The 52404-nt window shown below is 37.5% G+C and overlaps 2 protein-coding genes across 3 annotated transcripts in view; both read left to right on the top strand.

The window, feature by feature from the left end:
- Positions 1–390: 390 nt before the first annotated feature.
- On the top strand, positions 391–34378 carry LOC575268 (death-associated protein kinase 1). Of its 2 annotated transcripts, XM_030976763.1 has the most exons (14): positions 393–627; positions 7612–7749; positions 16323–16421; positions 22323–22421; positions 23225–23422; positions 24163–24360; positions 25716–25814; positions 27440–27538; positions 27891–27968; positions 29088–29475; positions 29890–30084; positions 30572–30831; positions 31371–31559; positions 32601–34378. In XM_030976763.1, the coding sequence occupies exons 2-14, from the start codon at positions 7654–7656 to the stop codon at positions 33816–33818; spliced, it is 3216 nt and encodes a 1071-aa protein (XP_030832623.1). In that variant the 5' UTR covers positions 393–627; positions 7612–7653; the 3' UTR covers positions 33819–34378. The 2 variants fall into 2 exon arrangements, with proteins under 2 accessions (XP_030832624.1, XP_030832623.1); XM_030976764.1 differs by lacking the exon at positions 25716–25814 and having other exon boundaries at positions 391–627.
- A 17959-nt stretch (positions 34379–52337) lies between these two features.
- LOC575196 (photoreceptor-specific nuclear receptor) overlaps positions 52338–52404 on the top strand; it is a 40548-nt gene continuing 40481 nt past the window's right edge. The window contains exon 1 of the mRNA XM_775613.5: positions 52338–52404. This exon is cut by the window's right edge and continues 196 nt beyond it. The gene's annotated coding sequence lies outside the window, so the exon portion shown is untranslated.

Below are 52404 nucleotides of genomic sequence, written 5' to 3'. Positions count from 1 at the left end.
CCATTACCCCCACCCTCTCCCCACCCTCTCCCCATTAACCCACCCCCTCGGCCCCCTCCCTAACCCACGCTCATTCCCCCTTCCTGTGTGACCAAGCAATGGGGAGACTGGAGGTGAGTTGCGGAGAGCGTTGACTGCCCATGCCCCGATTGTAATAACAAGAACCATCGCTGATCACGTTACTGCTCCGAGCGATTGCGAACACTTCACACTTGGCTTACGCCTTGGCTGGCGTGATGGAATCTAATAGGACGTGGTCTGGCTTCATGACTCGCCGTGCTCACCACACACTTTGACTTTGCTTGTTAGAGGTTCCTTTGTAATTACGGTGGATTAGAACCTAAGGAGAGGCAGGTCTTGTATGACTATATGGATACATGTACCTGCACTTATACACCCTTACATGATTGCTCTATTCAAACATGGAAAATACTGGTAGATCAAATTGGCAATGACTTGTGCTTAACTTTCTTCCTCGATACTGGTAGTTGACTCTTGGCTTTAAAAAACCTCTCTGGATTGGGCTTGAGGATTTAATATTTTAAGGAGACCTCACTTCAAGAACTACATGTAGTGTTTCACATTTTACTTTGGTGAATTCTTAGGATTAACACATGCAGTAAACATGTAAGTATGATATCATACATTTATGGTTCCGTTGCATGTTTTCCACTTGCCGGTATTTATCCAATTTTGATTATAATCTTGCTCTTCTCTTGATCTCATTTATGTAGTATATATTCTTTTGAAATATATCTGTTGGCCTACAGACTTTGTCATGGCAATGATAAGGGCATAAATGTTGATCATCAATGGCCTTTTCCCACCTTTTAGTGGCTGTTGACTAAGAATCTGTTGAAAATATTATTCGTGATTGATTTATGATCATAACATGCACTGTTCAATATACTTTGCATACTTTTATGGATCAGTTTGACAGATGACAATATACAACATATACAACTTCAAAAGGTTCATCATTTATGGCTGAAAGTTACTGTATGAAACTATGAAATACATTTACAATTTGAGGAAAGGAACAAAGCTGTTTGGTGTACACGTTCATGTACACTATATGAATATTTAAATGGATGGACATCCATGTTATGCAAATAAATGATCACTGATCACATGATATTTTGTTATATTTGTTTAAATCTTTTAAAATGATCACATGATATTAATCACATGATATTAATGACAGGAATTACACCATTTCCTTCTGCCCCCCCCCCTTCCCCTTCCTCTCTCCCAAACACCTCACCTCTTCCCTATCCCCCTCCCTTATCTAGAGAAAACTGGAGAGGAAAACTGGAGAGGAAAAGGGGAGGGGCACAAAAGGCCAAGTTTCCTTACCATCTGGAGCCATGCTTGTGCATCTAGTTCATTCAGTTCAGATTTAATATCACAAACAAATCCTACCAAAATCATATTTCATGCACGCCCTTTACAACCTTTTTGTTTTATGCAAAACGAATGAATATATCTGCCCTGTACAATTGAGTCTTCAAATTTCTTAATCATTTGAAATTAGATTCAAAATACTATATGCCATGTCGTATATTCTATTTTGTTGTTGATCTTTGCTTAAGAGTCGTGAAACATTTTTCGATAAGCCAATTAGCCATGAAAGGTTAACATCATGAAGGCTCAAGACAGTTCAAACACTATAAATTAAAGGAAATGGTGGCCGCTATAAATGTCAAACAAATTTTTCATTCTCAGTATGCATTGAGGCAGTGCATGTACTTTGTAGGACGGTGGAAATCGATTTGCAAAACGAAAACAAAATGAACATCGACTGCAGCGAACAAAACCCCATTGATTTTCTTTCTATCCGTCTTCATCAGTTTTTCGCCAGGGAAATGGACGAGAGTAATGCACGCTCAATTTACTGTTCTCATTATTCGCAAATGATCGGTGATCAAATTTGTGATTGATATCATTGTGCCTGGCTCTCTCTCTGGGGGTGGATGGCGTTTGTGCCGTGTTCACGCCAGGAAATTGAAAGCGTTCATGCTCGGCTGATCGAGTCCCGGTTAATTTGGGCCCGGTGGATGGCAAGCTGAAAATGTCAGACGGACGGAGCTGGCGTAGGTCGGCGAGAAGACAGGGAATGGGGGTAGTGAGGGTGAAGGCGAGGAAAGAGCGTTGGAGACATTTAGATCAGAGATGTTTATGAGGGAAGTCCAAAAGGATCGAGTGCATCCCATCAATATAGAGCACCCGATGACCTGACATTGGCTCTAGGCTTTATTTTGTCAGGGGGTAGAGAGTTAGGGTAGTAATTTGGTTTTATGTTAAGTTTAGGATAAGGATAGGCTGCTGTTGGTGGGTCTGCTCGCTATTTATAAGGACCCCTATTTATAAAAGACTGCTATTCATTTTGTCACACGTCATGGATAGCGGTCCTTATGAATAGTGGTCCTTATGAATGGCGGTCCTTATGAAAAGCAACGTAAATTGGCTATGGTTTGCTCGCTATTTATAAGAGCCGCTATTCATTTTGTTTATGCATTATGGATAGTGGTCCTTATGAAAATAATCCTTATGAATAGCGGTCCTTATGGATAGCGAGCTTGACCCGCTGTTGGCTCTCAAGTTAGGCTTATGGGTAAGGATAAGTATGTTAATTGATCAAGAATTCAGGAGATTGGCTTGTGTACAACAATCACCTGGGAGCAGTCGTATCATTTAATGTCTGATAATATATTCCTGAAAACTAGAGGGATGAAATGACGAAGCGGAAAATAAAGAACAGGCCTTTGTATTCATCGGATGAAAGCTAACTGTATTAGATTCAAAAAATTTTTATCCAAATGCTTGGCCCATTTAAAATTCAATTACGGTAGATAGAAGCTGTTTATTGTTTAAATAGTAATTAGTCTGTGACAATCAGTGCAGGCATCCAAATAATTATGTATGTTTAGTTCATATATTGAACTGCTGAGCTTCATATACCCTGAAATCTATTCTCCACTTTCCATTTGTTACCCACTAATGTAATGTGTAACACCCTGCATGTTAACTTGTTAAGATATGTACATTTGTGATCACCTTAGGAAAACAAGTGCTAATTACTTTAATGTTCTCAGCCCTCTGTTTGCAAATGTCAAGTGTTTACATTGTATGATGTATATGCGTCTTTGCCGGTTACAATACATCGTCGTCAATACATATTCCATGTCTTCAGATCCTGACATTTTGTAACCACACCTAAAAAGGGTTTTTCACTTGGAAAGAAAAGGTGCTTGACTGTGTTCTGTCAAAGATCTTTGTGAGATATTAAGTTACCAACGAGGAGTCGAGTTACCTTCATTCAGTCGTGGGTACGTGTCTTCTTTCATTTCAAATGTGGTGCAAGAGCAGCCTGCCTTTGCCTTAACTTGGGACTGTTGAATTAGGTTGAGTGTGACTTTATAGGTAGCTTAGCGAAATGTAGAGGCACGTAAAGACGTGTCAGAAATGCAAAATGCATAATAAGGACACGATATGTTCGTTCATTGAAATATCTTCTTAAAAAAAAAATGTATATCTAAATGAAAGTTTAGCTAACATTACGCCTCATTAAGATGGCATATTTGCATTTACCCGCTCCATATCTTAAAAACTTGGTTTTAACGCTGTGTAATAAAATTATAATTTTCAACAATTATGCAGCTTGAATTCCAGACGCATATTCTTTGTGCCACCATTATACATGTAAAGCAGTTGGGAATGAGGGTGAGGAAAACAAATATATAAATCTAAGAACCAATCTAAAGACCCAATAGCATGTTATTCATTAATGATGTGTGCTGAAATATAAAGAAAGAAGTGTAGTACACTTATGTCATTTGATTTTGCGAATAATTGTTTTCTTTCTTTTGAGATAGTTACAACATTAGGTGTGAATGAGGCTGCATGTGATGTTGAAACTAAAATTCAATATGGTTTAAACATGGCTTGTATGTTGAGGCATCGACACAGGTGACAGAATTATTCCAAGATAGGAAAATAATTCAAGTGTAAGGAATGTACACATGCTCTTTCCCTCCCTCCCACAATTAATGATATTACAATTATGTATCCATGCATGCATTAAATGCATTTATGCGATGTAAGGGCTGTCGGAATTCAAAGGAACTTCATTTTCTTTTCTCTCTTTACAATTTCATCCACTTATAAATAATACTGTTTTTCTGTCAAGAGCATCTCTATCTATGTACATGTGTGCATATAATACTTATATATTGATAACATGATAGCAGCGAAATAAAATAATAAATACAGGAGAGTGCGGGGTGCGATTTTGCTCTTGTAAACAGTTAATTAACTGAAATAAGAACTCTGGTATTAACCTAACACTAAAATACCTTGAGAAAATCACACTTTATATCCACACACCAACTAAAGTGGGGTAATGATATTATAATTGCAGGGCCCTCGGGGAGACCAGTATTAATTCTAATAAGGCTCTATACCCTGGGCAAACTAGACATATTTGTATTATTTTATTATCAACAAATCCTGAAAGAGCTCCTGTCAACAGAAAAGTATTGTGTGTACTGCGTTGAAGTCCCTTGCACAATGATACACAGGTATGCTGTAATTATATTACAGTAAGTTGAATATACCACTGAGACTTTTAGTGAATTTTATATCTCTGTCTATGAAAGAACCTCCTCTAATGCTGTAATATTTGATTAAATAAAAAGATGATGGATTCTTGCGCATTAAGTGCTCATGCATCATATGCCATTATAGAACACTTAGAGATGCGTTTCGCAGTTGTGCTGGAAAGTAATTCATGTCTTGATGATACAGGAGCTGTCAGTCACTTTGAAGGTATATTCTGTCTCTTTACTTACTGCATCTCTTTGTCTGTGTCTTTTCTTATTTCTAAGGTTATCATGCTCTCTCTCATGCTCTCTCTCTCTCTCTCTCTCTCTCTCTCTCTCTCTATCTCTCTCTCTCTCTCTCATGCTCTCTCTCTCTCTCTCTCTCTCTTGTGCTCTCTCTCTCTCTTTCTCTTTCTGTTTTTATATCTGTCTTTGCCACAGAAACTCTCTTTCTCTCTCTCTCTCTCTCTCTCTCTCTCTCTCTCTCATGCTCTCTCTCTCTCTCTCTTGTGCTCTCTCTCTCTCTCTTTCTCTTTCTGTTTTTATATCTCTCTTTGCCTCAGAAACTCTCTTTCTCTCTCTATCTCGCTCCATCCACCCTCCATTTTGTTCTCATGCTCTCTTTTGTTAAGTGTCTTTGTCTCCTTTGCTCTGCCTTCACTTTCTTTATATCCCCATCTCACTAGTCACTACCTGTAAAATTTGCTCTCCTTTCTCTCACTTTTTCCTCTCTTTTTTCCTCTCCCATTATTTCCTCTCTGTACCTTTCTGGCACTATAGTTATTTTCTCTCACCCATTTCTCCCTCCTTCTATGGACACGTATTGTACACTGCACATCCCATTTCAATTTCTTTTTCTTTTTGATGTGCACCAGCCAAGTCTGTCTGTCTGTCTTGCACCTAGTTCTATACCAAAATAGTATTTAAAGATGAGTAGATTGCGGATTTTAATAATTTGTCTTCTATCTCTGGAGAAGGCTTTGTAATTGATTTTGCCTGTGGTACGTGTATTCACGCTCTTCTTTTAATCATTTCCTGAAGACCTTTTTTTTTCTTCCATGTACCCTTGTATTTTCTTCGCCTTCAATCCTGTCATTTGTGAGCGTTAATAGGAGATGAGATAATTTGCCCATGCTGGGTGCTTGTGCATGAGTAAGGATAGGGTAAGATGTGTTACTACCCCATTACCATGACAACCAGGAGACAATGACATTCATAGAAGGGAGCTTTGCATTTTGAGGAGATGTACATGCATGTAGTGCTCTTCCGCAACAAACATTTATCAGATCGTTGTGTGTTGATTGATATCAGAATATACTTGGTGTGATCCGATAGTAGCAAGATCTTAAAGGGGCATGTTCCCCGTATTCCAGAGGGCATTCAAAATACGTACCCACTGGCGGACGGTGCTAGCTGCCTATTGACACCAACAGAATACGGCCCTTACGCAGATGGCATGTTCCGAATGCCCGCACAATGCCGATAATCGCATACATGTGCCGAAGTCATACCAATCACAGTTCGGCTCTAAGATTCGGCTGCTGTTTCCACCCACTTTCGTGACGTCACTATCGGCAGCGATCAGCTGGCTTGGCGAAGGCAGGCCAGGCCGCACGTACTTTGATTGACAGCTGTATGCAAATAAGAAGTCGATCTTCGGAACCAAGATGGCGATGGCTAGAGCAGCGATAACTACACTGGCGGGAACGTGCCCCTTTAATAATGATTTGAATGATACATGTTATGATGTAGGATTGTTTGTCTGGAGGGAATATAAGTTATCTCTATCAGTTTATCTTTTCGAAGCCAGAAGGGCATTGACTCTGTGTAAAATGATATGAGTTAACACCCGTCTGTCTTCAATTGGACAAAGTTTTGGACTCCTAAAGAGTAGTGAAATATCTAACATGGTCACAAAGACTTTCAAGAAATCAATTTGGTTGCAACTCCAATACCTTATTTTATTGCATACAGATATCTAATTTTGATTGAAAACTTTTAATATATCAATAATATATTTTCACATTTCAAAATGCTATACAAATTGCCTTTGGTTATTTCTTTTAAGTCTTTGTAAATATGTTGTATAGACCTGTAATTAAGCTTTAATGGTGAAGAGGGGAAAGAGGAAAAAAGAGAAAGAGGAAAAAAAGGTACCTGGGAGGAGGGAGGGAGGAGGGGAAAGAGGAGTATATCGTCACCAGATCTAGAGCTAGAAAGGCGTTTACTCATACTCTTTCTACACCACTTAACGTCCCTCTGGCTCTGAACAGACTTAAATCATTCTTCAAGGATTTTGAGTCAATTATGACATCACCTGCCCAATTTCCGGTCTCCCGTGAGAGCACATGGCCAACTGTCAACTCCAAATCCATGTCTCAGAGAATATTTAGCCTTAACAATGGGGCTTTTTTCTTTAAAGGGGAAAATGTATTTTAAAAATCACATCCAAACAGGTGTTCTGTTGCTTTAAGCCATTATACATTGCAGACGTATATTGCAAAATAGATATTGAGCTGAGATATATGAAAAATGTGTGTCATATGAAAAATAGATTTTATTCAAGAGGTTAATATTTATAGAGAGAAAGAGAGCAGGTGAGTAAATGAGTACACCAACATGCTAAAGGTAGATAGAAAGAGAGAGAGAGAAAGAGAGGTAAAAGGAAGAAAAAGATATACCGGTATATATATATATAGAGATAGTGGAAGAGAGAAGAGAGGGAAACGGAGAGAGGTGGATAGAAAGAGAGAGAGAGGGGGGGGGGGGGGGGGATCAAAACATGCTTTTTACCATTTAACTTTGTTACACTATAAGTTCATTTTTCTACATTGATAAAGCCATTGAAAAAAACAGTAGTTGTATAAATGTTAAAGAAATTACAGATATTATTATTATCATCATTATCATTATCCATATAATTACTGTTTTATTGTTGTCAGAAGAAGTAGTATTGCTAATGTGAATAATTAATTATATTTCTTTTTTTCTTTTTCTTCTCCCGTTACAGAGTTGTGATGTGATAGAGGACGAGCATGAATCGTTTGTATTAATGGCAGTCTTCCATGCCGTCGAGGAGGGTAACCTCCACGGGATCAAAGAACTGGTTGAAAACCTCACCTCCTACGACCCGGACCAAAAGAACAAAGTAAGTCAATTAATTACCCCCTCCCCCTCCCCCCCCCCCCCCCCCCCCCCCCTCCCCTCACTCTCAAAAGGGAAGTCCACTCTGATATTGAGTAAAGTATTAATAGAAGCGGAAACAAAAGTTCAAGAAAAAACAGATTGGGGGAAGTTTGAGCAAAATCTGATTAAAATTAAGAAGTTATGAATTGTTTGAATTTCAATTGATCAAACACAAATAACCAATACTTCTAATCAGATTCTATCAAGCTTTCATGAATATTTGTCTATATCTTTTTCTGCTTTTCTTAAAATCAAATGATTTCAGGGTTGACTTCAACTTCAAACCTCCCGATGATTTCTGCGATATCCTCTTTATTCCTGTAACGTTGGGTTTTATCCATAGATATTCATGGCCCTTGGTATAGATAAAACAGATCACTTTAAAATCTTGAATGTTAAATCACCATTGGAAGCATTGGGGAGTGACTACTTCTTCAAAATGGCAGATTTACCCTTCCAAGTAGCATTTGAAAAGTTATAGTATACCATTTTCAAGTACCAAGCACTTTAAATATATTAATGTTAGTACAACAAAATGCAAACATTTCTAGAACAACTTCTGCTTGGACACAAAATTATTCCATTACATGTAGTGTGATGTTACAGGCATTCGGATTTGAAGGAAAATTCTGTGATGAATTTCCAAATTACTTGAAAACAGTCCTTAGCGGATGTGGATGATGCATGAATTTTTCATGAGATGGGAAAGGAGAGAGGGGGGGGGGGGGGGTCTAAATCTTGTAAATATCACTGAGTCACCTCCTTGAAAACTTCGACTTCTTCTTTTCATGATTACATTCGTAGACCCTCAAGACACTACATGTGGTCAGCCTTTACTCGACTCTCCTCGTTTAATATTCATTATGCGCATTATTAAACATGACTGTTTTTTTTAAAGAATGTTCCAAAATTCAAGAGGCACTTTAGGACACTGCATCATGGTTTAGCCTTTCCTTCATCTCTCTCTGTGTGTTTGATATTCATTATGCGCATAATAACATTGACTAGATTTTTGTGTTTCTCAAGTGCGCTTTCTTTGCAGTGATGTTATACATTTTGTTTTTGTTGTAGTTGTTTTCTCATGGGAGATCCTATTTTTGTTAATGTTTTTTTTTTTTTACTGTACATGTCCAGAGCTCATTCCTTCATCACATGAGCAATCCTATATATTTTCATGGCTTTTTTTTCCAAGTATGAATTGAATTGAGAAATTATAGAACATCATGTAAAACACCCAATCCTCATTATCCCTTTATCTCCATCTACCCTTAGAGAATAATCATTATGCACATAATTATTTTGTTTTGATGGGAGCGTGTCTAGAATAACATGAATTATGCTTGTTCAAGTTGCACTAAGAAATATGGACAATCTAATTCCTAAGAAAGGGCAACAAACTTTCTTGCTGCTCGTGTAATGTACCTTTTTTTTCTTCAACTTCCTGAAATGAGAAATGAGAAATTTACATCAACTAGATGAATGCCAATGGAATGTACTTTGATTGACAGTCATTTACAACATTTGAAAGGGCTAGCTTGAAATCTACATCATGCCTGAGATTCATTGTGTGTAAATTTATCATAATTGAAGTACATTTCAAGAAAGTTATGTTGAAATTTACCATGAGTGACATGTAGCTATATATTTAGGGACATGTATTGCATGCTGCACTTTTCACTTTCATCATTTCCTTCTGATTAAAATTACTTCATATCCAGCTTTAAAATGAATCATCTGTTTCATTGCACGAATGTAAGAAAATAACATTTGTTGAGTGACATCACAAGTTTTGCTCTTGAAAATATATTCCTCTTGAATTTTAAATATTTAAAACCTGAAACTGTAACCAGCCAACACATTTTACGCTTATGTAAAGTGCTAGAATTGATTATTATAATCAAATATAGGTCGGTGTAAAGCCTATTATTGCTGTGTGCCCCAGGGGAAAAGTTGTTTTTTGGATGGAGGGACCCATTTCCTTTGGAAGCTGTATCTCAAAGCATTAGACTGATGTCTGTCAATTAAATGTGGTAATGCGTTTGAAAGAACTCATTACCAGAAGTTGTTTGAATCACTTTATTGTTGAAACTTGCACAACAAAGGAAAAGATACAATAGCCCAGGACATTTCCATTTTACTGGAAAATGCAGGGCATTAAAAGTACATATATTGTTATATAACAAAACAAAGAAATTAACTGATTGTACAACATAGTGAGGACTGAGGAGTTATGGATATTCCTAGCTATAGATGGAATAAGAGGAGCTAAACATTAACAATTCATTCAATATATTGACTTAATAAATAGGAAGCATATAATGAGTATTATAAGAGTGTCATTTGAGTTAATATTTTATACAAAGACAATTCTTTCAGTGCCATCAATTACAGTTACATCTCAAAGCATGTTAAATGTTGTGAGCTAGCACGTTTGCCTGATTCTTATATTTCAGAAATAAAAAGCCATGCAACATTAAAATGCATAAGGATTAGTGCAAGTGAGTTCCTACATTCCCAAAGCATTTTATGTTCTTGTTTACTGCATATCACATTACTATGCAGCTGATATATCATGCACTTTCAAAGAGTATTGAAAATCAATATCCAGTCCTTCGCTCAGGCAACCATTATCAGCACACAGCGCATTTCAAGAATTAAAAAAAAATGAAGATGATGTGCTGAATACAGCATTTTGAAAGCAGTCCAATTTTAGAAGTATGGGGTAGCCTACGTTTTTCTTGGCTATAGAATCACAATTGAGTAAGACCCTGGCTATTGAATTGTGCCCCCTAGTCCTTGTGTACATGTATGCCTGGCATTGCTATGGATAATGAAATTAGACACTTGTTAACACAAGTTGCATGGTAATGTCGGGAGTGAATCAGCGATGGGGCACAGGCGAGAACAGCTAGCACTCAGGAAGATGAGTAAGGCTCTGCACTGTGACTGGGAAGTGAACCTGGAAAAACAGACCCTCAGCTGACATAGAGCTGGGAAGGAGGGGGGGGGGGGGCGGGGGAGGGTGAGGGGTAGGGGTAGGGGTAGAGGGATGGAGTGAATGGTATGTAGAGGGGGTGGGGTGGGTAGAAAGTGAAGGGGAAGTGAAGAGAAGGAGAGGGTGTTTTAGAAATGGGGAATGGAAGGGAGAAAAGGGGGTGATTGTATGGTTTATTGAAATACTGAACCTTGTAGCCCATAGGCTGAATGACATTCAGTGAAGGAACAAGGGAGGGAGAGGCAGGAAGAGGGTGGAAGGAGGGGGTGAAAGGACGGGAAGAGATAAGGGATTAAGGAGGGGTAACCTCGCTATTCATAAGGACCGCTATTCGTAATGACTGCTATTCATAGGGACTGCTCTTCATAATCGAAGAAGAGGGTCGCTATTCATAATACAAGAAGAGGGTCGCTATTCATGTTACAAGAAGAGGGTTGCTATTCATAATACAAGAAGAGGGTCGCTATTCATAATAGAAGAAGAGGGTCACTCTTCATAATACAAGAAGAGGATCGCTATTCATAATACAAGAAGAGGGTCGCTATTCTTAATACGAGAAGAGGGTCGCCATTCATAATATGAGAAAAGGGTCGCTATTCATAATAGGAGAAGAGGGTTGCTATTCATAATAGGATAAGAGGGTCGCTATTCATAATACAAGAAGAGGGTCGCTATTCTTAATACGAGAAGAGGGTCGCCATTCATAATATGAGAAAAGGGTCGCTATTCATAATAGGAGAAGAGGGTTGCTATTCATAATAGGATAAGAGGGTCGCTATCTATAATACAGGAGAGGGTCGCTATTCATAAAACAAAATGAGGTTCGCTATTCATAATACAAGAAGAGGGTCGCTATTCATAATACAAGAAGAGGGTCGCTATTCATAATACGAGAAGAGGGTCGCCATTCATAATATGAGAAGAGGGTCACTATTCATAAAACAAAACGGAGGTCGCTATTCATCAAACAGAATGAAGGTCGCTATTCATAATATGGAATGAGGATAATGCTATTCATGAAAATTAAATAATAAACAAATGCTAATAACAAAGGGAAATATTGGATGGGGGGCACCCCCATGGCTGTCGCAACTCACTCTCATTTTCTTTCTCTCTCTCTCCCTCTCTCTGTCTGTCTCTCTCTCTCTCTTTTTCACCCTCTCTCTTTTTCTCCCTCCCCTTTGTCCTTTTTACTCTCCATGATCTCTCTCCTTGCTTTTTTTTTTTGGGGGGGGGGGGGGAGGTTTAATACATTTATTCCCCATATGCTCTTAAAGTTGACATTTTGATCAAGTGTGCTTGGCTTCGAGTGAAAATTTATCATCTTCCTCAAACCTGAAAGTGAGGAGAGTTCACGACTTTTGGGGTCCAACTGGAATTCAATTTATGGGTATCCCATTCCCACAGCCGCATTCAACTTCAAAGAGTTCATTTTGTCACAGAAGATTTGTATCGTAAGCGCCGGATATCTTTTTCTTTCAGGAGTCTTGAAAGTGAGATATGGTGAAAGGTGAAAGCTTTGTCCCAAGAGAGTCACAGGTTTTCCTTTAATGTCATGTCCACTCAGTCATGAAGAAGATGCTGCTATGAAGTACATGTTTCTACTTTCTACAACACTGATGGAGAGAAATTGAAACGCTTCAGTATATACTGTGAACATTTCTTTGAACACGGTGTTCTCACACTGTTTTCATGTTTTGGGACTCTTTGAAAACTGTAGCCAAAGAAAACATTACTGTTATAGATGGTACAACTTAATCATAGCGAGGATTTAGTCGAATAATATTGGGTTCTTGTATAGCACTCATGAGCTTGACACTCCTGGTGCTCCCGAGTATGTTTCACAATGTGAGACGTACAGAGACTTACACATACAATGTACAATGTCTTCACTTAACAAAGTATATGCACTGCTTAACATAGTTTTAATTGGAATTGAAGGAAAAGAAGAAGAATAAAAAAAGACTAAAACAAAACATTAAACCCCCCCCCCCAAAAAAGAGGTGATTTTGATGCACTATTTTCCATGTAATAAGCAGGTGCTATTTATGAGCATTTTTTCCAATATTGTTAAATGAAAGAGAGAGGACATGATATAATCATGATAGAGCTAGGGTAAAAATGATGGAGCACCAGGGATGCCAAGTCTGACAGACGTGAGTGCTATACAAGGACCCTCTATCATTATTATTGTATGAACATTATGAGCAACAAGCTGGCTGAGATGGAATAATCAAACATCGATGACAGGGAAACCTGTCTGAATTGTGTCCTCTCTGCTTTTACCATGATGAGGTTTTACTTTAAAGGCCCACTGCACTACTTGTAGCTACTAATTGCGCCCTCTATATAACAAACAATGCCTAATCGGTGACCATTGGTCCACCATGATGCTCTTTTACTTATGTTAACTGAGAGCTGAGTTGATGAGATAACCACCTGTCCAGTGACCTTGCAGGGCGGTCTAATCCTCCTGTAAACTATGGCAGATAAGCTTCAAAGAGAAGTTGAGCACTGTGAGAGAAAGTGTCTAAAAGGTTATTTAGAAAGTTGCTTATGTAGAATAATTGTGTAATGTAAGGTTTTGGAATCACTTGCTAAATTTGCATTTCACACAAAAAATGATATATTGGACATCACATTTGTAGCATGAACTTCTAAACAAACTTCTCTAATATTTCTTGACATATTTTAAGTATGAGGGTGTTTGTAGAGTGTTTTTTCTAGGGACATTTCTGTTATGACGTTAACCGCAAAACAGGAAAAAAGAAAACAAATGAGAAAACTCAATTATTTCCAACTTTGCCAGAATTCAGTCTCCTCTTTAAGCCCCGCTGCACTACTTATAGCTACTTGCGCCGGCCTCTATATAGCAAAAAATAATCGGTGACCTTGCATTGGTCCCCCATGATCCCCTGTTTCTTATGTTAATTGAGAGCTGATTTAATGAGATAACCATCTGTCAGTGACCTTGCAGGGAGGTGTAATCCCTCCTGACCAAACTAGTGCAGTGGGGCTTTAAGCTTCTAGAGACCTTGCTTTAGCTATGATCTATCCATTCTGATTAGGTGAACATTGATTACCTGAGTGGATTACATGTATCAAGTTAAGTGGCTGGAAGAGAAAATTGAAATTGATATTGAATCTCCTTTGTGTATGATGGCTTATATCACCATACTGCAGTTATTGCAACTATTGAAGGAAGGGGCCCCAGGTATTACTAGGGTGTGTTTGGTGTGTGGTGTAAGGGGGTGGGGGGAGGCATATCTCAATTCTCAATCAATATGGCAATTAAAAAGGCCACTGATTGGGATACAGGTGTTTTTCCCCTTTTTCCCCATCCTTTTCCGTCCCCCATTCTTTTCTTTTTTTCTGTTGTGTGTATCTCTTTTCCCCTTTTTGGGGTATTTTAACAAAGTGCACTTTAAATGTATCTCAATTGTCATGGGAAAAAAAAAGCTTTTTAAGGCTGTTCACAGAAACACACATTTTGTGCAGAGTTCATGGTACATATATATATATACACATATTGTATAAGCTAGGACACGTAAGGACATCTGGTGTGTTTTGCATGTTTCTTTTTAAGGTGGACTTATTTTCTTCTTTTAATAAGATATCAAATTATTCAGTGGCAAAATGTTTGATAAAGATCTGGTTTATAATTATGTGGAAAAGTAGATCAAGCATTACGTTGAGGATACATAGTATGTGGGTTCTCATGAATTGCAAATGCATGCCAGAAGCAATTCATTAATCTGATCAAATCCCAGGGGATGAAATAAAAGTAAACAGTAAATTGAATATATTTTTTGTGGGCCTAGAATATGAATAATTAGGGTAAAACCTCTACGTTTTTTTTTTGTTGTTGACAATTTCTTCTCTTGTATTTTATCTGATTTTGGGAGGAATATTCTGTGGCTGTTATCTCAGGCAGTTGATCTTATCAACAATGTATCTTTCCCCCGCTTTGTTAAGATTTTGTTATGGTATTGTCTGGGAATGGATCACATATTTTCTAAGGAGAGACAGAAATAGTATTATTCGAATATCAATTATATACTGCAAAACAATTGATTAATGTAAACAAAAATAGTTTTTGTAATGCTTAAACTCACTGATATGCCAGGGAGTAACTGAAAGTGAAGATCAAAGTCCTTGTTTTTGTCGGTCTGATATGATTAAATTATTGATCTAAATAATTATTGTATAGAGTGTTGTGTGGGAAATTTATTCACCTTTTATCAGGATAATGTCTCCAATATAATTAATGACGCTCTATTCTCAAATGTTGCTTACATTTGAATTTCACAGCTATGTCTTTAATCAGACAGAATAGAATTGATCGTACATGGAGATATTTAATTAGGGCTTTCATTTTTTCAATTTTGCTCTATACGATAATAATGGCTATTCCCCTTTTTTTTTTATATGCTTTCCCAGTCTGTCTTCCTATCCTTGTTTTGTTCATCTCTTTCTTCCTCTCTCTCTCTCTCTCTCTCTCTCTCTCTCCCTCTCTCTCCCTCTCTCTCCCTCTCTCTCCCTCCCTCTCTCTCTCCATATAGCTATCTCACTTTCTTACTATATCTCTGTCTTTTATCTTGCCTACTTTGTCTGTTATGTTTACCTCTGTCCTTTGCCAGCCTATATCAATCTCTCCCTTGATGTCTGTTTTGTACATCTCTGTCAACATCTAGGTCTCTGTGGCGTTGCAATTTCAACCTTTTTTGTCTGTCAGTTGTGTCTTATTAACCTGTTGACTACTGAATTCTCCCATTCACATAGGCTTAATACAGGAGCCACCCGGTTCGAGTAGGCAGTGGGTTAACTTAAAGATGAAGTTGAGTTCTGGTCATGCGATTGCATTGTGAAAGAAACGGTGTGGAATCGACCAGAAAAGGTTGATCATCTAGCATATAAGTATTCGTGTGTATTGCAAGGCTCTGGAATCATCACAATGATAAGAAATTTGACCAAGTCTTGGTAAAGTTACGAGCACTGTACACAGAAGGATGGGACTACACGAACACGTGGCGTAAAAATCTGTCCCGATATCTACGATGTTACATGCCATATTTTTGCCATGCTTTAGGGAACATGTTTTATCTGATTTTCTTCTACCTTTGCATAATAAAAATGATAACGCTCACAAGTTATTTTTCACATCTTCCCAGAACTTAACCTTCTCTTAAAGGATGGAGAAATCGGATCTTCATTATGCAGCAGGCTACAAACACTTTAACATCATCAAATATCTCTGTCTTCATTGATAAAACTTTTCAAAATTCTTTTTTGTCCATCATTTCATTTATGTCTGCAACATGGAGAAATAGCTAACACTCCATCCCGCAGCTGTAGGCTAAAGTCCTGTAGAGATCACTTATTACAATCAAACCTGCTTTAGTGACCACCTGTCTACAACAAGCACATTTTTTGTTTCCCTTGGGCGGTCGTAGACATGTTTGACTGCATATCATTATGTCCCTATCTTCATTAAACAATCTAATGATCTTCTTGTCTATCCGTTTGTTTATTGTCTGCAGCATGGAGAAACCGCACTCCACCTTGCAGCAGGCTACGGTCATGTTGACATCCTCGAGTACCTCCAAGCCAAAGGAGCAAGCATTGATGTGGCCGATAAGGTAAGATACAATACCACTACTTTTATATAATAGTGGGTTCTTGTGTAGCGCTCATGTCTGTCAGACTTGACACTCCTGGCGCTCCCAATTATTACCCTGGCTTTAGCTCGGCTGCCATTACGGCACTCTAGCATTTTCAAGGAATTATTTCCTGCCAGGTACCCATCTACATCACCTGGGTTGAGTGTGGCAAATGTAGATCAATGTCTTGCCAAAGGAGATTAGTGCCGCGGGGGGACTCGAACCGCGGACCTTGTGATCTTCTGTAGGTCTCATTCACACGTGGCAGGTTAAACTATACTTCAACAACAAAAAGGCTGCAGCAAAATAGACTTTATTTGTAAATTAATGTAGAAACTAAAGATGAAAAGTAATTGAATGCAACAAAGGACCCCTAAAGGTCATCTATCTCGTGTTGTCAGATACAGAATATGAAGAGCATATAGGCCACAGCCATTTACTTTACTGATCTGGTATTTTGGGGTAGTTTACTGTTTGCTGTGTGAATAGGGCTAATTTGCCCTGGCTGGCTGTTATAGGCACATTCACACCTGACCCGACTAATCATTTCAAATTACCAGGGGAAAATTACCTGATTTAAAAAAGGCCAGGTATAGCTTGAAGGTGTGAAGAGAAGCTATCAGATGCTGTAGATTAAATCCAAAGAATATTAAAAGTAATTTCTTTCTATAATGTTCTATATTTTCTTCAAATCGTCCCTATTTTCATGAAGTGACGATAGTGAATAAAAATCGCATTCACTTTGCGTTACGATTTTCCTCACTACCGTCACTTCGTGAAAATAGGGACGAAATGTTCTGTCAAGAATTATAATTTTTGTAATCCTTTATGTGTTGTAGACTAAAACGCTAGTCCAACAAATTGTTTCGAGTACAAATATATTTCCATAAACATCGTGACAAATGTTGGCTTTGACAGTCTGTTGCTTGTTCCATAAGTGGACTATAGTGAACAAGGAGTTGAGTCTATTTTCTAGCCTCCCCCCCCCCCCAAAAAAAAACCCTCTTTAACTCTAGCAAGCTATAAAGGAGGAGTTCAATGTTTATTTGATATGTAAATGTACCTACATGTGGAATGGAATAGAAAGGGGGAGCTTCAGAAGAAGCCAGGGAGTATTATAGCATGGATTGAGATGGATCGAGCAGGAAACCAACAGTGACACTTAGAAACAAATAACAATTTGGAATGACAGCCGATGTAACAGGACTATATTTCCATCTCAGAAGGCCCTTTACAGAGTCAGAGGGGCCTGTTAAGTTAATAGAGAAAATAAAAGCATATACCAAAGAGAGAGAGGCCTATAGAATTGTCATTTTTTTTCCATCTCAGTAGGCCCTTTACTGAGTCAGAGGAGCCTGTTAAGTTAAGAGAGAAAATAAAAGCATACCTAAACAGACCTAAAGAGACATATAGTATTGCCATTTTAAGATTCATGAAGGTACTTGTCTTTTAGTCAGTAAGTACATAGAAAATCACTGCAAAATCCCAGTCCTGACACCATTTGTCTTAGCTTGGGCTTATAGAGGGACTGCCAGGATGAACCAACACCAGACTTAATTAGACAAGCCACTTGTAGCAAATTGCTTTCTGCTCTTTGTGATGTTGAATGACAATAACATGAATAGAAGAAGATGTACATATAACCTTTACACAACTTTTACAGTTGACTGTATTCTAAGTGAAAAATCACAAGAATTGTGGTTTGAAAATTAATATTCAAAGAATCTTGATTGAATTGATAGTTCTAAGTGAGAATTACTGATTGTGGTTTTGCATAAAACCAACCAGGCAATAAATTGCAATCACTGTCGCCACCGCAACCTCAGACTCAGACTCGCTCGACAATCCATATGTGACGTAAGACATTAGCTAGGAAACTCTAGTCAAAGAGTGTTCCCATGCAGGGCAAGCTCAGGCAGGCATTTTTATACAATGGAAGGCCTACTTTAACCAACTGTGCGGAGGCTAGCTCAAAGCTGTATATCTCCTTCAAGTCGTTTCCATTTAGATGCTAATTAGATTGTGACTTAAAGCTAAAAAGATGCATCATGTAGGAAGGAGTGGAGACATGCCTAGATGACTGAAGATGGAGGTTGCTCTAAAGGTAGCGTCATTTACATTGTCTATCTATCGACCCTGAAGAAATAGTTTAATCGGACAAGGTAAATTGGCCGGAACTGGAAGAAGTAGTCAAAGATTCATGTCTATTAACCTCAAAAGAAATCTTGTAAGTGGTTGTCGATCATGAAAGGCTTAAAGGTTTCATTGAACGGCAATGTAGTACATTGTCTTTTCAAGCTGTTAGTATCTCACAAGAGTACATCTTCATCTGTAACTGCAGGGGGGTGTTTCACAAAGATGCTAAGTTGGACAATCATGGAAAGCCGTTAGCATCTTTGAAAATATTTTGTAAAAGTTATTTTAATTATAAAACTCACAAAATGTTGATTCAAATCATTCATATTTTCTATTATCAAGGAGATTTCATGTTCTTGACGTGGAATTTATGAAAAGTCTAAAGTACTTGAATTTTTGCTTTTGAAAATATTTTATTTGAAGGCTACAAATGGCTCTCCATAATGTTTGAATCCAACTTAAGTTCCTGCCGTAGACTGGTTTGGGTCAATTAAGACATAGTCTGCATGCTTTCTCTGCATGGTTCCACACTACGACTCATGCAAATCCTGAAGGCAATGGGTTGTAGCACTTTGCTCCATGCGAGCGCAGCATGTGTTTTCCAGAAAGCTCTGCTCCTTCTAAATCTAAAGCTGTTCAGCTGTATAGCATTACCTCCAGCAAATGTATAAAATTGACACTTTCTCTTCGAATATTGTCGGCCAGGAATTTTCCTCATTACATGTGGTTAAAAAAAGCCCATCTCATAATGCTTTGCTGCATATATGCATTCAAGCTCTAGATGGAAAGATACATATATACTTGCTAGTGCTAGTATGTGATCTATATGATCTATAATTCTACTCTGCAATTTTCTTTGCTAGCACAACAATGAGAAAAACACAAGTGTTTGTGGCATTTAAACCAGTAAAAAAATAGTAATTTTGAAACTGTGCTGTTTGTGGATTTAACAGACTGTCTGAACAAGGTTTGACAGTACTGTCAAAGAAATTAATAATGTCGGATCATTTTTTTTATTTAATGTATTTTCTTATAAATTGAAATTGAGATATCAGGTATATTTTAATTTCAGTCAATTGAATACTTGACTGTAGATTTGAGTTTGGTTTGAAATGGGGTAAACCAACTTGAAAACAAATAGATTCAAAACTGTCAAGTCTAGCTTGAGATTGTATCCTCTGAAGGAATTTGCAGTAAATGATGGAGAGGAATTGTGCATGCTCCGGTAAACCTCAAAGTAGAGAGAGGTGTACATTTTAGGACTCGGGGGGAGGGGGGGGGGGGAAGAAAGATTCTTCACTGACAGTTCGTTTTGAGGACTCATTAACTGTGATGGGGAAAAGACAAAATTGATTATCAACTCTCAGTGGAGGGATTTTCACACTATATTAGGAGATGATTTAGATGAAATATATATCATACTTTCTTAAATGCTATTAGATTCAGGAAATGGATGAGAAAAAAGAAGTAAAAGCGGTTTAAGGCTCTGATTCTTCATTTTTATTTTAAATTGAAAAGTATTACCAGTACACAGTTTTAGTCCACATGTAGTTTATGTATTTCAAGAAAATGTTTTCTGTACATCTAAAAAATATTAAGACCAAATAATAACATGTATTTGATGTTAAGACCATAGCCTTAAAATTCCTGAAAGTTTGAGAGGGAAGTGAAACCCTGGGCTATGCTTGTATGAAGGACCTTTAAAGTGTTTCATAAGCAATCTTCACAAGAGCTTTGATTTAATTAGAGTCATGGTAAAGGGTATCACACTTCACAAACACCCAACACTTGATATTTCCTCTCCAAGGGTCCTTACTATGTGTCATAGGTTTGTATAAGTTTCCTTGGGTATATTGGGAAAGTTTTATTATTTGACTTGAGTTGAAAAGGGTGAATATCACTTACTTGGGTGTGTCCTATATTCCTTGATTTGAGAAGCATATTAACCCATTTTCTGCAGGAACCTGTTGGTCTCTGTGTTAAGTCTATGGGAATGAGAACATTCAGTTGGCAATGGGTTAAATGAAATCACATATAAAAACTTGTGGTACATGCATGTCTTCATATAGTATTGCCAGAGTTAAACCGTGGATACTGTCAGTAGTATCCATGATTGCACATTGTCTCTGTCACATACCGTGTGAAGAACTGAAAAATGAATTTTACAAGATGTGTTAGATTTAGGGAAACTATATCTCATATTGAACCTTAGGTACATGAGCTTATAGTGAAATGTAGTGGCTCAAAAAGATGCGTCCAGAAATGAGAATGCCAAAGGCTTTATCATTTGTGATACTGGCAAATAAAACTTGTACTTTGATATGTATGATTCTGAATAACGGGCCTATTTGATATTGTAGACATATTTTAAAACCTCAATTTCCATTAGGTTTTTAAATTTTTTTCATACTAGTACATTTCTATATTTAACTCTTTTTTTTGGGGGGGGGGGAGGGGTGCTAATTGAGACTGTAAGATGTAGGGAATCTATGGGTGAACATTAACTATCCTTTTCAGTGTACTACAAGCATTGATAAAAGGAATAGCAGACATATTTGAGAAAGGAGCAACCTTTAATGAGGCCTGTAGATCGATCCATCCATATTATACAGCAACAGATGTTTTTAAATGCCATTGACTCGTGAAATGAATTCTATGCACAGTGGGGTATGGACTTAATGAAGAGGAGACATGCATTAAAATGTCATCTCCTATCCAACATCCGATGCGGATTCTCAGAAGATGGTATTGAGAATCCCTGGATGAAGGATGGTGGAGAAAGAGAGGGGAAGAAAGAGGGAGAGACAGAGGGATCGAGTGAGATAGAGAGGGAGAGAGAGGTGTATAGACAGAGAAAGGTAGATAAGTTGATAGACATGGAGATAAAGGGGGGGGGGAGAGGTGGATAATGGATATAGAGATAGAAAGAGATGCAGATGCAGAGAGATATGCGAAAGAGAGGGAGAGAGATAACTATAGAGAGATAATTGCGAGAGACGGAGAGTGAGTGAGAGTGAAAGAGTGAGAGAGATGGAAAGAGATGGAGATGTAGAGAGATAGAGAAGTAGAGAGAGATAGAGAGAGCTATAGAAAGATTGAGAGAGATATAAAAGAAGAGAGATGGAGAGTGAGTGAGAGGGAAAGAGTGAGAATGGGGAGACGTACAGTAGAATGATGAGAGAGAGAGAGAGAGAGGGTGGTGGAGTCAGGGAGAGACAGACAGACAGACAGATAGACAGACAGAGGGAGGAAGAGACGGATTGAGGTAGAGAGCTGATGAGCAATATAGATTGCAGCCGAAAGAATAAGAGAGAGAGAGAGGAAGTCAGTAAGGAATGATGGGGTATAGGGAGTTGATGATTGAGATATCAGATGTAAGAGAGAGAGGGGGAGAGAGAGGAAAAGAGAATGTAATCATATGAAATTAGATAATACATGGAGATGTAGATACTCCTAAGCATCTGAAACTAAGGCTCCAGTAAAGTTATATCCTTTTAATGTTTTTGAATCCTTAATGATGGCCTTTACAAGAAGCAGCAATGAAGTACATGTGTGCATACTAGCTGTGCATCTGCTTAGCATCCATTATTTATTGCAGTAAATTTTAGCTTCTTAAAAGATGATGACAATATTGATTTCCTGATAATTTCCTAACTGCCATTCAGGGGGCAAAACATTCAATACCTCAGTACCATCTTCCTTTATTAACAAGCAACTTTTGTCCCCTTTTATTTCCTTTTACAGCATGGCGATAACGGGGTATACTGGGCGGCTAGGCAGGGCCAGATTGCTGCTATGAGCTTCCTCAAAGACCAAAGATGTCCTCTAGATGCACAAAACAAGGTGAGGCCAGAATAGAGTTACTAATCTAATGTCAGGAATATACACGTACATGTCGAGGGGTCAGTGACACAAAGACGTAACTCCATTTTGGCCATTTTGAAGGAAAAAAAGGGGTTTATGTGTCACTGAGCCCTTGGGCTATGTCTATGTTTCACTAGCCATTGACCTCAATGAGGTGTTGGGTGGAGTTAAGTCTTTGTTTTTCCTGGAAAGCCTACATTTTTCACATCAAATACTCATTTTGGCAAAATATGGAGTTACGTCTCTGTGTCGCTAAACCCTCGATGTGTAACTGTGTACATTTACTTTGGAATCACATCTTTCACGATATAAGGCAAGCATCCTGTGTAATCATAAATTGGATGTCATTTAAAAAATATAATTACTACATAAATTAGCACTCTAAAGGTATGAAAAAAAATGGAAAAACCAACACACTTTCAAGGTGAATATCCAGGTACACTGTATGTTTCATAGATCAGTGTTAATACTGAGTGTATTTTTTCTCATGCATTAATTCTTTCCAAATCAATCCTCTCAATTACCTTTAAAGTTGTCTTCTGCATCCAATGGGCAAAACTGAGACAATCGTAACCAATAGAATGCTTAAAAAGACAACTGGAAAATATAGGAACAACTCTAGATAACATAAATAAATTACCCTCTTTAGGAAATGTTACTTTACTGTACTAAAAAGAGGCAGTAATGAACAAAACAAAAAAATACCCCTGCATGTTATAGCCACATTTAGTTATTTTGTTATCATCTATACAAAATTGTTTCATTACTGTTAAACATTTCAGACTGGCGAGACGCCCCTGCACGTTGCGGGTCGGTATGGGCAGGTGGAAGCAGTGCAGTATCTGTGTGACCAGGCCGTCAACTCGAATCTAGCGGATGAGGACGGGGAAACGCCCCTCCACATAGCGGCCTGGCACGGCTACACCAGTATCGTCCAGACACTGTGCAAGGCGGGCGCAACGTTGGATCTGAAGAATAAGGTATGAATAGGAGCGTGTTTGCAGAGATGTTCATTGTTTCAGGATTTTTACCAAAGATACAGGGTCAGCGACAGGGTCACAATTGGATTTATGTTACTTTGTTTTTGTTAAGATTGAGGGAAAGTTTAATTGGCTCAGAATCGTAGTGATATGTTTCACAAAGACTAAGATCGACTTTAAGTTGGACTTAACTATGGCAGGCTGTTCATCCCACTGTTTTCTCTCACCACTAACTGGCATTAGTCTCTCAAGGGCTGTAAAAATTGTGGTCACAATTCAACAAAATTTACATTTGTTGATAATTCATTATTGGAGGACAAAATATTATCTTAAGATCATAATCGAGAGACCAATGGTGAAAAAAAACAGTGGCATGTAAGGCCTGCCGTAGTTAATTCCAGCTTAAAGTCGTATCTTATTCTTTGTGAAACGCCCCCAGTAGTGCGATTGTCTATGACCTGAAGCCGATTCAGCTTTCATTGTTGACTAGAAGAGTTCAATGCACCAAAACTCTGTTTGTTAGTATTCTAATCATGATTAAGAAGCTCAATCAGGAATATGATGTTTTTTTAAATTTCCTATCTAATACAATTGCAAGTTCCGCAGAACGATCATGAAGCGTGCAGTGGGCTTTAATCATGCATGTAGATATTCAAGTTTCCTTGTACTACATGCATATGGCATATCTTGGTTTTACATCTCAATACACAAATTAACATTGCGTCCTTGTCCACCTCCAGGATGGTGAAACGACCTTGCTCTGCGCCGCAGCCAGGGGACATCTGGACATTGTCAAGATCTTGGTGGAAGCGGGCGCCCTTCTGAACACCATCGACAAGCACGGCATCACCCCTCTCCATCACGCCGTCAGGAGGCAGCACTATGACATCGTCAAGTACCTCGTAGACTCCAACTGTGATGTCAATCTGCAAGATAAGGTAAAGAAAGGGATGTGGTGGGGAACATGACGGGTTTGACATTAAAGATAAAGACCAGTTATGGTCATGCCACTGCATTGTGAAAGAAACGTTGTGGAATCGATCAGAAAAGCTTTATTATCTAGCATATATATATATATATATATATATATATTAGTGTGTACTGCAAGGTTCTGGAATCATCAAAATGATAAGAAATTTGGCCCAGTCTTGGTAAAGTTACAAGCACTGTACACGGAAAAATGTATATTCGACTACGCGACATGTGCGCGATATCTATCAGGTCCAAATAGATATAATAATTTACCAAATACACACTGTATATTAATTAGTAGGCAGTGTCCTGGTAAAATTTGTATCATCACGTATTAGTCAAAACATATTCTTTCACATAATTGGTAATAAGAGCTTCCATTTCATTTTTTTTGAGAGGGGGGTGTTTCCAAAACTGGTCTTTACCTTTAATGCATTTGCCTCTCCTTTTTAATCCACTTTGAAGTATGTGTATTTTGTTGAAGAATATTCTCAAAGTCATCATGAGTAAGCAGTCATATTTGGAACTCTTTGAAAGGGCTTTGTGGTTAAGCAGTAGTGACATAATTACTGGGAGGTCCCAGCTTAAATCAAGTTGACGAGCTGGTGCTTCATGGTAAGGTATTAGGTTCTATTACCAAGTCACTCAGATAGGACTCAAAGCTATAGTTCCTAAATGTTGCTTTTAGATCGTGAATCTTCACAACAAGGTAAAAGGATGTAGTGGGAACCTGACAGATGTGATGTATCTGTTTTCTCTTTTTTTAAACAATTTTGATTTTTAATGACATCTTAGAAAAGGACGGTCAGCACTCATCATTCATTCTTTGATATCTTTGCATACTGCCCTCTTGTGGGCTAAGTTATTTCAGATTTCCAGTTTGGTGTGTTCATGACCGTTTCATTTCAGACCAATGTGTTCTAATTCATTTCATTCCATTAAGTCATGCATTGTACTTGATTATGAGGGTAGACTTTGACAATTTTAACAATAAAAGAATTTGAAGGCTTGAGTTCTTCCATATTTCATCTTGGTTTAAATATTAGATGTATCATTATCATTGTGACTTTTTTAAAGCCGTTTTTTTGTTGTTGTGTGTTTTGGAACCTTTTTTGTTACTAACCATTTCTAATTTGTATTATGCAATTAATACCAGGCTTCTGTAACTAACAGACATTCAGGTTAAATTTGATTGTTCTCGGAATAAAAAGAATTGAGACGTTTTTGGGTTTTGTGAAAGCTCTACTGATTATGATGTATGTTGCTAACAGTTTGAGCTTAACGCTTTAAATTTGCTAACTCTTTATTTTTGTGATTTTAGCTTGGTGATACACCATTAAATGTTGCATGTAAAGAAGGGGCTTTAGACTTGGTGGAAATGCTGCATGCTGTGGGTGCAAAGAGAGACATCCTAAACAGGGTAAGAATTACAAGGTTTGCTCTTCTTATCTTATCGAGGAGGAGGAGGAGGAAGATTTTGATGATGATGATGATGACGATGATGATGATGATGATGATGATGATGATGATGATGATGATGACGATGATGATGATGATGATGATGATGACGATGATGATGATGATGATGATGATGATGATGATGATGATGTTTAGGATGATGCTGATGATGAAGAGAAGGAGGGGGAGGAGGAGGATGATAGTGATAAACATGATGATGATGATAGTGATGATGATCAAACTAGTGATGAAAAAGATGAGGAGGAGGAGGAGGAGGAAGATTTTGATAAACATGATGATGATGATAGTGATGATGATGATGATCAAACTAGTGATGAAAAAGATGAGGAGGAGGAGGAGGAGGAAGATTTTGATAAACATGATGATGATGATAGTGATGATGATGATGATCAAACTAGTGATGAAAAAGATGAGGAGGAGGAGGAGGAGGAAGATTTTGATAAACATGATGATGATGATAGTGATGATGATGATGATCAAACTAGTGATGAAAAAGATGAGGAGGAGGAGGAGGAGGAAGATTTTGATAAACATGATGATGATGATAGTGATGATGATGATGATCAAACTAGTGATGAAAAAGATGAGGAGGAGGAGGAGGAAGATTTTAATAACTGTGATGATGAAAGTGATGAAAAAAATGAGGAGGAGGACGAGGAAGATTTTAATAACTGTGAGGATGATAGTGATGATGATGGCAATCAAAGTAATGATGATTTCAAGGAGGAGGTGGAGAAGGAGAAGGAGGAGGAATATTTTGATAAACATGATAATGATGATGATAATTATGATGATGATGATGATGATGATGTTTAGGATGATGATGATGACGATAAAGGTGATGATGATGATGTTTAGGATGATGGGATGATGTAGTGGTAGTGGTGATGATGATAATGGTTATGGTGGTAGTAATGATGGTTATAATGATGAAGGATGATGACAAGGTGAAGATGATATTGATGGGAGTTATGGGGCAAATGTTGAGTGGAATACACACGTGGATGTTTGTCATAATTTTATAAATCCAGTTATTTTGATCCATCAAAAGACAGAGTATTAAACCTCATTGCTTTACACTTTGAATTATAATCAATCTCATAATTAAAATGTTGATATTTTCATTTCAGCTTTGTGTTGTGTGACCAACTTAATATCCTAACTATTCATTCAATTTCTACCATAATTGTAAATATTTCATAACATCAACTACTTCATCTAAATACTACTACCACTACCATGACTACCAACATTCATACTTCTTCTAATTATCGTCAAAGAACTTATAATTTATCAAAGACAGCTTCATGGATCGTGTTGCTTATCATTATTTTATGAGTTCTACCATTACAACATCAGAATAGCAATTAATACAGACTTGCTAAAGATTTTCGTTTTTAACTCATCCAAGTAAATTGCAAGAATAAACAGAGTGCTCAACGAAAATCTTTAGTACTGTGTGTCTGTATTCGTTGCTATTCTGTGATTTTTGTAGTACCAATCCTCTCTTGTGTATAACATTGTAATTGCAGTATATGTAATTTTTATCTGTGTTGCATTCCACAGCATAAGAACTCAGCACTTCACATGGCAGCACGAGGAGGTCACATAGAGGTCGTAAGGTACCTCTGTCTGGCGGGTGCTCTAATTCACCAAAGGAACCAGGTGAGCTCAAGTGAAAGCTTTTAGATGAAGTATTCTTGCTATTATTATTATTTTATTTGGTAAAGAAATCAAGATGACAGTGATACAAAAACAAGAGTAAAGTTTGATGTGAGTCACATGGATACCAGATAAATTATTTTTACTATGATTATCATTTCTTTAGGCGGAGAAATTATGAAAACAATGATACAAAAACACAAGTAACGTCGGAAGCAAGTCACGTTGATGCTGTGAAAAGAAATAGATCAATTTAATAGCTATCCAACGAAGGTCTTCTTTTCTTAAATGTAGGTAAAGTCAACTTTTTGCTCCCTCTCATATCTACCTTGTATTGGTTTATTTTTTTCTATAGGATGGACTGACTGCATCACAGCTAGCCAGTCTAGAAGGTCATGAAGATGTAGCTGATGTTCTCACACAAGTAGAAGGGGTAAGGCCAGACCAATAACACAAATTTGCTTTCTTCTTCTCCTCTTCCTCCTCCTCCTCCTCTCCTTCTTCATCTTTCTCTACTTCTTCCTAGTGGTGTTGTTGTTGTTGTTATTATTAATCATTTCAGCAGCACACATGCTTGAAGATATTCAACTCAATAATTTAGCAGGATTTTAAGTGTGTCCTTTACCTGCAGGTTTGATTTATTGCGTATTGAAAAACACAGTGAAATCTCATAGTTGGCCAGTCAGCATGACTGCTTTTTAGAGAATCCTGATAAAACCCTGATCAAAATCCTGATTAAACATTATTGGGTTACACACACAAAAATTCTCAAAACTAAATCAAAGTATGATAATAAAATTTGTTGTTGAGGATTAAACAAAATATTATAATATTAAAATATAATAGGAAGCAAATAATGATTATATGCATGACTTTGTATTCAAAGTGCAAATGTACATGCTAATGATCCAGTCATCCAGAGGAGCAGATTTCCAGAAATATACTATCTAGTCTAGTCTAGTCTAATATCTAGTCTAGTCTAGTCTAATGTCTAGTACACCAACTTCCTGAGTCAAACACATAGCTTTAGGAAAGTTGCACAGACTATGCATCAAGAGTGCAGACATATAAGAAAGAACAGATCAGCACAAGGTCTGATGGTCAAAGAAATTGCAAAATTAACGGTCCAGGGGGTGTTTCACAAAGTTTCTAACTCAAACTTAACTCTAAGTTGGACTTTAATTTTATGGAGAGCCATTTTTAGCCTTATAATGAAATATAATCAAAAACAAAATATCTAGAAATTTAGACTTTTCATAAATTCCACATCAAGAACATGAAATCTCCCATGATAATAGAAAATATAAATTTTTTGATTCAACATTTTATGCCCTTTAAAATAACTTTATAAAATATTTTCAAGGATGCTAACGGCTTTCCATAATTGTTAAGTCCAACTTAGAGATAAGTTCAACTTAGGATTTTTGTGAAACACCCCCCCCCCCCCCGATCATTGATACAATCAATACATGTATGTACATGTAGTCGGTGCATGTTTGTAGACATGCTTAGTAACAATCATTAAATGAGAAAGTTTCTCCTTTATTTTCAGGATAAGAGCAAAGACCTCTTCATCAACCAGCTCAACAGCACCTCCGGACCTCTCCACCGCATCCGCATCAAGGTTCTGGGTCAGTCGGGCGTCGGCAAGACCGCCCTCATCGACTCCCTCAAGTGCGGTTACTTCCGCGGCCTCTTCCGACGCTCCCGATCCAACATCAGCCTCATCGGTAGCAGCAGCAACGGGCGGAGCTCGCCCCGCTCCCCCAGGAGTCCGCGGAGCCCCCTCACCCCCATGTTCGGGAATGGGAAGAAGATGGACGGGGGACGGTTCTTCATGGAGAGCCTGAAGCGAAAGCAGCTTTCATCGACGTCTTCCAGTTTCGATGTGGATTCGGAGGTCACGAGAGGGATCGAGTTCACACATGGAACCATTCCAGGTTTGTAGTAGATTTATAGATTTTAAGTATATATTATGACAGCAAAGCCGATACACCATTTATTTATTTCAGATCTTAAATTATGTATTTATAATGTACGTGTACGTTGGTTTGTTTACGCGCAGATATTGATGCCTAAATGATTTAGACAGATTTATCTCAGTCTTTGTTTTTGATTTAAGAATTGATGACAACTTTACCCAGTATTCATGTATATGTAGCCTGATTTTAGCAGCATATTCCTCTACAATTTCAATTCTTCTCTAATGATTAGACAGTTTTGTAAATGACATATACACAATCTCATCAAATCAGTTATTCTTTAAATGTTTATAAACATACATGTAATGGCAGAAATTGAGGTGAATCGAGGGTAAGAAACAAACTTAACACATTTTTTTCTTTCCAATGTAGGTGCTGGGGATTTTACTTTCCTGGAGTTCTCGGGTGAAGATACCTACCACACTGCCTACCCTCACTTCCTGTCCGATGAGGGCGCTATTCACCTCGTAGTCTTCAGCCTGGATGATATGTTTGAGGAGCAGCTCGCCCAGGTCACGTACTGGATGAACTTCCTTAGGTCGCAGCTTCCAGCAACTGAACCAGTTGGTAAGGATTCTTCTGAACTTTTTACTATTTGTCCTCAGAATCCATTAATAAGATTCTGTACCAGAGCAATTTATGCACAGGAATTGATCATTACACGCTAGTATTACATGTAGATGCTTTCCAAAATTATTGGGACTTTATTAGTTTCATATATTTTGGTGCTAGTTCCAAATGTACATGTATTTTGGTTCTTTTTGCAAAAGTGTAACACATAAACATGTACATGTATATTTACGTTTATGTAATATGACAAGTGATTAATTGTTCGCCGGTTCCAAAAAGATTTGAAATAATCTTCTTTTCGCAGGGTAATGTGGCAAGAATCGTCAGCAGCCAAGGGTTAATGGCAACATATGCTGAATTAACATGAGTACAAATGTTTGATCTCATTGGGAAGGTGAAATGTTGTGGAATAATGACAGGTGATTAACTTCACAGATTAGTTGACTGTTCCAATAAAATCTGATACAATCCTACTTTTCCATAGGCTACTGTGGCAAGTATCGTCAGCAGCCTAAGATAGCGCTAGTGGCCACGCACGCTGACCACACCCAGTGCCCGAAACAGCCCACGGGTGAGCTGATCAGTGGGGAAGGGAACATCGTACTCTACCAGACCAAGAGGCTGTTTGGCAGGCTCTTCGACATCTGTGACGTCCTCTTTGTGATGGACGCCAACAGCGCTCAGTCCAAAGACGTCAAGATGCTCAGGACTCACATCTCAAGCTTGAGAAACTCCATACTCAAGGTGAGATTGTTAAAGCCTGTCTGTATAAGTTTGGCCGGGAGGGATTAGGCCACCCAGTATGGTCACTGACAGGTGGTTATCTCATCAAATCAGCTCTCAATTAACATAAGAAAAAGAGGATCATGGGGGACCAACGGGCACCGCTTAGGCATTGTCTTCTATATAGAGGGAGCAAGTAGCTACAAGTAGCGCAGTGTGGCTTTAAGTCTGTAGAGGCATAATGGCTCAGTGGTAGAGCAGTGGTCTTGTAATCGGAGGTCCTCTGTTCAATACCAGTTTGATGTCATAGTGTTCAGGTCTCGTTCTAGACAGGTGTTTTTCCTATATCTTTCATTTTTGTAAATCCATATGCTGATTTCATAAACCATATGAAACTATGATAAACAGTACAGTTTACTGACAGTTAAAGTGTAACATCCCTCTCCAGAAGACTCTCCTTTATGAGAAGTTATAGAAATTTCTAGCAAACAGGTGACTGAACAGATAGGCAAATAAAGCAACAAAAGTGTTAATCTATCTTCTATTATATACTTTGTCAGGTTGAAGCACCAGTGTCTGTCCTCTGCGAAGCGGTCGCATCAGCACTGCCAGCCTGGAGGAGAACATTTGTAAATTTCCCTGTGTTGACATGGCAACAGTTCTCGGAAGGCATTCACGCCAGTATTAACCCCCTCGCGGGTCAGGCTCACCTCAGGGAAGTAGGCAGACAACTTCATCTGATGGGAGAGGTAAGCAGACATGGCTGGATCTCATTCGTAGGGGTGGTGGTGGAGGTATTGTTTGTTGTGGTTGTTGAGGTGTCACAGGGGCATTCATGTTTGTATCAACCCCCTTTGGGTCAGGCATATCGGTACATGTACTTCAGGTATGTAGGGAGTCAACTTTATCTAACGAGAGAGATAAGACGGCGGGGCTGTGCCCCTTTGGTAGTTGGTGTGGTCTGTCCTTATTAGTAGTGGTGGTGTACATGCATTTGTGTTCAGGGGATGTCGCCAGTATTAACCACTTAGAAGGACAGGAACACCTGAGGGATGTAGGGGGACAACTACATCTAATGGGAGAGAAAGTGAGTGTGGTGTTACCCCATTAGTAGTAATAGTGGTGATGGTGGTAGTTGGTGGGAGGCAGTTACCCATGTTGGTATTAAATTATATCCTGCTATAAGGCAGCATGCACGCTACCGTTATAGTGCTTTGTACACGCGAGCGAGCTATCGATTGGCTGCTTTATGCATGTTTGCTCGCATTCGTAATAGCAGTTATTATAGATACAACCACAATATAAGTAATTATACTTGAAGCCCAACATCAAGGTAAATCAAGGTACTGGGGGGATTTGTGGCTTGGCACAATGGGGATTAGCCCTGTGGCTCTGGGCTGTATTCATTATGGCACGATAAGAGTTAACTGTCGAGCGGTTCAGGCACTCCTCACGGATGAAGGGAGACAACTTCATAAAAAAGGAGAGGTCTTACCCCATCTGTAGTAGTAGTTATTGTGGGTTTCTTCACCCCATTGCAATTTATGGATGGCTAATACTGCCCAGGTATATGAGTGCTGAACATTTTGTTGAGACTAAAAATTGCTACATCCTTTCAGAATGAGCTAAGCTGTAATGTGAAGTTATTTTCATGGAATATGTTGCAAGACCAATTAAACGATGAAACAAGCATTTATGCAAAAGTTTGAACACGTGAAGCACAAGTACATTATGAAGTTGTTCTGTGTGTATGACATGGTAATGTTATTTTGTTTCTTCATCTTTTTCAGGTTCAGTGTTTCGGCAGTGAACTCCTTCAGGAGGTGATTGTTATAGAACCCACCTGGTTGTGTTCAGGAATCATTGGCAGACTCCTGAGCCACGATGCCACAGAGCAACCTGAAGGCCAATACAGCATCCACTACATCCAATCTCTCTTCCCAGACACCGATGCCATGGACATCTCCCAACTCATGGAGGCGATGGACATCTGTGTTCACGGAACTGTGTGTGAGATCCCTGCGGTCATGCGCTGTCCCGCCCCAGAGGGCATCTGGGAGAAGGAGGACGAGAACGGAAACTTCCGGGTGTACGGTGGGGTCCGGATGCAGTTGAGCGATTGCGGAAGCACCTTGCCTTCGGGGTTGTTCTCCAGGATACAGATGTCACTGAGGCGGAACTTCCAGCAGGACATGGAAGACACAACAGACAATGAGCTTGTGATGTGGAGGAACGGAGCCAAGTGCTCTAGCGGAAGCATTGAGGGGTTAATTTCCATGACGAACGATGAATGTGCCATCGAGATCAAGGTCCGAGGCTATAACGACACCAGACAAGGATGCTTCATCTTCCTAGAAGACCTTGTCCACCTTGTCAAACACGTTCTTGTGGATTCGTATCCAGGGTTACCGCTTAATATGGAGGTGCTGTCGCCAATCCAGCTGTCTTCCCATGAGAAGACCATCATGGTGTACAATGCTTGCTCCTTGCTCAGACTTCAACTCAGGACTGAAAGAACAGTCGAGAACCCCATTTCCAACCAGGAGGAGGATTTTGTTGACATTTTCTGTTTTGGATCGGAGTCAGTGGAATCCAATCTCATTGCGGGTGTCGACCTGCACCTCTCGGAGATCCCGTCGTTGACGAGACGACAGATCAGCATGTTGTTAGATCCCCCGGACCCTATGGGTAAGGACTGGTGTCTGCTAGCCGTAGGGCTGGGACTCACAGAGAAGATTCCCATGTTGGACACCCTCAACAGGAGGTGTGGTCCTGACGAGTCAGACTCCCCGACGGAGCGCCTGCTCCAAGAGTGGGGGAAGGAAGAGACGAACTCTGTTGGGGTGCTCTTGAACAAAGTCAAAGACTTGGGGCGCGAGGATGTGTTGAGGGTGCTGATGCAGGGTTCACCCCTCTATAAGTTTGTTCCTGACCCGAGGGCCTTGGAAGAAGGAAGACAGTCAGGGTCAGGCTCCAATCACTCCAGTGGCACAGTGGCTTCCAGATGAGACGGCTGATATCTGTTACCGTGGCGGCATCCCTCTCCATCCTTTTTATACTCGCCCATTTCCTTGAGATTGTCGCAGCCATTTTTATATGAATCCTTGCATTACTTGTGTTGTGACTAAAGACTAACTATGGGAACTCATCCATGCATGTACGTACATGATGTGACTATTACTGCTACTGACCATAAGTAAATGTTAAAAACCACATCTCATTTCTCTTGCTATAATAATGATACAGTACATGCATATCAGGTGTCATGTTAAGCATAAAGTAGTAAACCTTGCCAAGCGAATAGAACTAATGGAAATATTTGTTTGTATATCTACAATTATAAGTATTCTTTTTTTCCTCTCAGTGTTTTAGGAATTTGTTTCAAACATTGACATTTTTTTCTTCCAAACATACACCAGAGTACAAATATTCAATATGTAGTTGAAACGAAACAGTAATTTATCATTACAACTCATAGCATATATGGTGCCTATTTTGTCTGTTGAAGCAGGAACGTTGGGTACAGATCAACAATAGCTGCTTTAGAATCTGAATGAGTATTGTTAGGGGACTCTTTGATCTTATACTTGATATATACATGATTTTCATAAGTTCTTTTTTGTATGGAATGAGAGGGAGGAATTTTTGTTTTAATGGAAGACTAAGCAATGTTGTCAACAACCCTTTGAAATATACTATTACTATAATTGATAGCTATTATAAATAAACATGCATTTTAACAGAAAATATTTCTGGTATGCTCACCCATAATATACACGTAGATTCTGCCATTTAACAGGTATTCTCAATGCACTTCTTATCCAGTATCGTTATCTTGTTTTATATAAAACTACTCTTCAATTCGCATATACTCCTGTTGCAACTCTGCCTAAGGAAGTTGCTCGTATATAAACTTTGTCTTTCATGCCGCTTGTCGGTGTAGTCATTGTGTAATATGCACTAGTGCATTCTATTTATTGAAAGAAAGAGATGTCAAAAAGGTATACATATATCTGCTATACTATAATCTACATATACAGAAACAGGTGAATGTTTTAATATATATCTGTTTAATTCATGGTAATTCTTCTTCAGGGATAAATTCAGCATTACAGGGATATATCCAATGACAATGTTTTTGTCAAGTATTTCTGCCCCATATCCTGATAAACTCTTTATTTTCCACAGTCGGGTACCGTAGACATGCTGATTGTTTTGAGTATATGTCACATACCCATTGGCCATTGTACATGTATGTGTGATACTTGTTTGTCCCATTCTTCAACCGAAGCGGACAAAGAGTTAAAATATCTAAGGATTTTCATAGAATGTGTTTACAGGGGTGCCCGGCGTGCTCGTTATTTATTTCTTACGAGACAAAGTTTTAATAACTGAAAATTATTTTCATCACACATCCTCGTTTGAATATCAAAATGTTTTCTACATGCAGAATATCGGTGACTTAGCTTGTAACTGCTTTATTAGAGGTATTTATCAACAGTTTGACTCTCTTTACCTGGGTGTATAATAGACGATGGAGTTCTTGCTTGGATGAATGTCCTTGCATCCTCTGAATTACGTAGGTAGTCAAACCAAAGTTTAGGTCATATTTTCATCAAGCGTCAGATAATGTGTTACACAGTGTACACATACATGACTTTGTTCATATTATGATACTGCAATCTATATACACGCAAAGTTATGCCCAAAAGGTAACATACACCTGGTAGAAAAGCGCAATACATTATCCCGTTTTCATTCGTTCCTGCCAACTTTTCACTTCAAGAAGATAGATAAGTTTGATCTGTGTTTAGTGTATTTAGGATATACATCACTAATCAAGTCATTTATATAAGTGACTCCTGAGTAGGAATGAGTGCAGTTGTGAAAACTGAGTAAAATGATTTTCTTCCGGAAGTATGTCAACTTTCGGGCCTAACTGTACATTTATTGCTTTATCATCCTGTTTTTCCTAAAAAATATTTAAACACACACTTTAAAAAAACATACATGTAGTGCATGTTGCTCCGAGTGTATTGATGACATTGGCGCATCCTGACACTTTAGATATCTTACACAGTTCCAGAACAATTGCTTGATGCAAGTTAAAGCTATCATTTCCTTTTTCTCATTTTTTTCTTCTTCTTTTTCTCATTTTTTTTCTTCTTCTTTTGAGCCACTCTTCATGATGGTCTTTAAATGTTTGATCAAACAGTAATGTGTCTTCATGTCAAATAATGCATTCTATAAATCTCTTCTGAATTTCTCACATGATAATGTTAGCGTGTTCTTGACCAAGTATATAATATTCTTCCATTTTTTGTTGACAACTGCAACCATTTTTTACAATGTTTTTGATCAAATTTCATATTTTGTGCTTAATAGTGTCCTCCAAGCATGTGCATTACACATTCTTTTGTTTATATACAGATGTATAATTTATAGTTTTTCACTTTTTATATTTGTCATGTTTTTATTTAGTATTATGTACATGTATCATTTGGATTGTATGAATCACTTTAATCCATTTTTTTTTTTGGGGGGAGGGGGAATCATATATATGATCATGCCCTTTCCACCGGTGTGACACAGTAAATACTCAGACCTGACTATCCCTGGATTTTGCTCCAGGCTTTTATATTTATTTCATTCATAATATTTTCACACCTCTGTAGCAACAAGAACTCAATATATTGGTGCTAAATGTTGGTATCTTCTTTTACATGTGTATATTTCCATTCTTCAGTGTCGTATCGGTACGATGTGGTACATGTTTTAAGGGGTAATATATGAGGTACACAAAGAAGCAAAATCTGTTTTCTTAATCCATATACAATTTTATTTCCTTAATACCAAATTGCACCCAAAGTAACAATTTTCAAATTGAGGAATAGTGTAATTTCCAAACTGCAATCGACTCCAGCTCTTTGGTTTAGAAGCAATCTTTCATTAACTTCATATAACATTTTATTTATATTTATTGATATATTTTTCTTGTTCTTGTTTGTGCAATAATGCATTTAGTCTGTTGTGTATGTATGGTATATGGTTTAAAAGGGTATGAAACAGCAGCTTATTGCTTGAGTATATTATACTAATATTTATGTATATTTTGATGGTGGTTTATGAATATGATGTTGATATGAAACATAAGGAATTTGTTTTAACCATTATCCATGGCCTACAGGAATAGTTGGTTCCTGTATTTTTCTAATAGGAATATTCTAATTCAGTGGTAGATGGGTTTAACTCTCTATTCACCATAGCTTCAAACCTAGGCCCTGCTTCATAAAACTTATTATCAACAACAAATGGTAAATGTCTATGACAAATTTGCTCTCAGCCAATCAAATGCCACGATTTCGTCAGCTTATAACAGTTATTGTAACTTTTGATTGATAACAAGTTTTGTGAAACAGGGCTCTGGACTGACACATTGCTTGGGAGTATGTCATCTGTTTTGGAGCTAGGAGGGTATTAACATAAAGACGCTGTCCAAAATGAAAGATGAATATGTACCGACAGAAATCACATAGCCATGGATTGCAATGTCAATTAATTGCAATTTTGTCTGTCAGAGGAGTAACAGCTCTCTGTAAACTCTAAATCTAAAGCTTCTAAAAATCGGAGGTTGTCGACCTAAAAACTAGCTACCCGTATCTACTTGATGTCATCATCTTGTGTGGAGTACGCATATTCAAAATGACTTTGAATTAACTACGCACTGCTCATCAACTCATCGATCTGATCCGGTCCACATAATATGTCATCACCGTAACTGCCTCAAATTTGACCCCTGTTGACCTGTAGTTTTGAAGGGTATGGAAGATTAGGTTTAAATTTGCTTTTTGTGCAATTCTGAAAGGTAATACATTTGTGTATTCCTTTGTATTTGTATTCTACAGTCATTCAGCTTTCCATTATAAAGTTTTATTTTCATTGGATAGGGTCTTTAACACACAGTTAACACCCTAATACGGCACTACCAGATGATGTGTGCGCTGCACGTTTTCCAGAAGTCAACTGTCAGTTCCCGGCTTCCCTGTTTGATCCACAGAAGAGTTATTGCCAATAAGAATAGAAAGAGGTATATATACGTGTATATCAATTGCAAAACAACCAGAAATGTAAATTTACAACTCAGAAGTCGTATCATACAGATCACTAAATTAAAATGTATTGAATTTCCAAGAGCATCTGTACATGGACTTGATTTGAACACGGAAGCTTTTGGTACTAAGACCAGAACCGTATCATATTGAGAGTTGCGATTGATTCCAGTTGATCACAAGTCCTCTAATCAGTCGTAAGCTTACAAACTCCTGTCTCTTTAGTACAGAGTTGCCATTGATATGAAGTTGTGATTGATGTGGATCAATTGTAAACGTGAACAAGGCTAGGGGCCTGTGCCATGTTGCTATATAATAACAATAATATTCTGCTTTTATATAGTGCTCAATATATTTACAATGTTCTAAGCGTTTTGCAGATATACTATCAACCCGGTCATTGGATTCAATACTACCAGTAGTCTTGAATTGGTCTATATTATAGGTCAAGTGCCCCAAAAGGTTCTCATGACCGATTGGCACTTGATAATATCATATTTCTTTTCTCATCTCTTCTGATCAAGAAAAACACATCTTTCTATTGGGAAATTCCAGATTATGTATTTCAAAATGCTTCATGGTATACTGATGAACTATTCTGCTTATATTATTTAGTGCAATGATTAGTTTATTTTTTTACTTTTGTTATTACTACATGTATTTGCATAAGACCAGTTATTTACAAATATGTTCAAGTTTTAGACGAATATTTCGTTAAAGACCAGTGATGAACTATTGCATTGGAATACAGTAGTAGTTGCTATGTCAGACAAGCATCAACAAACCATTTGTTGGTTTTCTTACTTGGTATGAGCAGAGTGATGGTGTAGAGATACAATAAGTTGGTTCTGTTTAACTTTCAAGTGACCTTCACAAAGAATTTTCATTCTAATTGTGGTTTTGTTTCTTGTTGTTTTTGTAATAATTTAATAATGTACATTTATGTTTGTTTCTTCCTTATAATATCAAGTGGTTGTTTAACCAGAGGGGTTACTTATGAAAATTTCCAAGAAAAACCTCTATTATGACCTACAGTTGAGAGATGAAATATTTGTTATGTAATTAATATCCATACGGTGTCTTGAATCATTCATTTGTATACAAATTATAGGAAACATTGTTCTCCTGTATATGCCACACACATCTAAGTTTCTCTGTCTCTCCTTTTCTCTCTCTATCTCTCTCTGTCTCTCACACATCGCTCTCGCCCCGTTTCTCTGTGTGTGTCTCTCTCTGTCTCTCTCTCTCTGTCTCTCTCTCTCTGTCTCTCTCTGTGTCTCTCTCTGTGTCTCTCTCTGTCTCTCTCTCTCTCTCTATATATATATATATATATATCTCTCTCTCTCTCTCGCCACATTTCTCTCTGTCTCTCTATCTTTCTCTCTCTATCTCTCTCTTTTCTATTAGCAGCAAATGCATATGTAGATATAAGGGGTATTCCCTGTAAACTGCGCCAGCTCATTATACCAAGATCAAGGCAGATTTCAAACATACCCACCGGCTCAATTTTTAAAAAAAATTCACATTCAGGATACCTTAATACCATTTAATTAGGACAACTCGAACCTGCCAATATTCTTCTTGCTATTGTTTTATTCTTATTCTTATTCAAACTTGATGGAAACATTCAGGTATTATGAATAATAAGTTTTTCCTCATCAATTTGCAAATCGCGATGGATCCTTCCATAATTACGTTTCAGCTACGATCCCTCCTTAATTGCTTTTTTAGTACACTGGCAAGTGTGTGAGCATAGGGGTAAAATACCGCTAATTTATTAGAGGGGATAACGAGGCCTGCATATCTGGGATTAGTATCTGAGCTTTTCATTTAAAAAGCTATGTTCAACTTTATTCTTTTGAATACTTTGCAGAAGATCTTCAGAACTGGCACGCAAACATGGATTGAATCGCTGTCAATAACTAAACACGATTCAATAGGGAGGGAGAGATGAAGAGTTCTTTTCCGTTTCATTAGACTTACTAATGGTATTCCGAATTTAGAAATTCGTTTTAAATGTTAAAAGAATCGAATGTTACAATTATAAGGAGGAAATATATGAATATGCTTCAGCTTACATTAATAGTTGAAGGCTGTGCATAATGTATTATTTTGGTAAGTTTGTTTCTTTATATTCTGAACTGCTGAGCTGAATGTTAGATACGCATGTATGTTTGGTTTCAGATAGTACGGAAAGTTTGTGCCGTTTGTGCCCAACCCTTTCTTCTCTAGCTTTCTCCCCCCCCCCCCCCCCCCCTCTCCTTTGTAATTACCTATCTCTCTATGAAATGTTGTCGTTTTCGGGGGGGGGGGGGTGGGAACCGTTCTTATTCGTACACGCTTTGGTTGTGGTCATAGGGATGTTACATTTTTGCGATTTTAATTGTCTTCCATGAATATTTTATGTCTCATATATGCCAAAAATTATTTATTTCTCTCTTCTTTTTTTTCTTCTTCTTCAAATTCAGTAAGTTTTATACACTAGAAGAAAACAGTGCTAATATTTAAAATGTAAACAGATTTAACATTTCTTCACATTGCATATATGAATTTTTCCTCATTTTGTATTAATAATGTCATTTCGCTTTCAACTTTATTGTACATGAAACCACAAAATTTGGTATAATCTTGAATGGCTTTTTATATATTTTGTTGCTGAAAATGCAACGTTGTGTATCATAATGTAAGTAGAATATTTTTATGATCAAGGAGGTTGAGGTATGAAAAGATTATTTACAGAAGATCTAACTCGTTCATGTTGTGGAAAGAGCGAGCTTCGTATGTGTTTTACAATGCTGTACGATCTTAAAGATAAAGTTGAGTTCTGGTCATGCGATTGAAGTGTGAAAGAAACGTTGTGGAATTGATCACAAAAAGTTGATCATGTAGCATATTAGTATTGATGTGTACTTCAAGGTTCTGGAGTTATCAAAATGAAAGAAATTTGGCCCAGTCTTGGTGAAGTAACAAGCACTGTACAGAGACAGATGTATATGAGACTTCACAAACATGCGGCATAAAAATCGGGCCTCATTTTTAAGCTTGTCACGTTTATAATATTAAGGCATTTGAAGAGCCATGCTTTTCAGGGAACATTTTTTATCTGATGTTCTTCCACACTTGCATAATACAATGATAACGTTCACAAATAGTTTTTCACCTCTTCCCAGAACTCAACTTTCTCTTTAAACCAAGGCAGCAGAATGTGGAGTATTGAAACTAAGCCATTGCGTTAATTTCAATGGTGAAGTTATCCCCGTCGGTAGATGGCGGTCGACAAAAGTCAAAGCCTCGGTGAAAACCATGAGCTCTGTCTCTTGGTCAAATTTATTAGAGTCGGGCTCACCTAACTGTGTTGGGGGCAGTGGGTATATAGTTTGAGTATTATTATCACACATAAAAGATGATATGATCAATAAAATAAATGAAGAAAAAAAATCACATAACAAATAATTATGTTGCGTTTCCTTTGTCATGATTGTGTATGACTTGAGTTTCTCATCAGAGAGAGAGGGTGAATGGAGAGAGGGGGAGAGGAGAGAGGCAGAAAGAGCAGTAGAGAGAGAGAGAAAAAAAAAAGAGCGAGGGGCAGAGAGAGAGAGAGAGAGAGCAAGAAATAAAAGAAGCGCGAGAGAGAGAGAGAGAGAGAGAGAGAGTGTGTGTGTGTAGGATGGAGGCATATATCTCGAACCTATAATCAATGGAACAAGTAAGTTGTTTTCATGGATTGTTCAAAATAAGTATTGAATTTTAGCCTATACGATACGGTAAAATATGATGTTGATGACAATTGCAATTGTCGGGGGTTATTGCAATTAGCTAGGGAATGGAAAAGCTATCATTGGCAACTTTATTATTTTCTCTTTTTTAAATATTTTATCTATAAACTTCTGCAATCCATTATCTAAAATAAAACTTGATACAACAAATAGTGAGTGCGAATTCCGAACTTACTCGTGGGTATATGAACAGGAAAAGACGCCCCCAAAAACATTTTAAACTCTCAAACTGTAAATCTAGTAGATGTACACAGTGCGTATAAAAAAAAGGTGTACCCAACTTTGGTAGCTCCTAATTAAAAAGTCGTAACCAATATGGCTTTGAAATCTATTTCATTATAAAGGGTAACTCGTTTTTTTTATCTCATGATAACCTATTCATAATATTTCTACATCTGAGTCTTTAAAAAGTGTTGTCAAATTCGCCTTGTATACATCAAGTGTGGGTTGATGAAACGAAAGCGGGTCAGGCCATATGCATGTGCTTCTTTGGTCTTAAATCCTTTTTAAAGTTAAATTATGCCTCGTGCTTCAGTGCTTCATTGTTTAAAATTATACATTGTATCTAGGCTTTCACAGAATCTTGTTTCAATCCATAGGATAATATTTGATTATTTTGAAAAGCCTACTAACTTCTCGTCTCATCTCTGCTCGCTTGTCGAAGTGCGCCTTTTCATAGGTGTTTATCTTGAATAACGAATGAAAACTAAATTTGAATAATTTAAATGCAAGAAATAACACACAATTATGTTGATAAGTATCAAAGAAATGGACAGCAGATATTCATTACAAAATAACATCACAATTAAACTTTATACATTTTGTATCACTCAATGAGAAGGGTTAACTTAAAGACGCACGTTCCCCGTATTCCAGAGGGCGTTCAAAATACGTACGCGCTGGCGGACGGTACTGGCTGCCTATTGACACCAACAGAAATACGGCTCTTACGCAGATGGCAAGTTCTGAATGCCCGAACAATGCCGATTATCGCATACATGTGCCGAAGTAATACCAATCGCAGTTCGGCTCTAATGATTCGGCTGCTGTTTCCGCCCACTTTCGTGGGGTCACGATCGGCAGCGATAAGCTGGCCTGGCGAAGGCAGACCGTACTTTGATTGACAGCTGTATGCAAATTAGAAGTCGATCTTCGAAACCAAGATGGCGATGACTAGGGCAGCGATAACTACAATGGCGGGAACCTGCGCCCTTAAACAAGGAATGCGAATGAAGTCAAGATTGTAATCATCATAAGGAAGAGAGTATCATAAAAATAAGCATTTCCTTGAGTTTGAGTTTATAGTATTAAAGGTAATACAAGTTTTGGGAAATTTCGAAAATTGGGTGGATAGTGATTCTTTACAATTTTGATATATTTTGATGCCCCTGTGGATGTATTATAAGCACTAGAAAATTTAGCCCCTTAAACACTTCTGCTTTCGAGAAAAATTGAATACAAAAATTTACCGGTGCTCCCGGTAAATTTTGATAAATTTTAAATAGCGTCTACGGCCATACAATGGTAGCTGCGACAAATAAAATCTCAGTCTATGTAGTTATGATATATAATTTTCCCTACTGGAATAGCTAATCGGTCGATTTTAGTCAAGAAACATTGTTTATAGCTTAATTAATATATTGACCTTGAGAGGAGCTATACAACATAAAGAGTTTATTATTTACAATTTCATAACTTTAGACTCGATTTCAACCGTGACAACGATCACTGATTATTGTAGGATCGCATATGCTTCAAATATGTTCATTTGAACCAAATTCGTGACCCCATACCAAAACTTTGTAATATAACTTTAACACATTTTCTTTTCAACTGCCTAATAGTCCATGTAAATAAGTTAGCAGTTGTTTTTGAAATGAGATAAAACACACATAATGGCTTTTTACCCACATTCATTGCTTTAGCCCAAACTTGGTACAAGAGGATTTTGACAATAGGCCTACTTTTTAAAAGGCCTGCCGCCCAGTCATCCGTAGCAGCACAATTATGAATATGACATCGTTTAGACATGAGGCCGTTCATACATGACAATTAGTGCGATTCGGATGCAAAGATCGATTTAAAAAAAAAAAATGTGGGTGAACGTTCACACATGTCAATTTAGTGCGAATTGGATCGCGATGTAAAGATCGACTTTGGGGGGGGGGGGGGGGCGACCATTCACACACGGAGAATTCTTTCGCCCGACGACAAGAACGTCCGAGCTGCGCATGCGTGAATCTCGACGATGTATGCGCGCTTAGAATCCTGGGATTAAATAAATCGATTTTGAATCTCATTACCATACACACACACACATCGCCCGACAAACTATCGCGATTATTCAGAAAAATCGCAAGACTTACTGCGAATTGGATCACGATGCGAATCGCGAAGATTAGTGAAATTATTATCTATTTTCAAATCTCACTTTTTTTATGTGAGATGTGAACGCCCCTGTGGTATTCGTTACCCCTTACCTAGACATATGATTTAAGGGCACATTGGTTATAATTTTTTGATTATAAGCTACCAAAGTTGGGAAGGCCTACATTTTTTTTGAATACGCACTGTATATACTTATATATTTAAATGTATAGGCTTAGTGACCAAAAATGAATAACGCATTTTAGTCCTAAAAACAAGAATTAACACATTTACATGATTTCAACAAAACAAAATAGCTTAAATAATAGGGGAGGGCAAATAATTGTCAAACACAAATTTGATTTTTATCCCTCTTGAGCTTAATCTCTGAGAACTGATTACATAATTATTGACCAAAATATTGCATATAAATCAGGTATCAATTACAAGCATCAAGCATGGATTTTGTTTTCTGATTAAAATCATAAGAGGTACATGCACGTTCTTGATAGCATTGCATATAATTAAGATACAAAACAAACTTTTGGTATATTTTTCGAATGACGCGTGATAATAGAATAGTAATACAGATAAACCATTTTTTAAAGGTTTTAAAGTCGTAAGTCTGATGTTTATTGTCAAACACACTCGATTTTCAAATCACAAACTTAAACAAAAAAATTGAAAAGTCGCCATGATTGATTTAGCTCCGCCAAATGTTAATCCAACCGCAAACATATGTCTACAATTATTATTGACACGACTAATGCATATATCTTTATCCTTTTTATATAGGGTTAAAAAAAACCTTTATAAGCTATGTAATCTGGTATCACTTTCAATTAAGAGAGCCCTTTACCACCCCTCCCCCTCACTATCTCTCTCTCTTTCTCATTAGCTCGTCTTCTGTGTCATAATATTTTTTAGTTTCTTCTCAATCTTTTCCTGTCTCTCTCCTCTGTCCCCTCCCCACTTTACCCTCCCCCCTCTCTCTCTCTCTCTCTCTCTCTCTCCTCATATTGACAAAAAAGTACTTCGCCTTCCTCCTACGTCCGGTCAAACATTATGCGATTTAAATGTAACGAGATCACCATGAAAGATGAAGGTATTACCCTAAGCTCTTTAACGCTTGTACCACTTAAAGAAAACGCGATTATACACCTTGTTATTGGTTTAAACTTTTAACGGTACACATTCTGATCACTCGTGATTGTAACTAGTCCACAAATGTCACCCCCTCCCCAATCTCACTTCGACAGATTTCTGAAGTACAACAAAGTGGAAATAGAAGTGCACTAAGATCGTTAGAGGGCATTTGATGCTAAATAAGCATCAACTGAAGCACCTTTTGGCATGTCTTAACATGGGATTAAAGCTGTTTTTTGCAGTCGGCATGAAGGGGCTTGCTAGAGTACGGGTGCAAGGCCCGCAATCCAATTTTCGTCGACTTATAGAACGAGGGAATAAGAGGGCGAGAACAAGATAGAAATAAAGAAGATGGCGAATTGAAATTGGGCGAGATGATGGAATCATACGCTAACATCACTCACATGCTTGCATGTAAGCCGCCAATATCGCATTAGCTTTCTGCCATTCTGCTCTTAACTTAATAACACGTGGCAGCAATAAGGAGCACCTGGTTTTAGCCTAATCTGGTAATTTTGCCTCATCTTTCTTTTCGGGATCAGTCGCTGGAAACCCGTCGGAGGGGGCGAGAGACGGGGGTCGCGTGCCTTTGTTTGCCGGCTGGTGGGGCAGGACAGGGCAGGGACTCGCGGATGGGTGCCTCGTGAGCCGATGGGGCGTATTATTATGTCGGAAGTAGGTGGGGAACTCGAGTGCAGTCTGTCTAAAATGGTCTTTATTTACAAATTGACGATAAATGATGATGGGTATTATTATTGCAATTACTAGTGCGATTGTAATTCCAGTTTTCATTACAAAATTAATGGTACCATATTGTTGTAACGAAGTCAGTGGTGATGATGATGCTGATGGTGATAGGGATGTGATGATGGTGATGATGGCGATGATGATTAGGATGATGATGATGATGATGATGATGATGATAGTGTTGATGGTGGTTTTGTTGTTTATGATGATGATGATGATGATGGTGGTGATGATGGTGGTGGTGGTGGTGATGATGATGATGGTGGTGATGATAATAATGATGATGGTGATGATGATGATGATCATCATCATAAATTACGATGATAATGACGAGTGTTGTTAGTATTGATTATAAATGGTGCCAATGATGATATCGGTTATGATGATAATGATGATGAAAATGATGATGGTGGTGACGATGATGGTGATAATGAGGAAGATGGGTATGATTATGATGACGATGGTGATGATGATGCTGGTGATGATGGTAATGATGATGGTGATGATGATGAACATGGTGATGGTGATGATGATGATGATGATTGTAATGCAGATGTTGATCACGATTATATGAGATTGTGGTAGTGTAGATTTTTGCCGATACGATATTTCATTTTAGGAAAATTGGAGATATGAAAGTGAGAAAACCATTGAATGCTATAGTGATATTGATGATGCTTATGATGATGTGATATTTTTGCATGATATAAAAAAATCATTCTCATCTTTCAACTATATGCCACACTTATAATCAAAATAATACTGAAGAAAAATGTTTGATGAAGTAACAAAATTAAACGAAATGACGCTCGGAAAGGTTTGTCATGACAACTCATTTAGGCATACATAAAATCATTAAATCATTACGCGCGGCAAACACGGGACATCGTCTGCACATTTTTCTGATTTTACCCGTGACTGGACGGGTTTCCCCGCCTTTCCCAAGGGTCAAAATGAGAGTTTTATTGAGATATTAGCTGGCAAGAAAGTGAGAGATGCGACGACCGCTAAATACGCGCGGAGGTAGCTTTAAAAAAGTGCGGATTTAACGGTGCCTTCAGTTTCTTTCAATATCGGAGAACAATAATTGTTTGAAAGAGGAGATGATGATGGTAAAGGGTTGAAAACTTTTCTCGTTTCCATGTATATTGTAGATTAGATAACGGCTTATGTCTGTCAAATTTGACACTCCTGGTGCTCCTCAAGTATTACACCGGCTTTAACGTGGCTGGTATTATGGCGCTCTGGCATTTCATTTAAGAAATTCCTACCAGGTACCTTTTTACCTTGCTTAAGTCGAGGTGTTAATGCCAAAGGATGTTATTGCTACATAAAGTTATGCACAGTTTTAGACAGTGAAAGTTCATAACAATAATTTGCTATATAGGCCTCCACTTGAATCCAGGATTTTATAGAAATCATGTTAAGTGTATAGGAAAATGTAAAAGGGTGCTTTGTTTTAATTAGAAGTTAAAGAAGAAGAAGTAGAAGAAGTAAAAGTAGAAGAAGAAGAAGAAGAAGAAGAAGAAGAAGAAGAAGGAGAAGAAGAAAAAGAAAAAGAAGAAAAGAAAAGAAGAAAAGAAGAAAAAAAAGAAGAAAAAAAGAAAAGAAAAAGAAGAAGAAAAAGGAAAAGAAAATGAGAAGAAGAAAAAGAAAAAGAAAAAGAAGAAGAAGAAAAGAAAATGAGAAGAAGAAGAAAAAGAAAAAGAAGAAAAAAAGAAAGAAGAAAAAGAAAAAGAAAAAGAAAAAGAAAATGAGAAGAAGAAGAAGAAGTGGAAGAAAAGAAAAGTGAAGATACTCGTGGCGAGCGAGAGAGAGAGAGAGAGAGAGAGAGGGAGAGAAAAGAGAGAGTGAGATACAGACAGTGAGAAAGGTTTTTATGGAGTCGTAGAAAAGTGGACTAATTCCTCCTCCTAGTATTCCTGTATGTATGCGAGTAATTAATTGCGCTATTCTATTACATACATTAATTTGTGACACTAATTTAATGAGAGCCGCGTAAAATTAAGGTTTAGCGGGTTTTGCAATACGGGAAGTGATAGCCAGTACATTCTAAATAAATCCAAAATGCATTATATGTCGTAAAGAGAGACAGAAAAGAGGTGTAATGTACCATTTTTCTTCTCACCCAATCTTCCGCATTTCCACCATTTTTCGACTGATTACCGCGACACTGTCCCCAAACTTGATCAACGGCGGGTGGAAGAAGATGGTGAGCTTCATGCCCAATCTCTGCCGTGCCCATGGGCGTAGCCTGCGGCCATGCACCGCTCGGCAGCGATCGGCGTCAACTGATCTGTGGCATGAACTGATATTATCTGACTGCGCAGGTAACTCGCGACTACCTATCACCTGACTCCGGCGGCTCTAATTTTCTGTCTCCCGCCAAAACGGATCTAATACACCGCACTGCGTTAAGACCCCACATTGCCCGCGGCCGTTTGCAAGTGAAAAGCGAGACAGAAGCCGGAGAAAACAACATACAACTTAAACCTCTATTTGCAGACAAAAATGTAGCGTTTGCTTAAGTCGTGCTATTCCCCTCTCCGTCTCATGCAGTCGGATGTAAAGTGAAGAGTTGTGATCCAAATATTACGATTTCAAATCTAATTTGTCATCACCACTTTCGACGGAGAGAGTCGGATTTAAAAGTTTAATAGAATTGAAAAGGGGAACAGTACTAAATGTCTCGTGTTGTGTTAATGGCGGAGATAGAGATAAGAGAGCCTCGAAGTGTTTTTCGTTTTTCAATTCCAATGAGTTTTAAGAGAAAGTGACAGTCATGATCATCTATGGAACATCAAGGTGAAAGAAAAGCTGTTTTTGTCCTTTTTTTTCCTTCTAAATCAAGTTTTAAACTTAAAAGCAACCAGAGAAAATTTGCTAAAACAATGAGTAAAAAAAAGTGGGGCCTAAGGGTACATGATACAACAAGAAAGAAAAGGTGAGAAAAAGAGAGAAAGAGAGTGATACCAAAAGACAGACAGAGACAGGAAGGTTAGAGAGAAAGAGAGAGAGAGAGAGAGAGAGAGAGGAGAAAGAGGGAGAGAGAGAGAGAGAGAGAGAAGTTTGAAGTTTATTAACAACAACAAAATGTATGTACATCATAAAACAAAGTATGCAAGGCAAAACAATAAAATACAAACTGTACATAATGTACACAACAATGACTTACTGCAATGCTTACTTAAAACACATTTATACAAAACTTCAAGTTGTTGCTAGAAGAAAACCAAAAGTTAGCACAATTAGTGCTAGTCGAGATCGGTTTTCTCTGTTCATTATATATCGATAGTGTATCTCTTCATTATTATAGCATTATACTAGTTCTTACAATATTATATTGTATACATTCAAAATACAATACATTACTAACTGCTAACATAACAGATAATTTATTTGTTCATCAAATAAATTGTGAGGGTATTACGAAATGAATATCTTGTTTTTTGTTCTCTAATCTTCTGAGGTAAGCTATTCCAAAGCTTCGGTCCAACAAAAGAAATATTCCTTGTGTCGTCCTACAAATGGAAGAAGGTAGTGGAGAGGGGCACTTACGTGAATATAGCGAAAAGAGAGTGTTAAAAGAAGATGTTGGTCTTTTGAATGAAATGACCCAGGTTCAGGTATTTTTGAAGTCTATTGAACTTTTGCCTTTTCAAGGTTATTCGTTATCATACAGGTTTGAAGAAAAAAAATCAATTACGATGCTTTCTATCTGTGCTTGTTACGCAGATAATCATTAATTAAACACACTCACTAAAATTACAGCGTGATGTTTTATTCAACACATCACAAATTTAATAACAGAGACGATTATTTGTATAAGGCGCTATATGAATGCAGATTTAACTTTTTTCTCTGGTTCATTCTCTTTTCCTATTTATTTCTTTTTAAACAAAAAATTGTAACATGTATGCATGGAAACAAGACTGCATTTCCTATTAAAAACAACTATTGTTACGTTAAGAATAGCAATATAATGCATTTATTTCATGTTGTGAAACGTGGAACGTCATTTGGCATTAAAACCTGAAAAAGGACTTGACAAAAAAAGCATCGCTTAAACTGAATCATCATTTTCCCCCAAATAAGTTGACTGAAAGCTGTTTCCTTAATAATGTCATGACTGGTGTGATATAAAATGTCGCTAGGGAGATGATTCGCCAATCTAAATGGCAAAATCCATTCACAGCTTTTTCATTTAACTGGAAATTCAGGATTCAGCCGTACGGTTTGTTTCGATATCAATCAGGTAACATCGGAAAGAGTAGAGACAAACAACCACATTAATTGTAAAATGTAAAATAATTGTAAAATAAAATACTTTTTCGTCTTTATATTAAGAATAAAACAAACTGTTTTCATTCTATACTGCAATGAATCCATGTCCCTTTTTGGTTCCATTGTGATTAATCATGATCGAGTTTCGAAGTTTCGAATGATAGCACTATGGCATTGATAACAAAATGACGAACGGATTATCAGATGATGATGACGTATATAACTTTGATTTGATTTGATTTGATAAGGTTTTATTCGAATATTCAACAATACAGCTGGAGGCTGATGCAAGAAAATTTACAAGGTAAAAATAATTTCATAGACATATAAATATAATTATATGCTTTAATACTTTTAAATGAATCTAGATATAAGCAATACATAAATCATAAATCATAAATAATGAAAACAACAATAATATTAAGTTCGGTTTGCATACTTGGATATGAAATAAATAGAAAATCAAAAGGTGTAAGATCAAATATACAGTTTGAGAGTCGGTGCAGGACATCCTGATAATGTATTAAGAGAAAAAATATTTTTGATCATTAAAAAATTAAAACTAAATGATTAAACTGTAACATTTACACGAAGTATATATAAAAAAATAAATCGATAAAATACAATTATTAAATATTGTTATGTATGATCTTTATGAATACGGGATGTAAAACCCGACTTGAAAACATAAACTTACATTTATTGAAATAACATTAATAATTATTGCATCGATCAACTTGCATTTATCAAAGTTAAATTTTAAAAGTCAGATAATATACATTGTTCTTCTGAGTTGCATAGATTGGCAATGAACATATCTTTTATAACAATGTATAACCTTCCTAACCCCGCCCCCCCCCCCACCTGTTATTATCAAATAACCGAAAAATGGGCAGTCTCCATGTTGAATTCGGACAGCTACATGTACATGTATCTTCAATTTCTACTCTTTGACAACAGTACTTAGTACTTACTTTGTTTATTGTAATGAGAAAACTACAATTACCACCAGTTTATATTACTCTCTACATAAGTGAAGTAAGTTTTAGAGTGAACATCTACACTAAAAAAGTAGTGGACTCATTCTTAGAATATTCATTACTTTAGCTTTGCAGTGGATTCAACAATATTCGCTGTTTTGTGTTATTTTAATCTTTGTAATTCTGTCATGTTTTTAGTTTATTTAAGAAACATTTATGAAAATTTAATTATCATGGGAATAACCTTCATGGTTGAATTTCCTTTTCATTCTTCAGAATTAAGAGATTAAAGTGCCTTGAATGTTCATATGAAATGCTTGCATGTCAAAGATGCCGCCGGCATTATTCACACAAAGGGGAACAAAAGAATACTGTGAAAGCAATCATGCCAACTAAAATTGATTTAGTCTGGAATAGCGCATCTTTTTCTTATAAATGAAACTGAATTGTATTACTTGAGATAGTGACAACACGGAGAAACCAAAAGCATAGAAGTTTATTAATCAATAATTGGAAGCTAAGGAAATTGATACTCTTGTCACGTTGGCAACATAATGTAGTCACGTCAGAACATTCTCTTTGTTCTAGGAAATATAATCACTGCCACTATATTATAAGCGTTATTTTACATCAAACAGTGATCAAATAAGATTCTAATATAAATATCTAGCCGGCAGAAATGAAATTTGCTTTTAAAGTAGGCAGATAAAAAGAAGCTAATTATACAAAATGCGGATTAAAGGAAATAAAAATCCCAGTAAAATGAATTACACAGATTACGGCTAGTGAAATAAAGTCAATAAATACGGCATGAAACTAATTGATATGTCTAAAGAAATATCTTTGCTTTCAAGAATTTTGCCCGCCAGAGAGAGAGAAAGTGAGAGAGTGAGAGAGTGAGAGATAGAAAGGCAGAAAGTAAATCGGAGAAATGGCGCCAATCTGGCTTCAGTGATTCGTCCAATGTCAACCGACCAATCAGAAAGCTCGGTTGACTTCGCGAAGCTATTAGCAGGCGATACATCCATCCACTATACAACACACACACTCAGAGTATGCACATAATGCATGGCATACACACATCCACACATACACGGGGCAACGTAGACGACTTGCAAGCCTCCAACTTTGTATCCCCATACTCTCCAAAACCACGCGCTGTATTTTTTCTGCTCGAAGGCG

The sequence above is a fragment of the Strongylocentrotus purpuratus genome, unplaced genomic scaffold, assembly GCF_000002235.5.
Source record: "Strongylocentrotus purpuratus isolate Spur 01 unplaced genomic scaffold, Spur_5.0 spur5_scaffold_9, whole genome shotgun sequence".
Taxonomy (NCBI): domain Eukaryota; kingdom Metazoa; phylum Echinodermata; class Echinoidea; order Camarodonta; family Strongylocentrotidae; genus Strongylocentrotus; species Strongylocentrotus purpuratus.
This window is presented reverse-complemented; position numbering and strand designations above follow the sequence as displayed.

Bases quoted from the DNA above. Each gene is read 5' to 3' on its own strand.
- LOC575268 (XM_030976763.1), top strand. From the start codon at position 7,654: ATGGCAGTCTTCCATGCCGTCGAGGAGGGTAACCTCCACGGGATCAAA. The intron at 25,815-27,439 runs GTAAGAATTACA...TGCATTCCACAG, and splicing joins AGAGAGACATCCTAAACAGG to CATAAGAACTCAGCACTTCA. The intron at 27,539-27,890 runs GTGAGCTCAAGT...TTTTTTCTATAG, and splicing joins TAATTCACCAAAGGAACCAG to GATGGACTGACTGCATCACA.